Source organism: Corythoichthys intestinalis, chromosome 1, assembly GCF_030265065.1.
Source record: "Corythoichthys intestinalis isolate RoL2023-P3 chromosome 1, ASM3026506v1, whole genome shotgun sequence".
NCBI lineage: Eukaryota > Metazoa > Chordata > Actinopteri > Syngnathiformes > Syngnathidae > Corythoichthys > Corythoichthys intestinalis.
The window spans coordinates 62,844-134,932 of record NC_080395.1 but is presented as its reverse complement, the minus strand read 5'-3'; the positions used below and the strand labels follow the sequence as shown (position 1 = coordinate 134,932).

At 43.5% G+C, this 72,089-nt stretch overlaps 1 protein-coding gene across 2 annotated transcripts; it reads left to right on the top strand.

Moving 5' to 3' along the window:
• Positions 1 to 35,110: 35,110 nt before the first annotated feature.
• Positions 35,111 to 54,609, top strand: hsd11b2 (hydroxysteroid (11-beta) dehydrogenase 2). 2 transcript variants are annotated; one of them, XM_057841521.1, is made up of 6 exons: positions 35,111 to 35,412; positions 43,357 to 43,422; positions 44,715 to 44,927; positions 50,697 to 50,882; positions 52,650 to 52,787; positions 52,852 to 54,609. In XM_057841521.1, the coding sequence occupies exons 1-6, from the start codon at positions 35,271 to 35,273 to the stop codon at positions 53,250 to 53,252; spliced, it is 1,146 nt and encodes a 381-aa protein (XP_057697504.1). In that variant the 5' UTR covers positions 35,111 to 35,270; the 3' UTR covers positions 53,253 to 54,609. The 2 variants fall into 2 exon arrangements, with proteins under 2 accessions (XP_057697504.1, XP_057697515.1); XM_057841532.1 differs by lacking the exon at positions 43,357 to 43,422 and having other exon boundaries at positions 35,116 to 35,412.
• The last annotated feature ends 17,480 nt before the right edge of the window (positions 54,610 to 72,089 follow it).

The window sequence follows — 72,089 nt, the reverse complement described above, 5'->3', positions numbered from 1 at the left end:
AAAAATCGACACCACTTATTGTAATGCTTGTTCATTGTGTTTCTTCATTTGTAATGTTTGTTTTGTTTTTCAGTTTTGCTAAACGCACAAGTGCACTTAGTGCACTTTTTATCGTCGCTTTTGGTTACGTAACAACTGTTCGAACGGACTTATGACGTACGCGAGTGTAAAGAGGTGTCCCAATTCTTAGGGTGATGTTTCAAGCCCTACACCTTACCCCTACCCCTTATTGCTTCATTTGAAGGGCCAAGGGGTGGGCCGAGGGGTAGAAATGAGATGGGCTCGGCTTGGGGGCGGATCCCAGGGTGTCCCAAAATGGGACACCCTTGGTAGTTTTAGGAAGCACCAAAACCCCTGGTGGTTCTAGTGTAAAGCAACATAGGATAACAATGACAAAACAACCCAAATTTAATTTCTGAAAGATTTATTTGTTCCCATGACACACAGTCCACCAGCAAAAAGGAGGCGCTGCCAAATAAAAAAGTGTACGGGGGGAAAAAAATGTCTCATGTGTGTCAGAAATGCGGCCGATTGACTTGTGGCTCATGCTGTACGCCTTACCCAGTGATGTGTCAGGATTGTATACCGTACACTGTACAGTTTTTTGTTTTGCTCTAAATAAATCTTTCAGAGATTGAAATTCGGTTATTTTGTCTTTGTTATCCTACATTGGTTTAGGCTTCGAGTCTACATTATAAGCTTGCTGGAAATGGATTCAAGATGAAAAAAAAAAAAAAAAAAAGGATTGCTAAAATATAGTTCAATATACTATGAAAGTCAACCTGTTCAGCTACACATCCACATTAGGTCTGTGGCATATTTACTGTAGCTAAATGCTTCATTCCCACATACATACACATTTGCTTTTTTTTTCTTCTTTCTTTCTCTATGTAGAGATAGAAAAAGACTCCGGTTTCCTCCCACATTCCTAAGACGTGCATGCTAGGCTGATTGATCATTCCAAATTGTCCGTAGGCGTGAGTAACAAACGACCACCATCAACGACCACAATAGATGTGCAAACTAGGATCAGATGATCCCTCTCTGGGCACAAAAGGTATATTCATCAACTGATCCCTCCTTGGGTTTTCTAGTGTTAACTGGTTTGGCTGCCATTGACGGAGCCAGACGTCCAATCCGTTAGGACGGGGAGGGGGTGATTTGTCACCTCCCAGTCCAGATTCGATGTCTAGTGCTGCCCCAATGGCGTTGAAATAAGTGCAGTCACAGTTTTTAAACAGATATGTGATCGTCTATGTACATAGAAGATTTGGTCAGAAAATATTTTGTAAACACAATCACACACGCAAAAACAACAAAAATAAAAATCAATGAATCACACATGGTTGAGAGACAAGTCTGATTATACACACAGGTAGTACCGTGCACGCATGAAGCTTTGAGAAATGAACCCTTTCTTGAACAAATGCGCTCAAGTGGTTCAATGCCTCATGAGGCTTCATCTCACCATTACTAACATCAGACTATAGCTGCAGCCCTATTCGGCCATAACCCTAACCTTGGCCGCAAGGGCGTAGGCTTGGTCTCAATATAACAGCATGACCTGCATGTTCACTTTTTGCTGGGGACGGGACATTAGTAAGCCCAAACAGATAGGGTGAACGGGGGTCAGGGCCACAATTCTCATGAATGTGAACCTAATTAATTGATAGGCTAAATGATCAATTCAAAAGAAATCGTTATCGACCGAGTCTAACTTTTACGTGCATTGGTTCAGGTGATACACTGCACGAGTCAATCCTCTGTTTTCAAAAACTACTAAAAAAACATTTTGAAACGTTTTTATTAGCAAACATAAACATAATAAAAATCATTCACTCGATAATGATAGGGTCAATTCTATCCTTTCAACATATGGGAAGACAATCTAAATCCCCTATCTAACTGAACTCTTTTATATAATGCAAATAAGGTTGCTTAAAAGATGGTGGGTACAATTTGAGCATCCTGAAGAGTTGCTAATGTTATGTCCCGACCATCCCTATGCAAACCTACACCCTTGCTTGGCCGTGACCCTAACCATAAACCTAGCAGTGACATTTACCCCATAGGATGGTAAAGTTTTTGGTTTGATTAAGAAAAAAAAAGTGTTGATTTCAGTTTCAATGGGAGCCAATGGGTAAAGCGGGTTCTATTTATTATCAATTTGACCCAACATACCCTTGTTTGCTGGTTAGCGTTCAACGTGAATGGGAGGTAATCTTGGGGTCCAGTGACAATCAGTCTGGAGTCAAATGAATCAATAGGGTCGAATACAAAACTTTTTTTGCTTGGAAAAAAATCTTCGACCGAGGACGGAAGACGGCTACACGTCCCACACGAGATGACACAAAACAAAGTAGACGCTGAGCAATTATGGGCAGGAAACCGGTGGAGACAATTGGTGGTCAGGGAGAACATGAGGAAGGACAAGTGCTCTGAAATGAGGTGGGTAACAGCTTCAATAAAAAGCAGGAAATGATGCCACGACACTACAAACCTCACCACGGTGTGACAGATGGATAATAAAACAAAGGATAATATTAAGAATTTTATAAAATGGGAGCTTTGCATTTCATACAAACAAATCTACCATCAATTAAAGAACCATTTTTGGGGGAAACAATATAAATAAAAAACAAGGAGGGAATTATGGATAAACTCCTCCTTTTAATCTGTTATAAAATAATATTAAATATTCAGGAAAGGCAAATTTATTTGCGAAGCACAGTTCAATACATATTATTTCATATTCATTTTCTTAATATATTTTTTTTCAATAGCAACATTCCCACATTGGACTTCTCGTGCCGTCTATGGCTAGGTTCATACTGCAGGTCTTAATGCACAATTCCGATTTTTTTGGCCATATCCGTTTTTTTGGCGTGCCCGTTCAGACGGCCTTTGTCCATTGAGCCCGTTCGAGTATTGCGCATGCGCACAAATTCGCAAACTGACCCGCATGCGCAGCAAGGGGATCGTATTTTGATTTTTCCAAAAAGAGGACAAAAATAAGAAATGAATAATCACCGCTTAGTCTTATATTCAAAGTTTATATGGACTGGTTGAATGCATAGATGCACTGTGCGTGAGTGACGCACGCACATAAGCCTTACGTGTGTGCGTCAGTTTGCCGCGAGTCGGCCATGTAAGCAATACTGAAATGTTGCTCATTTGGGGCACGGAAAGAAAATGGAGCATTATCAGGCTTCTCCTTTTCTCCATTTCATTATTTTACAACTGCGGTTAAGCCCGCTTCTTGCGTATAAGCCGAGACTAGGTTCATACTACAGGTCTTAATGCACGAATCTGATTTTTTCGTGTTTTTCCGACTCGAGTCAGGCATTAACTTGACAGTCTGAACGGGACAAGTCGCATAGAAGTGGACCATTTCAAATCCGATCTGGGTCACTTTCGTATGTGGTTCAAATCCGATCTGGGCCACATTTTTCCAGAATGTCTCGCTGTGAGAGCATTTTATTCATGCTTAAAACACAACCATTATACATCATATTTTGTATACTTTTGTTATGCTTGCATGAGAACATTGTAGCATATAGCATCATTGTTATATCAACCTGTTTTAGTGTGCCTTCCCATGGACTGTATCACAATATGCCCAAATATGGAGTGTTATGTTCCTGTTTTCCAATATGTCCTGAACGAATACAATGAGCGACTGTGGTTTATCAGACTAAGCTTATCTTCGTTCTAGCCGGGACCGGTGTTCAAGGTCTCAGCTCAAAGATGTTTTTGTATGGAAAAGTATTTCCTTTTTCTCATGTAAACAGGCCCGATGTTGCGCAATACAATTGCTGTTAAACATGTTATTTATTTGCTCGGATTTCACCCAACCATTTAGCCAGAATTAGTATGACGATGTATGTTTTCTGTGTTGAGGTTCCTTGCTGTCACTTCAAGTTTTTCCTTTTCCTTAGGTGAACAGGCCCAATTCTGTGCAATAAATGTATTGTTAAATCTATTGGAATACATTTAATATATGTGCTCTCTTTAATTAAGAAAGACACCGCATGGAAGGAATGACGTTTTATTAGAGAAAACTTTTATCGCTGAACAAGAACTCTAACAGTCTGAAACCAGTTATTTATTTCATTTTCCAATAGTTTGTTGAGAAGTCTCTGCTTCAAAGCTGGCTTGAAAAAAAAAATGTGTTAGTGCTTCTCTCACAGACAATGCTTGAACATCACTTGTCCATGCTACTGTTGTTTTGTCATACTGCTTGGTTGCTTGGGGGGGGCTCATAAGTCTCGCCGTGTTTTTCACAAATATTGTGCAGATTGCAACATGCTCTTCTGATGGTGGTGACAGCGGCAATGTCCACATCCATGCGTTTGCCAAGGCACCGCCATCTCCCCTATAGCCGGCCAAAAGTGCATTCAATTGTCATTCTAGCTCTGCTGTGTCTTTCATTGTAGTATTTCTGCTCAGCTGTCAGGTTCCCTAAATCACTGTAGCCTTTGAGGAGCCAGCTTCGCAAGGGATAAGCAGGGTCTCTAAGCAGGAGGCTTGGAACTTGGTCCCCGTTGATCTCTTCAGTGTCCTTAGATGACAGAAATATCTAAATTACAGCATTTGTTCGAAAAATGCATTTTATAGACTTACTGGTGGAAAAAGATCCCCTCGCTCTGCCAAGTACAAAAATGTTAGAATTTTTAAGCACCCTGGCGTCACGGACACTCCCTGGCCATCCAGCATAAATGTTGGTGAAACTGTTAAAGAGACATGTCAGTGCAATAAATTTATGAAATGATACCAACAAAATGGATTTTGACATTTTCTTCAAGTCACATGAATTCAAATGCATACTATCTTTCCTTAGATTTTTGCATTTTAAAAATATTTTTTGATAGCTTTTTACAAGTGTTTACCAGAACTGATGGTTTGCAACCGCCTGGAGAATAACGGAGTGCCGGCCTTTGAGACTGAAGTAATCCATGTGATTATCCTCGGGGGCAATGATGGGAATATGAGTTCCATCAATTGCACCAGCGCACTGTGGGAATCCCCATCGTGTTCGGAACCCTTGTACTACTGCCTGGAGGTCACTTCCTTGAGGTAGCTTTATAAATTGTGGCATTAGAACATCCCGGACAGCCTCACAGAATTCGTGGATGAACCCGCACACTGTTGATTTTCCAATTCCAAACAAATTGGATACCGTGCGGTAACAGGTCCCCGTTACCAGCCAATATAAAGCAACTGCCACTTGTTTTTTCACAGGTATTGGTCGCTGGACAACAGTATCCTCCCATGACAATGTGGCCGCAAGACGTTGGCATATTTAATCAAAAGTTGCCCTTGACATTCTGAATTTTTTAATGAATTCATTTTCAGTAAATATACAGACGTCGCGAACCCACCACTCTTGACTCCGTGTCTTCACCCGCAAACACCTTCTCCTCGACATGGATGCCAATGCTCCACAACACGACATTAAAAAAAGTTTGTCTTTTTCTCCTCATCCTCCTACTCCTTGACGTGCGTTGAAGCATTCGGTTGCTTCCATAGCTCTAAAGTTTTAAAAGAAATCCATGGACAGCGACGTCACAGACCTCCATGTTATGCTACCCTATTTTGGCGCTTCGTCTGTGTTGACGTGTTTTTCTACAACTGCGCATGCGGGTCAAATTACTCAAATTACTAATTATATTTGTGACATTGTAATTGTAGTCTGAATGGCCATGCAAAAAGACCAGATATGAAAAAAAAAATCGGATTTGTGCATTAAGACCTGTAGTATGAACCTAGCCCGAGTTCAAGCTGGGCGCTAACAATTATGCACGGCTACATCTCTGTCGTCCTGCCTGCCGCTCTCGCTCTTTGCTGATGTAATTGCGGCACGAATTCCGACTTGGGAGACTTGACACTTCAGATCGCCGCCACATTCTGGAAAAATGTGGCTAAGATCGGATTTGAAATGGTCCACTTCAATGCCACTTGTCCCGTTCAGACATTGAAGTTAATGTCTCTCTCGAGTCAGAAAAACAGGAAAAAAAATCAGATTTGTGCATCAAGACCTGGGGTCTGAGCTTAGCCTATGGCAACCAATAAGTTCAATGAGTGCCCGATAAAGGGTTCAAGTGTTGATCCACGCTCTAAAAATGGGCCAGCACGGCGTCGGGCCACCGCTGACCTTTTTCAGCCTGTGAAAGGAAGAAAAAGTGCTTTTCTTGTGTCCGATCCGGCTCGTGCGTGGCTGCGACTTGACATTTTGAAAAGAAATATATCTAAAAAAGCTTCCTGAATAGCTCTCCAGCACCATTGTGCCGCCAGTCGTACGTCATTTATTCATGGCTGGCCGCCGGCGATATTATTCTCTCCAGCTGGACGCCGCTCTACGACGGAGGATTAGGGCCGTGCAAAGGAAGAAAAGAAAAATAGGGCTACAACATCATAGTATCATGGGATCAACGTGCCGCGGTAACGCGATGGGAAAATGCCGTAATACCACTTTATTCTCGTCATATTATGAGATGAACCCTTTCCTGGGACAGCACTCATCAACTGCCAGTGCAGGTCACAGAGCATGCTTTGTGGAAGTTAGGAAAGACAAAAATTAATAACAAATATTGACGACCATAGACATCCAATCCATTTTAACGGGGGGGCTGCAGCCAATGAGTTCAAATATGTGAAGTCAAGTGAGATTGGTTAAAAAGAAAAAAAAAAAAAAAAAAAAGGACTGGCTGTCTAGTACCCGTTAATGGGTCATCATTCGTGCACGTATTGTAGAATTTTGTGTACGGATAATTGTTTTTTGCCTGGTACACCAGACTCACCGCTGTTCCAGCTATTGAGTCTGGCCACCATTCACGCGGATACAATTTCCAGGGCGGAGCAAGCCACAGCAAACAGACAGCAGAGTGGCCCAATCAGTGACGGGCAGATGTGATGTTACTAAAATGACGAGGGACTTGCGCGCGGAAGTAAACATACGAAGAGAGCGGAGTTTATTCAACATGGCTAGCGCGAGACTGACTCGTGTCGATGTGTTTTAGGTAATTTAAAACTGATTTTGCCGTGGATTGGAACATATTCTCGGCTCTCCCGTTCACCATCTGTGTTGTTGCGGAGATGACTGTCGACGCGCAAGAGTGACGTTGCTCATTAAGAACACGTCACGCAAATAAACGAATCTGATTTGTCGATTGATTTTGTACCTGCTCGAGAGGCCGCTAATGGGCTGGTTCCCAGACAATACTCTCAGTGTTTGAAAAATACAGGGAGAACAGTCTGGCAGAGCCAGGCAAAATTGTTTCCTGCGACACCGCGGCGAGTCCCGTCTTTCCGCTTGACTTATGTGAATGTAAAAAGCCGCCGTTGGGGCGCATAGCATATTAGGCGAAAAACAAAAGTGTTTTTAAATTTTTTTTTTTTTATATTGGATAGGACATCCGTCCCCGTCTGTTCCTGGAAAAATAACAGCCACGGAAAGACTTCCATCTAAAAGCCCACACGGTAGCGGTTTGGAGGCTAAGGGGCAAAAGTGGCACGCTTTTATCCAGACGTTGCAGCGTCGCTCAAGCGTGAGGGTGTCGCGGCCCGCCCTGGGCGCGTGCTCGACGTGCTATTATTTGCTTTTCTGTCCCGCCAAGGAGCTTTTTTTGTTTGGTCTTTGTTAAATAGGACACGGCAACAAATATTATTAGCGTTTCTCCCCGAGAGCGACGTGCTCGGGATGATTCTGGGTCATGGCACGTTGCCTTCTCACTCGCCTTCTGGTTTGTTCTACAAACGGAGGACATTTGGGGTTGGAAATTCTTCAAAAGCCTTGATTGGACAAATTTGCCAATGCTTTCCCAGTCCAAATTGATTGGACATCTGTCGCCATCAGTGGCACAGAAAAATGAGCATTTACCCTTTATATGTGCCACTTTAAACGGTAAAACAAAACAACAACCCTGTATAGACATACCTGGCGTTGTCATACGGGGACGTCAGACTTTGGGTTAATGAAGGAATGAATTGTAAGCGACTAACGGAATTGAATGAATAGAACAGGTGGAAGACCTTAGAAAGTGAACGGTAGTCTGACTTCAGGTCACTGCTTATTTCTGCTGCCGATCCCAGCAAAAAATATAAAAGTTAATAATACAAATGTGTTTACAGTAAGAAGGCCATGGAAAGAGGAACTGGGTGGAAAGGGCGTGTTGGTTTGTGGGGATTTTTGCGGGCACTTCCGCCTCTGTGCGTTTATTTTGAAGGGCGCACCGCGTACAACCTCATGCTTCCGGTTTTCTCCTCATGAGGAAACTTCTCACACCTGTGTGTAAACTTTTCCACATGCTGTACTTGAGAAGCAGTGCAGACACGTCATAGGTGAGTTCATAAACAAATAATGAGGTTTATTACCGCCCTGGGAATTTACGTTTGTATTTATTTTGATTGTACAAAGAGAGATGTATAATTGATGGAGCTGGGAGGAAATGAAAACCTATTTAACTGTTGCTGTTGTTGCATTGTGTTTGAACCCTTTAACACCTATGCCTATTTTGGCCAAATTTGCATGCCTTTGACGTTGCCTTTATATTTCAGAGAAAAAATTGTTCACAATGGCCAGGTTGGGTTCCTTTTTTGGGGACACCGTAACCTAAATGTCCAAACTGTTACTTTTTTCACTGACCACTTATAATCGAAAAAAATCCCAAAATCTTTTTAAAAATTTTGTAATGTCGATGTCCCATTGACAACCAAATATCCTCGACCAACCGTTTTGAAGTCTGATAATATTTATTCAACTTTTTAGGATAAACATTCAATAGAAAATAATAAGACTGAATAGTTTTATGTTTGACAATTCAATAAAAAACAGCAGGTCTAGTCATAGGCGTTTTTGGCCTTTACACGTATTATGGTCAAAACAGGTTATATACAGTGCAAAATGGTGAAAAAATAACATAGATATATATATCTATATATATGATACATATATGTCATCTAACACTGGAGGATATCTCTTTGTGAGGTCAGGTATTATACCCGTCACCTTATCAAAAGTATATGCGCACATGCAATCATGCTTCTGGAACACACACACTGTCTATCTACAAATTGAAAAGATAGTGAAGAAGAAAAAAACAAACATTAAAAAAAAAAAAAAAGTCTTCAAAAATATTGACAATAAACTTTTTTTTAGGAATGCGAGCCAAAGTTTGCTCTTGAACAGGACACGGAGCTACGTCACACAGCTGTCAGCCTCTCGCTCTTCTAACTCATCTGAGGAAAATAACGACAAATTGGGCTCCTCCTCCTCCTCCAGTTGATGAAATAGTGCATTAGCTTGCGCTAAATTTAGTTTTCGATTCATTCCGCACGCTTCAAAGTCGCTCGCTCAATCCAACTAGCCGTCGCTCGCTCGCTCCCATGCCTCCGTTTCCATAGGTGGCGCCTCGCTCAGCAATTTATTAAAAATGCTCACATTAGGTTCGTCCTTCTTGTCCTCACAACGTGTCAGGGAAACGCGGGCACACAAAGTACAACAAAAAGCGCTGGGGATCAAAAAGGCAATGTTAAAACAAAACTTACTTTATCTGAGAGACTAGTACACGAGGGCTTGGGCAGGACATCGACAATGACAATGACGCAACTGGGAGCTTATAAACACACACAGATGAGGGGCAACGAGACAACGAGGAACAGATGGGTGACACAGAAGGATGCAGCTTGGCGGGTACCCTAGGAGCAGGAACAACAGGTGAAATCAATGGGCAATCACAGAAACACACTAGGAGGGAACCAACACAAAACCTAACACAACAGCTCCTGGGATATGTAGTCTTTCGTGCTGCTTTCAGTTTTGAAAATGGATGGACAAGAAATGATGGAACTATGGACATTAACACATGGTCCATGCAGCGTTTCAATGCTTATTTATGAGTGCAATAAAACTGAAATGACAGTATCTCCCATTTTACTTGGTCGATTGACTTCAAGTAAAAACTGGCATGGACCTCAACTTCCGCACTTTCAAATGACACCAACTGGCGGAACATGGGTGACGTAATTACAGCTTGACGAGGCTTTAAAGATGATACGCGTAAAAATGTCACCGCCGACACGTTCGGCGTTAAAGGGTTAATAGGACACCGTTGTGTTACATTTTGTGAACTTTTCCCTAGTTTTCACGGTGTCAACCAAAATTGAAAAGAGCGATGGAAAATAAAGAACACTCTGTGTGTCGTATCCTTCCAGGCGGTCCGTCACACCGGGAGATCCATCTCTGTCAACAGTAGCCCACCGACTGACCAAGGAGGCCATCTTGTCATTTAATCATGTAGATTGCAAAATAATCAGCGTTGCGCCGATATTTTATTTATTTATTTGGCTCCAACAGCTGGCTGTGTAGCAATATTGTGTTTTTGCAGCATACAGGATAAAAATGTATTTATTTTACTGTGAATTGGAAGTTACTGCATTCTCACTTGAATGTAAGTAATTACTATATCAAAGCTTGCTTGGTCAGACATTGCTTAACTCATTGGTACCGCTAAATATGGAGGACCAGGAGTGCAAAAATTCAATAAATAAATACACAATTAAATAAATAATTAAAAGTGTCATTAAAATGCTTTTATTTCCATTTGTATTTATTTATTTCCATTTGTATTTATTTATTTCGATTCATATTTATTTATTTCAATTTATATTTATTTCAAAATGTATTTCGATTTTTATTTATGTATTTCAATTTTTATCCATCCATCCATCCATTATCTTCCGCTTAGTCCGGGGTCGGGTCGCGGGGGCAGCAGCTTTAGCAGGGAAGCCCAGACTTCCCTCTCCCCAGCCACTTCAGCCAGCTCCTCCGGCAGGATTCCAAGGCGTTCCCAGGCCAGCCGAGCGACATAGTCTCTCCAGCGTGTCCTGGGTCGACCCCGGGGCCTCCTGCCGGTGGGACATGCCCGGAACACCTCTCCAGGGAGGCGTCCAGGAGGCATCCGAACCAGATGCCCGAGCCACCTCAACTGGCTCCTCTCAACGCGGAGGAGTAGCGGCTCGACACCAAGCCCCTCCCGGATGACCGAGCTTCTCACCCTATCTCTAAGGGAGAGCCCGGACACCCTGCGGAGGAAACTCATTTCGGCCGCTTGTATCCGGGATCTTGTTCTTTCGGTCACGACCCACAGCTCGTGACCATAGGTGAGGGTAGGAACGTAGATCGACCGGTAAATCGAGAGCTTCGCCTTTTGGCTCAGCTCCTTCTTCACCACAACGGACCGGTGCAGAGTCCGCATCACTGCAGACGCTGCACCGATCCGCCTGTCAATCTCCCGCTCCTTCCTACCCTCACTCGTGAACAAGACCCCAAGATACTTGAACTCCTCCACTTGGGGCAGGATCTCATCCCCGACCCGGAGAGGGCACTCCACCCTTTTCCGGCTGAGGACCATGGTCTCGGATTTGGAGGTGCTGATCTTCATCCCAACCGCTTCACACTCGGCCGCGAACCGCCCCAGTGAGAGTTGGAGGTCACGGCTTGATGAAGCCAAAAGCACCACATCATCTGCAAAAAGCAGAGATGCAATGCTGAGGCCACCAAACCGGACACCCTCAACGCTTCGGCTGCGCCTAGAAATTCTGTCCATAAAAGTTATGAACAGAATCGGTGACAAAGGGCAGCCTTGGCGGAGTCCAATCCTCACTGGGAACGAATTCGACTTACTGCCGGCAATGCGGACCAGACTCTGACACCGGTCGTACAGGGACCGAACAGCCCTTACCAGGGGGTTCGGTACCCCGTACTCGCGGAGCACCCTCCACAGGACTCCCCTAGGCACACGGTCGAACGCCTTCTCCAAATCCACAAAACACATGTGGACTGGTTGGGCGAACTCCCATGCACCCTCGAGGACCCTGCCGAGGGTGTAGAGCTGGTCCACTGTTCCACGGCCGGGACGAAAGCCACACTGCTCCTCCTGAATCCGAGATTCGACTTCCCGACGGACCCTCCTCTCCAGCACCCCTGAATAGACTTTACCGGGGAGGCTGAGGAGTGTGATCCCTCTATAATTGGAACACACCCTCTGGTCCCCCTTTTTAAAAAGGGGGACCACCACCCCGGTCTGCCAATCCAGAGGCACTGTCCCCCGATGTCCACGCAATGTTGTAGAGGCGTGTCAGCCATGACAGCCCCACAACATCCAGAGCCTTTAGGAACTCCGGGCGGATCTCATCTACCCCTGGGGCCTTGCCACCGAGGAGCTTACCAACCGCCTCAGTGACTTCAACCCCAGAGATCGAAGAGCCCACCTCAGAGTCCCCAGACTCTGCTCCCTCAAAGGAAGGCGTGTCGGTGGAATTGAGGAGGGCTTCGAAGTATTCTCCCCACCTACTCACGACGTCCCGAGTCGAGGTCAGCAGTACACCATATTCACTATACACAGTGTTAATGGTGCACTGCTTTCCTCTCCTCAGACGCCGGATGGTGGACCAGAATTTCCTCAAAGCTGTCCGGAAGTCGTTTTCCATGGCCTCGCCGAACTCCTCCCATGTCCGAGTTTTTGCCTCGGCGACCGCCGAAGCCACAGTCCGCTTGGCCAGCCGGTACCTGTCAGCTGCCTCCGGAGTCCCACAGGCCAAAAAGGCCTGATAGGCCTCCTTCTTCAGCTTTACGGCATCCCTTACCGCTGGTGTCCACCAGCGGGTTCGGGGATTGCCGCCACGACAGGCACCAACCACCTTACGGCCACAGCTCTGATCGGCCGCCTCAACAATGGAGGTGCGGAACATGGCCCACTCGGACTCAATGTCCGCCACCTCCCCCGGGACAAGGGAGAAGTTCTGCCGGAGGTGGGTGTTGAAACTCTTTCTGACAGGGGATTCTGCCAGACGTTCCCAGCAGACCCTCACAATACGTTTGGCCCTGCCAGGTCTGGCCAGCAACTTCCCCCACCATCGGAGCCAACACACCACTAGGTGGTGATCAGTTGACAGCTCCGCCCCTCTCTTCACCCGAGTGTCCAAAACATGTGGCCGCAAGTCCGATGACACGATTACAAAGTCGATCATTGAACTGCGGCCTAGGGTGTCCTGGTGCCAAGTGCACATGTGGATACCCCTATGTTTGAACATGGTGTTCGTTATGGACAAACCGAGACGAGCACAGAAGTCCAATAACAGAACACCACTCGGGTTCTGATCGGGGGGGCCGTTCCTCCCAATCACGCCCCTCCAGGTCTCACTGTCATTGCCCACGTGAGCGTTGAAGTCCCCCAGTAGAACGAGGGAGTCCCCAGAGGGGGCGCTCTCCAGCACACCCTCCAAGGACTCCAAAAAGGGTGGGTATTCTGAGCTGCTGTTCGGTGCATAAGCGCAAACAACAGTCAGAACCCGTCCCCCCACCCGAAGGCGGAGGGAGGCTACCCTCTCGTCTACGGGGGTAAACCCCAACGTACAGGCACCAAGCCGGGGGGCAATAAGTATGCCCACACCTGCTCGGCGCCTCTCACCGTGGGCAACTCCAGAATGGAAGAGAGTCCAACCCCTCTCGAGAGGATTGGTACCAGAACCCAAGCTGTGTGTGGAGGAGAGTCCGACTATATCTAGTCGGAACTTCTCTGCCTCACCCACCAGCTCAGGCTCCTTCCCTGCCAGAGAGGTGACATTCCATGTCCCAAGAATTAGCTTCTGCAGCTGGGGGTTGGACCGCCAAGGCCCCCGCCTTTGGCTGCTGCCCAACTCTCTACGCACCCGACCCCTTTGGCCCCTCCCACAGGTGGTGAGCCCATGGGAAGGGGAACCCACGTTGCCTTTTCGGGCTGTGCCCGGCCGGGCCCCATGGGGACAGGCCCGGCCACCAGACGCTTGCCTTCGAGCCCCACCTCCAGGCCTGGCTCCAGAGGGGGGCCCCGGTAACCCGCGTCCGGGCAAGGGAAACTGGAGTTCATTTCTTTTTCTCATCATAAGGGGTCAGTTTGAGCCATGCTTAGTCTGGCCCCTCACCTAGGACCTGTTTGCCATGGGTGACCCTGCCAGGGGCTTAAAGCCCCAGACAACATAGCTCCTAGGATCATTGGGACACGCAAACCCCTCCACCACGATAAGGTGATGACTCACGGAGGAGTGCTGCCCAACTCTCTACGCACCCGACCCCTTTGGCCCCTCCCACAGGTGGTGAGCCCATGGGAAGGGGAACCCACGTTGCATTTCAATTTTTATTCTTTTATTTCAACTTTTATTTCAATTTTTATTGATTTATTTCATTGTATATTTATTTATTTCAATTTTTATTCATTTATTTCATCATTTATTTATTTATTTCAACATTTATTTATTTCACTTTTTATTTATTTCATTCTTGCACTCTTGTTCCCCGTGTGGCCGCATTAAATAATTTTATCTGTCACTGGCTCATCAAACTCGTTGGGCGGGCGTGAACTAGGCGGGGTTTGAGTTGATCGAGTAATAAGCGATTGCTTTGCCCAATTTCTTCCCAACATGGCGGCATTATCTGAGATTTTGCATGAGCTCTCTTGGGACATGTTAGATTTCTCAGAACAAATTGAAGCAGGACATTTGGACCCTGAGTACGTGTCCTACAAAACAGAGCAATTAATTAACGTTATTGGCATCATCTCGGCTCTGTCAGATCAAGATGTTGATCGAGTGTTCGATAGTTTAGAACTGCGGTCAAGCCAGCCTCCACTCGTAAAAACGAAGTCAAACCAGCCGCCCCTCATTTGGATTATTGTTTGCATTACGGTAATGCAATGCGCTGGCTTCAGAATGCAATGAGGTGGCTTCAGAGCGCAAGTCCCTTTATTAAATATATGGGGGGAAAAACGGTGACCTATTCGATAACGGGTCCACTTTAGAGAGACACTGGAGCACCCCTAGACCCAAACTAAATCATTATCATGTAAAAATGATGTCGGAGTTCAGAGTAAAACTACTAGTTATTTCTGTCATTTAGCCTTATTTCAACAGAGTAAAACTACTAGTTATTTCTGTCATTTAGCCTTATTTCAAAACTTGGTTAAGAAAAAAAAAAAAAAAAAAAAATCTGGTAAATCTCCAAGGACCGTTCCACTTCTGAGTTATACTAGAGTTTCCCGTATGCAGACATCAGCCCGTTTAAAGGCGCTGGCCCGCGCGATGTAGAAGCCACAGACTGGACTCCAGCATGGGCTGCTGGTGGAGTTCTCCTCAGAGTGTCCTCGATTAAATTTGCTGCTTCTCTGAGCAGCTCTGGGCACATTTTGGACATATGTATGTTTTGCTTGGACAACACGCGAAATGCGCCAAAGCTTACTACCGCTACACTGACCACGCTAGTGAAGCTACTAATCTTCGTCGTCTTTGTGATTTTGAGGGAGCAATTATTTTTCAGATCTACATTCGGATCTACACTGCCACCTTATGTATCGGGTGTACATAAAAATTAGCCAATGCCTCAGGCGTCAATCTATTATCTGAGATCGACTAGACTAGACTTGCTTTGCTGAGCAACCAATCAGACGTTAGAAACTTTGACGAGCAAACGTGACAAATAAAATTATTTCATGGTTGCACCTCCAGAGGAACAAGAGTGCAAGAATGAAATAAATAAAAAGTGAAATAAGTAAAAGTTGAAATAAATAAATAAATAAAAGTCGAAATAAATTTTGAAATAAATAAATAAAAATGGAAATAAATAAATATTGAAATAAAGCATTTTAATGACACTTTTAATTATTTATTTAATTGTGTATTTATTTATTGAATTTTTGCACTCCTGGTCCTCCATACTAAACGTCCAATCCACTTAATGTGTGCGGGGAATTAACAAATGTTCATTCGCTGCAACCTTCCCACTGCAAATGAAATGGACGTTTACAAGTGATTAAAAAAACATGAAAAGACCACTCACTTCCCCTAACAACATGGCCATGTTGGTATGGGTCCATCTTACCCTCCAAGTCAATGCACGGACTTTCAAATGAGGTCGCAACACGGCTCGGTCAGACACAGTCTAACTAAGCGGCTGCCATCGACGATGGTGGACGTACAATCCGTTTGAAGCCGAAATGTTCATCCGCTGCCTACCCTCCCACTTCAAATGGATCGGTGATCATCCCATTCCAAGCGTGAAAAGACCTGTCATGAATCCTCTCCAAAATGTACATTTTCTGTGATTGATTTGTTGTTGTTGCTGCTTTATTTAAGGGAATCCACTCAGTCCGAGTCCTTGAAAACTGCCCAATTACAATTTGATAGCACCCAGAACAACTATCAAGTAGCTATATCGCACTAATCGCAAGACTTTTGGCTTTGAAGCGCTGGAGTGAGGTTTTCAAAAAATGTCAACTTTGACACAGCGCCGGATAGAGAAGTTGATCCTAGCTCACGACAGCCCTCTGGTGGCCAGATTGATCATCAACAATTGAATACGCAACCCCCGGTTCGGTCTATTTTTGGCCTAGTTCCCTTTTCACTTCATAGATGCTTGACTGTGGGTAGTGATATTTTGAGGGGTAGTCTTTGACGTCATCAACATGTCACTTTTGATTTCAGTCTAACAATGTGAGCTCATGGCATCCAATAATAAAATAAAATATCATTCAGTGCGAAAATGTGAAACACCATTCAACTCCCACAAAACATCCAATCACTCTCATTGATTTTTCAACTCACACCAGAAAAAAAAAAACAAAAAAAAATCTCAACTGGTGGTCACTAATTTTGTGCCCCCAAATGAACAAGAATTGACCCAAAATGTGATCCATGAAAACCCCCAAATCATCAGAAAGCGACCTCCGCCCATGTGTGCCGAAAGCAAAAGAAAGTGACCTGGAAATGCCGCAAAATGAACCGCAAGTGACAGCTGAACAGGTAGTGATCTGGAGATGAACAAAATGTTTAGGAAGTGACCCCCAAATGATCAGAACGTGACCTAAAATCAACAGAATGTGAGCTGCAGGTGTCCCAAAAGCAAAGAAAGTGACTTGAAAAGCCCCAAAATGAACAGAAACGTAAGGTTCACTGCAAAATGTATGTGTCCAAAAGTGTGTTCCACAATGAGCCTCATTCAATTCATTGAAACTGGGAAGACCGGCGTGCTGTGAATGCTCATCTTTTAGTGCCTTTGACAGTGCTATCAAACCATGTTGACGGTGGTCGCCTATCGCCGTCAAAGGTAGCCATTGACCCTCATAATGACATTGCACTTTTAATTTTTATGCCATTTGTGATTTTGGGTATAATTGTCCAACGCTGGCTGTACGTTCAAGTCAAAAAAAGAAATAAAACGGGAAGAATTTTGCTCAAAACAAGCGTTGTTGAAATATCACATCACATATCCCACATATCATCACTTATCCCTTTAATCACCATTGACGGCAGCACACGTGCGTTTCATCGGATGTGCGTCGTCGTTAGTGGCCTCCCGTGAGCTGCGGCCGCTTAGTTGGCGAACGTCTCGGGCCGACTCCGCTTGGGGTCGAGGGGCCGTAAATTCCAGTTTGACGGGGGCCGGCGTCTCACGGGGCTTTGAAATATGTTGCGTTCACCTCCCTTCTTCTGATTGAAACAAGCTGCGGACCACCCCCGCGCCGCGCAGCGCCGCGCTCGAATCCCCCCGTGTACATCGGGCCTTACTTATGCTTTCTAATCAGATCGGCGGCGCGACCTACGACGGAGGTCCCATCCGTCGATTCGTACCGGGAGCGGGGCTGCCGGGACGTCGTCGACGGCGGCCAAGGCGTTCGCCACGCTTCCACGCGAAAAAGACCCACCTGCGCTGCGCGTAAGAGAAATAGACAACGGCCACACAAACTCCTGAGAGGAAATGTCAGCGCTGCCAGAAGACACACATCTGTTGACACTTAACAGTGAGCGCGTGCGCGCGTGTAGGGGCGCCGTTGGGGAAACCGCTGGCCGAGGAGGATTTTTGGACTCTTTTTGAATGTAGTGCAAAAATGCCACAGCGCTTTTAACTCAATGGATGCCATTGACGGCGCTGGACGTCCAATACTTTTTGCGCGGTGGAAAATGAAGTTTTGAATGAAGACCGATGAAGTTTTTTTTTTTCATTCGCCCCCTACCGGTCAAAATGGATTGGACGTCCGGCCGGGGCCCTCAATGGCACCGTCCTCTCGCATGAAATGAATTAGATGTCTGACCTTGTCAATGGCGGGCAATGACTTCATTTTGGGTCATTTCCTTGCTAATTTTAGTATACTCATGGCTGTTGATTGTGGGCCACTTCCTGTAAATTTTGGGGCTTTCCAGGGTCACTTTCTGCTGATTGTAGCATTTCCTGTTGATTTGAAGTCATTTCCTGTACATTTTGGAGCATTATCCGTGTCGGTTTTGGGGCACTCAGAGCTCACTTTCTGTGCATTTCAGCTCATTTCCTGTTGATTTTGGGCCACTTTCTGTTCATTTTGGTTTACTTCCGGTACATTTTGGGGGATTCCGGGCTGACTTCTTTGAACATTTAGGATCATTTCCTGATGATTTTATGGCATTTCCGGTTCATTACTCAATTCCTGTTGATATTTAAAGCCATTTCTTGGTCACTTCCTGTTGTTTATATGCTGTTTATATGACCCTTATTCTCAAAATGTAATCAATGATTTTTTTTTGGTCATCATTTTGTAACCTTCTCCTTGACATATTATGAATAGACTATATATATATAAATGTATATATATATATATATATATATATATATATATATAATCGTCGTCTCGCCCACCCGGGCGGTATGGTCTCTTCTTTCAAGCTCAGGTCCTCTACCAGAGGCCTGGGAGCTTGAGGGTCCTGCACAGGATCTTAGCTGTCCCTAGGATTGCGCTCTTCTGAACGGAGATATCGAACGTTGTTCTGTTGGAGCCATGCACCCAGCTTGGGGGTTACTGCCACTAGAATCCTGATCACTACTGGCACCACTGTTGCCTTCACTCCCTACATTTTCTCCAACTCTTCCTTCAACCCCTTGATATTTCTCCAGCTTTTCGTGCTCTTTTTTACCTGATGTTGCTATTGCTCGGGATTGCTACATCCATCACTACTGCTGTCTTCTGATGTTTATCCACCACCACTATGTCAGGCATCACAACAGCAGACATCCAGACAAGACTGTCCAAAATGAAGAACTGGACAGCTCCAGGGCCCGACAAGATTTATGCCTACAGGCTTAAGAAGCCAACTTCACTCCATGAACGCCTAGCAGGACAAATAAACAAGCTGCTGAGGTCGGGACCCACCCAGAGTGGCTAACCCAAGGTCGGACAGTCCTCATCATGAAGGACCTTCCTTCTGGGGAACAGTACCATCTAACTACCGGCCTATCACCTGCCTCAGCACCACATGGAAGCTCCTCTCAGGCATCATCGTGGCTAAAATGAGCAGGCACATGGAGCAATACATGCACAGGGCACAGAAAGGGATTGGCAATAACACCAGGGGAGTCAAGCACCAGCTACTGGTGGACAGGGCGGTCGCCAGAGACTGCAAGGCCAGGAGCACCAACCTGTGCACTGCCTGGATCGACTACAAGAAAGCCTATGACTCAATGCCACACACGTGGATACTGGAATGCTTGAAGCTGTATAACATCAACAGGACACTAAGGACCTTCCTCCAGAACTCAATGGGGTTTTGGAAGACAACTCTAGAAGTCAACTCAAAGCCAGTTGCACATGTGAGCATCAAATGCGGTATCTACCAAGGAGATGCTCTGTCACCCCTGCTGTCATGCATAGGCCTAAACCCCCTCAGCCAGCTCATCACCAAGAGTGGTTTCGAGTACCGGTTCCGAAGTGGAACAACCATCAGTCACCTCCTCTACATGGAGGATATCAAGCTGTATGCCAAGAATGAGTGTGACATCGACTTCCTGATTCACCTCACGAGAATATACAGCAATGACATCGGGATGTCATTCGTACTAGATAAGTATGGGCGAATGGTATCCAGAAGAGGGAAGGTGATCTCAACTGAAGGGGCTGAACTACCTGAAGGCAACATAACTGAAGTGCAGGACAGCTACAAATACCTGGGGATCCCACAGGCAAATGGGAACAATGAGGAAGCAACTAGGAGGTCTGCCACAACCAAATACTGCCAGAGGGTGAGGCAGGTCCTCAAGAGTCAGCTGAATGGCAAGAATAAGATCCAGGCCATTAACAGCTATGCTCTACCAGTAATCAGATACTCTGCCGGCATCGTATCCTGGCCGCTGGAAGAGATGCAGGCTACCGACATCGAGACAAGGAAGCGCCTTACAATGCACGGAGGGTTTCACCCTAAGGCGGAGGGTTTCACCCTAAGTCCGGCATCCTGAGGCTCTACACAAAGCGGAGAGAGGGAGGCCGAGGACTAGTGAGCATCAGAGCCACTATCCAGGAGGAAACTACATCCCTCCAAGAGTACATCATGAAAATGGCCCCCAGTGATGACCTGCTCGGTGAATGCCTCAGGCAACAGAAGCTCAGTAAGGAGGTGGACCCTGAGGAGATATCATGGAAGGACAAGCCCCTGCATGGCATGCACCACCGACATACGTATTAAGGGGGTAGCTGACGTGGGGAAAACATACCAGTGGATGGAAAAGGCCGGACTGAAGGACAGTACGGAGGCAATGATCATGGCAGCACAAGAACAGGCCCTGAACATAAGATCAATAGAAGCCGGGGTCTATCACACCAGACAGGACCCCAGGTGCAGGCTATGCAAAGAGGCCCCTGACACAGTCCAGCACATCACAGCAGGGTGTAAGATGCTGGCAGGCAAGGCATACATGGAACGACATAACCAAGTAGCAGGCATAGTGTACAGGAACATCTGTGACAAATACGGACTGGAGACCCCGGAGTCAAGGTGGGCAACACATCCAAAGGTGGTCGAGAACAATCGAGCCAAGCTCCTGTGGGACTTCCAGATCCAGACAGACAAACTGGTGATGGCCAACCAGCCTGGCATAGTGGTGGTGGATAAACATCAGAAGATGGCAGTAGTGATAGAAGTAGCAATCCCGAGCGATAGCAACATCAGGAAAAAAGAACACGAAAAGCTGGAGAAATATCAAGGGTTGAAGGAAGAGTTGGAGAAAATGTGGGGAATGAAGGCAACAGTGGTGCCAGTAGTGATCGGGACACTAGGGGCAGTAACCCCCAAGCTGGGTGCCATGCTCCAACAGATACCAGGAACAACGACTGAAATCTCCGTTCAGAAGAGCGCAATCCTAGGTACAACTAAGATCCTGTGCAGAAACCTCAAGCCTCCCACGCCTCTGGTAGAGGACCCGAGCTGGAGAAGAGAGACCATACAGCCCGGGTGGGTGAGACAACGATTTTTTTTTTTTTTTTTTGACAGTATATATATATATAAAACAATAAAACAAAATCGTCATCTCGCCCACCCGGGCAGTCTGGTCTCTGGTCCTCCACGAGAGGCCTGGGAGCTTTAGGGTTCCGCGCAGGGTCTTAGCTGTCCCTAGAATTGCGCTCTTCCGAACGGAGACATCGGATATTGTTCCTGGTATCTGTTGGAGCCATGCACCTAGCTTGGGGGTTACTGCCCCCCCTCCCCAATCATGGCAACACGGAGAGAAGTTAGCCTCCTAACAGATATATACTGTATACTGTATATATACTGTAAACATAAACTCTTTCCTCCCCCCATTTTCCCTAGTAGGGTGGGTGGCTGTTCATATCAAGCTCAGGTCCTCCTATAGAGGCCTGGGAGCTTGAGGGTCCTGCGCAGTATCTTTGCTGTTCCTAGGACTGCGCTCTTCTGGACGGAGATGTCTGATGTTTTTCAAGGTATCTGCTGGAGCCACTTTTCCAGTGTGGGGGGCACGGCTCCCAGTCCTCCTATGAGGACGGGCACCACTGTTGCTCTCTCCAGCTCTTCTTTTTGCCCGTGGTATTTCTCCACTTTCTCGTGTTCCTTTTTCCTGATATTGCCATCGTATATATATGGCGGAAAACACTCGGGTGACTTGAAGTCCTGCTCTGAGACTCCCAATTTGGCCAAATGTCAAAATTGTCCAATATGCATGTGTGATACGTCACTGGAAAGCTCAAAATCTCAATTTTCTGGGGGAAGAAAACATCTGAACAGGAGGTCATTTTTTTGAAAAGAAAAAAAAAAAAAAAAAAAAAAAAACCCAAAACAAAACAAAAAAACCCCTGATCCCTAACTGGAGGTGAGAGCACGCAAGAGTATAACTAAAGACGCCATGATTTTATGATATTATCGCGTACTTACCTCTTTTCGATCCAAAAACTCCATGTAGCATGTATCACCGGGTGTCAAGACACAGCACTGAATGGCCACAGCTGGATTTTTTGGGGATTTTATGGGTAAAACATGGTCATATAACAAGGGTCGCGATGCAGAAATTACAGACATCATGGAGTAATCGAGATTTTTATTTTCGTATATTTACCCTTTTAAACCTTTTTTCCACCCAATATTTCTTTGTTTGGATCGATTATTATCATCTAAAATATCGGGGAAAATGCGACAGTAACAAAAAAAAAATACAATCAAGCGATAGTTATGAAGTAGATAGCTGTGATTTTTTTGCAGACGCCAATTTTTTCTTGGGTTAGGTGATGTAATTTGTTTAAAGGGTTAAAGTATGCGAATGAATACTTATTTTATTGTCGTTTTTTTTTTTTTTTTTTAAACTAAATATTAGACATTTCGAATAAAAAATACGATTCCTTACGGTTAACGGTTGCGCGACGTCTGTAAATGGGGGTTTCCAGGGTAAAATGGACGAATTAAAAATTGTTCGGGGGCTTACTGCGCCATGAATCTGCAATGGTAGCATATAGACCTATTGTTCTACCAAACACAACACTTCTTTTGGCTTAAAATACAGCAGTTTATTTTAAAGAGGGGTGCAAGAGCAGAAACTGCTTTTTCAGCCTTGTCTGTGTTTTCTGCCCTATACTTGTCATATCATGATTTTAATCTTGTAATATTATGATGTACAACTTGTTCGTAATATTCCAACTTTTTAAAAAAAATTATGCTGATACACCGTCATGGAAAAGAGCCACATGATTGGACGTCTACTATTGTCAATGGCACTGGAAGAGAAGGAGGGCCGCCAAAACTTTAACACCGCCCTTCAAGGTGTGGGCTTCTTTCATCATTGGTGTTTTTGTGTATGTCTGTGTGCGTGCATGTGTATGCCTATTCTTTTTTGCGTGAATCTGTTTTTACCAGGACGTTTTTAGGTGTGCATTTGTGAGTGTATGCTTTTTGGATGTTTGTGTTTACATGTGAGTGTGTGTGTGTGTTTCCGTGTGTGTGTGGGGGGGGGTGCGCGTGCGGCTGTTGGTGCGTGTCCCCTGTGAGCTTTATCGCCTGCGTACGTTGGGGTCATTTTGGGTGTTTCTCCAGCAGGAAGTAAACAGGAAACGGAGCATGTTTGGTTTCTGTTTTGTCTCCATCTGGGCAACCTTGTGAAGTTTTCAAGTGCATTTTGGCACGATTGTCGAGCGTTGTATTAACCTAACCTGACCTTGTTTCCTCTCGTTTGAAATTTCCACTCTAAATACGGACTCGCGCACACGCCGCCTGCCGGGAAAGAAGCACGCGCACATCTCTGTCACGTCCAGAAGAAAGCGAGGGCCCCCCCTTCCGGAGCCATAGACCGTAAAACAAAGGAAGCGGCGAGTCGATCCCGACGGCTTTTCACCTGCTCGGGGCGTCGTCACGACAACCGCCGTCTTTTCCTCGGCGTAGGCGAAGCCCCTATTTGGGTGGGAACGCCAACACAGGCAGAAAAAAAACAGACAGGAAGTGACCGAGCCACGCACGGCAAGTGAAAACTAAAAAATACTGAACGTGCATGTGACCCAACTGCAATGAACTGATTGCGTGCCATCTACAGGTACAGTATAGAAATCCGATCCATTGAAGGCGAGAGGACTGGCTGTGAACGGATGATGATCAAATTGGAAGGATATGTTGGCAGTTTGAAACTAGAGAGGTCATGGAAGATAAGGGTACTGAGGTCAAAAGTTACAGTGGTCAAAAAAGAATTTCACATGAACTCAAAAACAAAAATACTGAAAGTATCGTTATCTTGTTCGCATGACATGTTATTACAATGACGCGTAACGGGAGAAGTCATTACATTTTGGGGTAATGAAGTCAACGGTCAAAGAGGTCAGAAAATGAAATTTGCGATAACTGAAGAACAAATAAAGCCATTGTAATCGTATTCGCAGGATATATTTGTAATAAAAAGAAGAGGACATTACGTTTTGGGGTCGTGAGGTCAAAATGATCAGAAAATTGACAGTAACTCACGAACGAACAAAGGGATGATGATGTTCAAGTTTACAAGATAGGCTTGTCTTTTGAGATGGAAGACGTGATGAGCTCATTGCACGCCCAATTCATTTAAACTGGGAGGACCGGCTGTGTTTTAGATGTGAAGCTAGTTTGATGTACACTTTACTTGGATAAAAAGAACACTCAGGAAGTCGATGTAGCTTTTGTGGAGGTTGGAAGCTGCTCCCCCAAATGCTGTGATAGCAACTCTCTTCACTGGGGGGTGTGGGGGGTGTGGGGGGGGTGTCATAAGGGTGGGAGGAGCAGAAGGCTGTATGCACAACAATTCTAATATTTCAGTGCAATTGATGTCACAGTTCATTTTGGTTGGACGGGCGTGTCGAGGCAGCCAATTGTGTTCAATTTTGAAGCAATGAGGTCAAAGGTCAGATCAGAAAAGGAATTTTACCGTGTCATACTTAAAGCGTGTGCCCACTCCGCCGCATATGGCGACACTTTCAATTTGGCTGCTTAGGCGGTGGGTGGTCTGCTTTCTCTGAGTGCTCCTCTTCTTTCATAATTGAGCTCATTGCCAAGTCACCCCGTTCAAATGGATTGGACGTCCATCCCGTCAGTGACAAGGACGTGAAGTTCAAATTCCACCATATTTAGCATAGGAAGGAGGAAGGGGGCTTTTGGCTTTTTTCAAGACTCTTCCTTCCTAGTGTCTTTCATGAATATTTTTGTTGTGCTCTTTTTCACGGTGATGATGTCGTGTTGTGTTACCCTCCCTCGCGCCCGCGTGTTCCTACTTCTGCTCGCAGACAAAAGCTGGGTTTGTTTTGGGCGGCGCAGAGGACAAGAGGTGAGGCGAGGTGAGGCGAGAGCTGGCCGGGGATGGACACGCACGCACGCACGCACGCACGTATGTGTGCGCGTGCGCCACCGTTTCCCAGAACAGCGTGTTCCTGTAATGTGTCTTCCTCGAATTTTGTGGCCGGAGGTGGGATCGGGCCGACTCGCTCGGGCCACAATCTTGATCACTTGGCTCGCTCCGAGACTTCAGTCGGAAGCAATTCCTGGACAAATTGCATCGATATGCACTGGTGGTTTTAGGGTCACTTCCAGCTCATTTCGGGGCGAATCCCAGGTCACTTTATGTCTGTTTCGGATAGGGTCGGCAATCGTTGGCTTGAGTCTTCAATTTTAATTCAATTTTATTTGTATAGCCCTAAATCACAACAAGGTTGTCTCAAAGGGCTTTGCAGAGGCAATATGTTACACAATCAGAAACAGCAAATGAAGCAACAAAAATGAATAAATAAAGTTCAAGTCCTGGGCATCCCCGATCCTTAGACCCTCCATGTTGACAAGGAAAAACTCTTTGGGAGAAAATGAGAAACCTTGGGGAGTACCACAGTCAGGAGAGATCCACTCCCAGGACGGATAGACAGGTAGCACCAGGACTGCTAACGGGAATTAGCAGGCGAAGTTGCAGTCCGTAAAGATGCAGTGGAATAAAGGAACAAGAAGTGATCCATCTAGCCAGATGAGACGGGGGTAGCAACGAGGACGTCCATCCAGCCAGGGGTCCGGACAGTCAGGAGGCTGCAGCTGAAAAATAGCCCCGCCCCAGAGGGGAGGGGGGAAAGGGGACACCGGGTGACTAGGACTAGGACTCCCATCCCGTCCATTTCCAGGTCACTTTCTGTTCATTGGTCACTTCCCGCTGATTTCCGGGTCGCTCCCTTGTTAATCTCAAGTCACTTTTTGTTGCTTTTGGGCCACATACGGGTATCCCCCTGTACATTTTGAGGCTGTTAAATCTGGGGCGCTTCCTTTTTAAATCATTGGCAGCCATTGACAGCCCTAGATGCGCAATCCAATTGGACATCCAGCGCCATCAATGGCAATGAAAGGTGAGCCTTGGCAGCCAGTTAAATGTATTGGATGTCAATGGCAGGCAATGAGTTAGTTTTGGCTCACTTGTGAAGGTATTCATGGGCAACTTCCTGTACAATTTTGGATCATTTCCTATTGATGTCAGGGCATTTCCTGTTCCCTTTCTGTCCCTTTGGAGTCACTTCCTGCACCCTTTAGGACATTCTGTGGCCGCTTCCTGTACGTTTGACTTATTTCCTGTGGATGTAATGCCATTTCCAGGTGACTTCCTGTTCATTTTGGGGCATTTCCGGTTCACTTCTTTGTTGATGCAACAGAACTGGACTTGTTATGTTTTGGTACTGATTTTGCTGGTAAAGCAGCAAATAAATAGTGGATTTCTTAGCAGAGAGATTTTTTTTGCTGGGTCCATCAATGGAGAATCTTGTGTGTGTGGGTGCGACTTGTCTGCACAATTTAAAAAAAAAAAAAAAACTTGCAGTATGTACTCAGATGAAATTTTGGATGTTGGAAGATTGATTTTTGCAGCCAAAACAAGAGCAACAACCTATGTGGGACGCTTCGGCTGAGATTTGGCGCCATGGTGTCAGGTTGTCTTTTGGCAGGATGGCCTTCCATACGGGACCAATCCCATCATTGAAAATCTTCTTAGGGGATCACTCAACCAAAGGCACGACAACAACTGCTTGCGCGCACACACACGTATGCTTAGAATCCCTCCAGAAATCAGTCAGAGAAGATTTTTAAACATGAAATTGTCCTGAGCTCTTGGAATGTCTTCGTCTTAATCCTTTCACAGGGGACTCCTTGAACTCATTGGCCGCCAGCGAAGTCCGTTCCATTTTGACTGGGGAAGGGCGAAAGAAGTTTCAATGAATTTGACGTCCGTCCTTGTCAATGGAGGAATGAGTTCATTTTAGGCTACTTATGGTTCACTTCCAGTACATCCTGGATAATTTGTGCTGATTTTAGGGTAACTTCCTTTGAATTTTGGGGAATTAGATCACTTCCCGTTGATTTTGGCTCATTTCTTGGATATTTATAGATCCATATATATATATGTATATATATATATATATATGTATATATACAGTATATTATTCATTTCCTATGGATTGGCATATTTTCCTATTTATTGTATCACTCCCTATTGATTTGGGGCATTCCTGTGTCACTTTGTATTCATTTTAGGATCACTTCCTGCCCATTTCGGGGCAACTTCCTGTAGATTTTCTAGGTCACTTGGGGCAGCTGTGGCGCAGTTGGTAGCTGGGTCAGCCGTTCAATTCCCGGCTCCAACTGCCCACTGTCAAAGTGCCCTTGGGCAAGGCACTGCACCCTAATTTGCCTCCAATGGGTTGGCAGCGGCACCCTTGGCGTGTGAATGTGTGCGTGAACGGGTAAATGTGTGCTAATGTAAAGCGCTTTGGGCATGGTAACCATGTAGATAAATGTACTGTCCATTTACTTCCTCTTTTTTTTGGGAGACTTTCTCCTGATGTCGGGGCATTTCCAGGTCACTTTTATTTTTTGCAGTGAACACTAACCTACCGGTCCACCTGAAGTTCCCGTCCGGTCAGGAATCGACCCGTGTACTGCGCAGCTCGACTTGTATCTGGCTTCCCGTTTTTGGACAGATGACGTCACCTATCGGTTCAAGCGGTAGGTTGAAATTTGTGCGACAGGCGTGAGGACGACGAGCCCGCCAAATGTCTACAATTGCCACGAGCGCCGGCTGCCTCGCTCTGTTAGCCATTAGCGCCGAGCGGTAAACAAGGCATTGTGCGAGCAGGGCGGCCTCATTAGCGTCACGAGGCGCCCGCGCGCCACGGGAGCGGCGGGTCCTTTCGGCAAAGCGCCGAGAGCCGTCCCGGGGGACGAGCCGGCCGCCGTTCTTTGGACGGGAAGCGCCTCTTAACCCTTAGATGCACGATTGGACGTCTTGCGACGTCAATGGCGGCCAACCATTTAACAAGGATGTGACCTGAAAATGGCCCAAAATGAATAGGAAGCGATCTACAAGAAGTACACCGACACAGTAATGTAGAAATTGCATTTCCTAGTTATGTAGTCATATTTACTTTGAGTTATGTTGACCCGACATAAAATTTCAAGGTTTCGGTCAACTTAGAAATCATAGTGAAATAGGCTGACTTCAAATTTTAAGATTTTTTTTGTTCGTACCGTCAATCCCGACAATGTCGGCGTCACGCTGTTGACGTTGCGTGACGGGCCCCGGCGCCTCACGCGAGGTCATGTTACGGAGGACAAAGCGCCCCGCGGCCGTCCGCACGCAAGCTTGTGCTGGTCCACTTAGCAGCTGATTGAGGTCACTGGGCCAGGGATTTCCCTGGCGGCGGCGGCGGTTGCCGTGACAACCCTGGAGCCTAAGAGCCAGCGACACCTGTTGCGCTGTCAATCCAGTCCTCGCATCTTACCTTTGCCGCCACTGATCGACTAATGCGCTAGTGTCAAACCGGTGGACCTGGGGCCGGCTCTGGTCAGCCACCTCATTTGGAGTGGACCGTAAAAGAAAGTCATGTGCGTCTGCTTGATTTATAATCCAATTTTTGGAATTTCATAAATTGGAGAAAATATAGTTTATTGTTTTTTTTTTTTTTAGTGGAATGCCAAAATTAAAAAAAACAAAAAATGAATGAATGAAAAAATATAAAAAGAAACAAATGAATAAATGAATGAAAATATCAAAGTATATCTTGTCATTGACTTTTTGTCATTTAAAAACAAACAGAAAAAACAATGGCGATATTTTTCCTTTGCCTTTTCGATTTCACTCGTCATTGTCTTTAGCTTTGCTTTTACCGAAGGGAACGGTCTGTCAATCAAATGCCGTCGGGAGGGGCTATCCAAACAGGAAAGGGTTAGTTATCCACGGCATTCAATTTGATCCTTTTGGTGAAGGGGTAGTTGGCTGAGTCGAGCCTGTCAGCTGCTTGTCTATGCAGTTGCGAAAAGGATTTTTCCATATCTGTCCAAATAAATGATGAATAAAAAATGGCAGACTCCCCGTCGCTTCCCTTCAGGTAAACTGGGAGGAATTAGCTATTGACTCTCCTGTTTGAAAAGCCCCTCCCGACGCCATTTGATTGACAGATCATTTCCTTTCGGTAAAAGCAAGGGCAAAGATATGGACAGAGCGAAAAAGAAGAGGCAAAGGAAAAAAATGCCATTGTTTTTTTTCCATGACAAAAACTAAAAGTCAATGGCAAAAATTGCCATAGTTTTTTTCTTTTGTGTTTTGCGATGAAAAAAACAAACAAACAAACAAAAAAACAAAACAATCGATGACAAAAATAAATAGTCAGTTTTTTCCGTTTGTGGTTTTCAATGACAAGAGGTAAAAGTCAATGACAAAATATTTTTATATTCCCATTTATTTATATTTGAATTTTGACACGCCTATAATTCCAGATTTTTTCACTTCTTGAAAATATATATATTTTTTAAAAGTAAAGGAAATAATTGTTTTTCCCTTGTTGTTTTTCTTAAATGAAATCCCAAAATTAAAAAGAAAAAGGATGTTTGCCCTATTTTCTGTGTTTGATTAAAAGTATAACAATGTTTAATAAACGTTGTAAAAGATAAGACTTTAAAAAAAAAAAAAAAAAAAAAAAAAAAGAATAAATTTTTATTTCTTTATATACATATTTTTAAATTGTACTCGTGAAAGGTTTGCTGTTAAGACACTCCAAAATGAGAATATGGACAAATTTGAGGTCAGCAATTTCTCTAAAGCTCCTGTCGATTTTCTAGGCACTTCCTGTTAATTTTGGGGCATTTCCATATCACGCCCTGTTGATTTGGATCACTTCATTTTATCTAACATATCACTTCCTGTCAGGTTAGGGCTCACTTCCTGATCCTTTGGGACATTTCTGAAACATATTCAGTTGTACATGACGTAAGACCCCACAATAACGCTCTCGATTTATGATTATTATTATGGGTTATTAAGGGTTAAGAATATACCTACTGATGCACTGTACTTTTGTTTATTGTGTTATAAATGCTACTAATGAGCTAATGTGCACAGACTAACAACACTGCAGCAATTCAGTAAATCTACTGTGAGTAGGCACAAATGAATAAGGAATTGACCCAAAATGAAGTGCCTGTCATTGACATTTAAATCGATTCAAACTAAGAGGACTGGCTCCGAATGCTCATATTTCCGAGTCGTTGACGGTGCTGGACGTCCAAACCTTTTGAGTGAGCAAAAATGGAGACGACGCAGATGTAGATTAGCGTTGTACCGCACGTGCTTCGGCCAAGGTTTCGATTGGCCAACATCTGCCGCTCGCTCGCTGCCAAGGAAAAAAAAAAAGATCCCCTGCCGTCCACGTGGGAATGTTGGACCTTGGACGGAACACCTCCCGCTTTATTTATTCGGGGAGCTCCGGGAAGTCACGTGACCCAGAAAGATGGGTGAGAAGAAGAGGCGCAACAAGAGAGGTGAGCGCAGCTCTTGCTAATTCTGTGGTTATAATTAAAACTCTTGACATGAGTTTATCACTAGTAGATGGTCTATCCATTTAAAGTGGGAGAGCTGCCAGCAAATAGATATGCAATCATTTTAAATGGATTGGACTTCTAGAGCCATCAGTGGCAGTCATTGAATTAACAAGTAAGCAAATGCACCCCGATTAACAGAAAGCGACCCTTAAAAAATGAACAGCAAGTGACCTGTGAATGCTCCTAAGTCTAAATGAAATGATTGAAAAATAACAGGAAATGACCTAGGAATACCCCATAATAAACAGAGAGTGAACTAAAATGAATAGGAAGTGACCTGTAAATGTCTTAAAATGAATTAGAAATGCCCCAAAATCAACAATAAGTGACTCAAAAAAGAAAAGGAAGCGACCCGGTCATGCCTGAAAAAGTACAAAAAGTGTCCCAGATATGCTCCGAAATCCACAGGAAGTGGGCCTAAAAATCAATAGGACTCAAACTTTATAGGAAGTAAAGTGTAAATGCCCAGATTTTGCAGGACGTTACCCATAAAATCAACAGGAATAGACCCCAAAAAAATCAACAGGAATAGACCCAAAATGAGCAGACAAATAACTGAAGTGGCAGATCTGAACACACCCTACCAATGATTAGAGAGGGCTGGACTGAAAGACAGCAAAGAGGCGCTAATCATGGCAGCACAGGAGCAGGCCTTCAGCACCTGAGCAATAGAGGCCCAGATATACTACACCAGGCCGCATCCCATGTGCAGGTTGAGAAGGTGAAACCTATGTTCATAGGAGCACTGGGGGCCGTGTCCCCCACACAGGAGAAGTGGCTCCAGCAGATAGCCTAAGAAATATCAGACACCTCTGTCCAGAAAAGCGCAGTCCCAGGAACAGCAAAGATACTGCGCAGGACCCTCAAGCTCCCAGGCCTCCCGAGCTTGAGATGAGCACCCACCCTACCAGGGGAGAGGGAAGCTATATGCTGTATATATAGTATATATAAATATATATGCCATATATATTTGCATTTGTTTGGCAATAAAGCAGAGTAATCCCATGTGCCAGGCTGAGCGGGCGCCGTCCTTGTGAGCGACCTTATGCAGAGCTCCAAAGATTTTTTAATACGTCGATAAAAAGAAGAAGAATTGAGTGTTCCGTCAACAGTGGGAACATTCTGATCCCTCGCGTTCTGCCTTCACGCGTCATCGTAAAACATTGCTTTATCACCCCACAATCTGTCTGCGTGCGAGCGTGTGTAACATTATACTATACTGTCATACATAACACAACGCATACGCTGTCAAATAAAAGGAGCCTATGTGTGGCGGGGGGTGTGCGCGTGTGTGTGTGTGGGGGAGTGATAGCTCAACTACTGACCTGGGCTTGACCTGTGTTTTTGCGTCAGGAGTTGGCCTGCAACAGTGTGTCGAATTTTGCAGTAAAAAAATATGCCCATTTGCTGTTCTTGTGCCATTATTAAAACAACCTCAAAATGAACTACGACCGCCCGCCTCATCAGCTCAGAGATATGAAAAGTGCAATCAAAAAGCCAGTAGAAGTCACGCTCACCAACCGGAACCGACGGGCAACAATAAGTTTGAAATTAATTCATGTAATAAACTTTGTCTGTCAGTACCGCTGATGATGATAGATGTAATGTGGCGACCAGTCAACCTTCTGCTGCGGATTGAAATTTGCTTATCTATAGTAAGCGTCCAACGCATTTGAAGAGGCATGGGGTGGCGCGAATCAACGACAAACCTTCCCACTTCAAATGGATTGGCAGTCTATCGCTGTCAATGACAGACAATGAGTTAATCAGCCCTGAGTCAACAACAACAACAACAACAACAAATTAAGGGCTCTCAGGATTGATGCACATACATTTCCACTAAATTTTAACATTCGTTCACAGACAGTCATTCCACTTTTATTGAATTGGACATTTATCGCTGTCAATGACACGCAGTAAGTTCATTTAGTCAGAAACAATGACCACCCCTGGAGATTTTCTTGCTGGTCCTAATTCAAATCAAAAGGATTAAATGAAAATTTGGCTCATAGAAATTAAAATAAAACTCTCAAAATGAGATTATCACTAGCAGATGTCCAATCCTTTTGAATTGGTTGGATGGCAGCTAAAGATGCACGATAATATCAGTTACCGATAATTATCGGCCGATAATGGCAATTATGACGTCACACAGATAATCCAGATTTAAAAAAAAAAATTCAATCGATAATGCAACCCGATGATTATATACTTGATTTGGCCTCCAAATGTGCGCAACCGAAGAATTCAGCACCGCTACCTCCCCAACCCCTCCCCTCTCTGATGCCCTTGAGGGAGGAGGGGTTGAGGAGTATGGCGTCATAAAGGAGACGGCGTTACACAACAGGGTTGAGGCGATATCATGGCGGCTGTCACTGGCGTGGGTTGATTTTTTTCTGTGTGTGAAACAAACGACGCTCTCGCCATCTGCAAAATATGCTCTGCAGAAGTTCAGCGAGGCGGAAAGAAAGCGTCCTCATTCAACACCACTAACCCGAAACTGCATCACCAAGATTTTTGGAATGAATACGAGGCTGCTGCTAGCAAGAATGCTAACGCTAAACACACATAAACTAAGCCAAATTACGAAGGAGAGACGCTGCTACGGAGTTAGGTGTAAATACCAGTAAAGATCTTTTTGACTCAAATCTAATTCCATACTCTGCGGCCTTCCCGGAGTCGGGTTGTTTGCGAATGCGGCCCAAAGCGGGTGGTAAACTCCATCTAAGACTAAACACCGGCACGAGACCCATAGTCGACAAGTAGCCGTCTTCCGACGGAGCCCGCCTCTGTGGCCGGTCCGGCAGGCCGCCGGTACCCCGGCAGCAGGACCTACGGCGAACACCCCGGTTTCTCCAGCGTTCCCCCACGGCGTGCGGGACGCGCACCTCTGTCCGGAACAGAGCCAGGTCCCGAATATGCCGCGGCCAGGTGGATATCAGGTACGAACGTAGCTGCCGCCGCCACTCATCTGGTGCTACAGTAATTTGGAGGCCGGATGGACTGAAGGGCACAGGCGGGAGGGGATGCCGAACGAGAGACATTTTTTTTACCCAAGTGACCCGAGAGCCCAAGCCCTGTATGAAACAATAACACAGTTTATATGACCACCATTCTTCGTGAAAAACATGCCGATCTCATCCGTTTCACCACAGACATTTGGACAAGTGATGTCAAGTAAGGATGCTTATCATGATGGCACAGTGGTTAGATGATAATTTGAACCTGCACCAAACAAAGAAGTCAGCCAGTCAGTAATGCATTCAGTACGCTGTAAATTTATGACGTCTTAATCAGATCATTCTTCTTAAATCTAGTCAAATTATTTTCCCAATCTTGTTTTGAGTGTTAAAAACTAGTTCACAGATGAATGCGCCAGATTATTCCACTTACTTGAAGTAAATATTGCCATTTGTTCTTATTAAGCCCATACATCTAAAAAAAAAAAAAAAAAAAAAAAAAAAAAGGTCATTTTTCACCTAAATCGAGAAAAATTTGCTATCAAATTATGTTCTGAACCATGCCTATTCTTGAATAAAGAACATTTCTGGCAAGCTTTTTTTTTTTTTTAGGATTAACTAGTTTTGAGGAGGTGCGTTTTTGCAGTGTACTAATGTCATATGTTAGGAATGGCTTACTTTTAAAGGCATTTTTGTGCAACTTAGGTATTTACTCTGTAAGTAATTGTTGCCAAAAGTTAACCATTACACAACGTCAGACAATCTGTCTGTATTTAGATGTTGTAATTTACTACTCGTTCACATTTGATGTTGAAAAAAAAAAAGCAATAAATTATATTTTTGCACAGCAATATTTTCTCTTGTGTATACTTTAGAATTTTACATCAATCTTTTAATAGAATTATCAGCTTGACATTATCGGTTATCGGTTGGAACGAGGAGGAAATTATTGTTTATTGGTATCGGTTGAAAAACGTATATTGTGCATAACTACCGGCAGCAAAAGATATTGATAAAATAATCTTTTAAAACTGGGTTTAGAAATAAGCTAGGAATGACTTCATTTGAATGTCAATACATTGGCTTTGATGGGAACATCGCCGGTGCCAACATGGTTGCACTGAAGCCATTTTTCATGTTTCTGCTGTGAACTTCATCAAATTTATCACTTGTTGACAGAATTAATCTTTGTTCAATCTCCTGCCGTCCCCTTTCACTTCAATTGACTTGAACGTCTAGCGTCATCAATGGCAAACAATGAGTTAAAGTTAAAAAATACCAAAACAAACAAAACACAACAAAGAGTCATTTGCCCTCAGGGTTAAGTGTGTGTCTGTGTGTGTGCGTGCGTGCGTGTGTGTGTGCGTGGGGCTGGGTGCGTATGGAGATAGGACACCACCCTCGGAGCAGCTCCGTATAAACAGTGCAGGGTAAGAAGTGAGTTTATTGTATGTGTATGGGGGTTGGAGGTGAGCTATATAAAGAGAGTGAGCAGCTGCTGGCGTTCAGTCGGCGAGGAAGAAGAAGAAGAAGAAGAAGAGGAGGAGGAGGAGGAGGAGGAGGAGGACGCAGCAGCAGTCACTCAGTCTGTCAGTCAGTCAATCGGTCAGTCAGTTCGTCAGGTTGTCCGAAATGGACGAGTGGGGGCTGGTGTGCTGGGCGTCGGTGCTGGGGGCCGCCGCTTTGGCCTGGCGGCTGCTGCTGCTGATAATGACATCGTCGCCGCGGGCGCCGCGTTTGCTGCCCGTCGGCGACAAAGTCGTGGTCATCACAGGTCAGATAAAACCCCGCCGCCGCCGTCTTCCGCCTTCACTTCTCTCTCGTGCACCTTGGGCTCCTAATCAGATCACTAAGATTACTTCGCGTGGTTGGGGAGATACGGAAGGGACGCACTTGATTGTGCGGGGAGCAGGGCGCCTGTCTGTGTAATCTGTGCGTGCGTAACGAACCCTTGGAGAAAAAAAAAAAAAAAAAAAAAATCAATGTTGGCTTCCATTGATGGCAATAGACGTCCAACGATTTAAGGAGGGAGGGCCGCCCTCCCGCTTCAAATCGATTGGACGTCTACTAGTGATAAACTGATCGAAGAAGTTTTAATTTAGTTTTCAAGGGCCACATGCTTGGACATCTATCATAGTCAATGGCATGAAAGTTTTCCAAAAATCCATCGGATGAAAAGTAAAAGTCAAATGGCATAACTAAGCACTAAGACGGAGTATGACCGCCTCGCAAGGAAAGACAAAATTTGACCAAATAAAAATATGTATCGATGTATGAACTGTATGGTATAAATACTATTTTTATGTATTGAATGTAATCTATTAGTGTATTCCTCCAATGTGGTTGGAAATATTTGTTAAATCTAAAGTCAGGCATCAAGGGCTAAAAAGAAACGTTAAGTTAAATACAATTAATAATGAATGACCAAAATCAATAAAGCATAAAACTTCAAAATGACTACATAAGGGTCAAAAAGTTGCCCTTTGGTAAACATTGTGGTGAGTTAGAAATGGGTGGGGGTCTTGTATTAGCATTATTTTTCTTTATATTCATAGTGCTGTTGATTGTTTCATGTCCAAACTTGGGGGGGAAGCATGTGCTGCTCCACTACCAGCCAACTTTACCTGCATAGTCTTTATCCCTAATTGACCTTGAGCACTGCAAGGTAAACCGTGCGCATGCATGCGCGTGCGCCTTTATTGCCTTCTTTACGGCTGCAGGAATCACACTTCAACTTTACACCTGCATTGCACCTTTAATTATTCACCAGCAGGCACACTGTCGCTGATACAAACACATGCAGAAAAGTATGCTAACAAGCACGCTCCCTCATGAGTACGCTTTGAATTCATTCATTCAATGCCTTGACGGCAGTTGACGTCCAATCCATTTGAAGTGGGAGCGTTTGCGACGAATGAACGTCATTAGCTGCCAACCCCCCACACTTCAAATGGACTGGGCGTCTACTCGTGATAAATTCATTTCGATTCATGACAGAAGATTGAAAAGACCTTTGATCACCCCTACTAAAATGGCCTCAGGGCGGCCATGTTGGTAGGGGCAACATTCCCAATGAAGTCAATGCACTGACAGTCAAATGAAGTCATAACAAGCTTATTTTCTCAACCCGTGATTTGATCAATGTCTAAGCATTTGCTATTTGCTCATTGGCTGCCATTGACAGTGCTAGACGTCTGATCCATCTAAAGTGGGAGGATTGTCAGCGAATGAACAAACATTCATTCCCAGCTAACTATGGGCAGTAGGCATGCTGAACCCTGAAGTGATTGAGATTGTAAATTTTTCAAACGTAAGTAGTATGAATTTACCAATGATGGTGCTGTTCAAACACACACGCACACACAAAAAAAAAAAAAAAAAAAAAAAAAAAAAAAAAAAAAATTAATGAAAACAGTCCCTGAAAATTCCAGACCTGCACTTTTCCTTCTGGGCCAATAAAACATATCTTTGCTGATTTTCACTTTCAGGATCCAAAAATAGCAAAGAGGGCGTGCTGAACTTCATGGCTTGATTTTGATGCACGGCCCGTGGGGTTTCGCCCAATTATTTCCCAGAGGTGGCAAAGGCAACAAAATTGATCGTGGTTTAGAGACGCAAACGTGTCATGTCCTTCAGCAGGATGCTTCACTTTAAACTATTCGGCCTACTTCCAATAGGCCAGTGGTTCTCAACCGGGGTTCGATCGAACCCCATGGGTTCGGTGAGTAAGCCTCAGGGGTTCAGTGAACGTTAAGAAACGCAGAGCTCTATTTTGGATCGAGGCAAAGTGGCGTTTTAGTCCATGTTTTGGACTGGTTTGCCCTCAATTTACAGCCTTTATTCCATCTCTTTCAGCTGCTAACCCTCTAGCTAATGGAACGAGAAATCAGTTTCCTCAATGGAAGGGTGACTGGCACTTGGTATGAAGAAGTATAACAGACTTACAGACAGCATGAACTGCGTGGATAATTTGCATCATTTTACGTCATGAATATACAAGGTCCAAATGAGACTGTAGACATGAAAACAAAAACAGGAACACTGTGACATAAAATGAGTTCCATTTCATTACCAACGTGAAAATCTACAGCAAAAGGCAAAATTGAAATCTGGAATAAAATTGAACATTTTCTGTGAATTTTCTGTGATGTGAACTTGCTAGGTTTTGAATACGTCAAAAAAAAAAGGCCTTATTATGAAATTCCGAAGGGTTCGGTGAATGCACCTCTGAAACTTGTGGGGTTCTTAACCTTTAGCAAGGTTAAGAACCACTGCAATAGGCAAACTATCAATCCACTATGCAGTGTTCTCTGTTGCATTTCATAAATTGTTAGGCTCTTTGAGTAACTAAGTTCGCTGACCCCTAATCTATGTGTTATATACGCAATGCGACTCATGGGCCCCAAAAATTGGTAATGAATAGATACTCCGAATAATGTTTTGTGTCAGCCCGAGAGGCTTTTCCAAGCTTTGTGTGAATATGAAAAGTGTGGGATTGTGAGGACGGCTTCCAAGGAAACTCCCGGGGCGCACAACACAGCAGGCTGGGCTTCCTGGAACTTTCCTCAGGAAGATGCACGCACGCACGTTGATGCTGCGTTTAAACTAACGCGCTACAACGCTTTTCTCGTGCTATTACCGAAGGCAGTTTTGTGTTTAACCGGACCTTATGTCGGCAAAAATCTAATCCAAGTCAGCGGAGCTAAACAACTTCAGGTGCACTTAACGTAAAAATAAGCACTATGACAAATTTGACTTTAATCTTGTAGTATTATGTTTTGTATTGTAGTCTTTAATGCGTAATATATAATATACTTTTTTTAAACTCAGTATTACAATGTATGACTTCATTCTCGGCATATTCAGACTCTTTGGTCATAATATTATGAGATTAATCTCATAGTCGTATTTATTTTCTCCTTCCTTCATTCCTTTGCCGCTTTTTGACCGGATGTTAAGGCAGGTTTTCAGCTTCGGCAGCAGTCGCATGAATGAAAACACATATTTGATTGGCTGCCACCTCATCATCCCTGAAATCTCTCATACTATGATCCACTGAGCCATCTTCTTAGCAAAAATTCATGACATTGACTTTGTACCGAAAGCCGTCAGGCAGGGAGAACAAAACGCGGTCGGTGGGACGCAGCATAAAGGCCGAGTTATGCTTCTGCGGCAGACCTACAGTACGCCGTCAAGGCAGACCAGATTTATGACCCTCCGCCGTGGCCTGTCGTGCACCTCCACAGATTCTTGACTGGGCGTCACGTCAACGCGTGGTGACGTGACACAAATGGACTGTGATTGGTCTGCCCAGACTGTTGTTTCCGGTTCAGCGCGAAATCACCGCCATTTTCAAACATCGTTGTGCTACACGCAAAAACGGACCAAGCCGACGAGAGTATCATCGAACAGGTACGGGGTTACGACAACCTCTACAATGTCTTTTATGATAACGTGTTGGCTGTCAAGGCTTCAAACGCAGTTTGCAAAGTTCCATAGCGGGACAGACCACCTCCGCAACAGTCTTCTGCGTCGCCTGCGCCTCAACATGTGTATTAGAATAGCCCCGGATGGAGGGAAGGAGAGGAGTCGATGATGGCTGTCCCCACTTTATTGTGGCAACAATACAATAAACAAATAACAAAATAATAGCGGGCTGCCGCAACATGCGACCACAAACTTTCGCTTTCTCCCTTTCTTTCCCCTCGCTTCCCGCTACGTCACCGCTCCCCAGTCTGATCGCCTCTTAAAGGACCCGCGCATAGTTACGGACATTGCAGTATGATCAACATTTGTTGTTCAATGTCGATGAGCTGAAGATCCACGTTCAAGCGTTCCACTTTCGCTGGCATTGTTGTTTAACCGAACGAAAACTAGAGGATGTCGACAAGAGTCCCCCTAAACTGTACAAACAACGCCACAGCCCTCTAGCGGCGTGGCGGTGAATTACAGAGCAACTAGTTCCCTTGCCGCAGAACTATCGAATGCTCATTGACGCCATACTCACGACACCGTCACCACAACGCAGAAGCATAATTCAGGCTTAACTCAAACTAGCGCAAATAATTCAATTCAATTCAGTTTTATTTGTATAGCCCTCGATCACAACAACGCCATCTCAAAGGGCTTTGCAGAGGCAATATGATACACAATCAGAAACAGCAAATGAAGCAACAAAGATGAATAAATAAATTCAAGTCCTGGGTATCCCCCATCCTTAGACCCTCCATGTCGGCAAGGAAAAACTCCAAAAACTCCAGTCTTTGGGAGAAAAATGAGAAACCTTGGGGAGTACCGCAGTCAAGAGAGATCCACTCCCAGGACGGATAGACAGGAACCCCAGGACCGCTAATGGGAATTAGCAGGCGAACTTACAGTCCGTAAAGATGCAGTGGAGTAAAGGAACAAGAAGGGGTCCATCTAGCCAGATGAGACGGGGGTAGCCACGAGGACGTCCATCCAGCTTGGGGTCCGGACAGTCAGGAGGCTGCAGCTGAAAAATAGCCCCTCCCCAGAGGGGAGGGGGGAAAGGGGACACCAGGTGACTAGTGATGAAGAGACTAAACAACTAGATATTAACATTGTAAAATAGAAATAGAGTAAGATAAGTGGTAGGAAGAGTGAGAAAAAGGAGATAGAACTCAGTGGCTGTACTTCCCCCAGCTTTATAGCTTCTAGTGCTGCTTAGATTAAAGTTTGAGTCTACTCCGACTTCAACTAGCCTGACCATAAGCTTTGTTGAATAGGAACGTTTTTAATCTAATCTTAAATGTGCAGACTGTCTCGGCTTCTTTAATATTAGCTGGAAGCTGATTCCATAAAACAGGGGCTTGGTGGCTAAAGGCTCTAGCTCCGACAGTACTTTTAGAAACCCTGGGAACTACCAGTAGACCTGCATTCTGAGAGCGGAGTGTTCTGTTGGGGCAGTATGGAACCAGAGCATCGGTGAGGTAAGATGGCCCTAACCCATTAACGGTCTTAAATGTAAGAAGGAGGATTTTAAATTTAATTCTAAACTCGACTGGAAGCCAGTGAAGGGCCTGGAGCACAGGGGTGATGTGCTCTCTTCTATTGGTTCCTGTTAAAAGTCTTGCTGCTGCGTTTTGGACAAGCTGAAGACCTTTTAGAGAACTTTTAGGACAAGCAGCGAGTAGGGAGTTACAGTAATCCAATTTCGATGTAACAAACGCGTGAATTAATTTTTCTGCATCGCTTTTAGATAAAATGTTTCTAATTTTGGCTATGTTGCGCAGGTGAAAGAAGGCCCTTCTGCAAGTTTGTTTAATGTGAGCTTTAAACGATAAGTCAGGGTCAAATACTCCTAAAACTAATACTAAAAACTCCTAGGTTTTTAACTGTGGTGCTGGAGGCTACACTTACATTGCCTAGAGTGACTATCTGGGCAGCTAAAGAGTCTCTCACACTTTTCGGGCCTATTATAAGGACTTCTGTCTTTTCAGGATTAAGTAGAAGATGGTTAGTGCTCATCCAGGTATTTATATCTCGGACGCAGGTGCTTAGGTTGTCCACTTGCCTGATCTGCTCAGGTTTAATTGATAAATACAGTTGTGTGTCGTCAGCGTAACAATGAAAGTTAATGCCATGTTTTCTAATGATATTACCTAGAGGAAGCATATACAGCGTAAACAAAGTGGGCCCGAGGACCGATCCTTGCGGCACACCATAACTAACCCTAGAGTACGGTGATGATTGCTGGTTTACATTGACAAACTGGTACCTATTAGATAAATATGATTTAAGCCAGCAGAGGGGTGCTCCTCTAATGCCTATGTCACATTCTAATCTCTGCAATAAGATATTATGGTCGATTGTGTCAAAGGCTGCACTCAGGTCCAACAGAACCAGGATCGAGACTAATCCAACGTCAGCGGCTAGTAACAAGTCATTAGTTTGACTAATGCAGTTTCATTGCTATGATGAGCTCGAAAGCCAGACTGGAAATGTTTAAATAAACTATTGTCCTGTAGGTGCTGACAGAGCTGTTTGATTACCACTCTTTCAAGGACTTTGGAGAGAAATGGTAAATTAGAGATAGGTCTATAATTGGCCAAAATATCAGGATCAAGAGTGTTTTTTTTCAAAAGCGGTTTAATAACTGCATATTTAAAGGACTGCCGCACGTGGCCAGTAACTAATGAGGTATTTATTATATTTAAGATAATATCAATAGTTAGAGGCAGGGTCTCTTTAAAAAGTTTGGTTGGGATCGGGTCTAGGAAGCACGTTGATGGTTTGGAGGACATTATAATTGAAATTACATCAATTTGGTCTACAGTGGTAAAGTTATTTAATATTTTAGAGGGTTTTATAGGAGATTCTGAATTTTTTTGTCTGCACTTTATCAGACCTAATAGTTGGAAGTAATTCATTTATTTTATTTCTAATAGTTGCGATTTTATTGTTAAAAAATTTTAGGAAGTCATCACAGCTAAGGGTGGTCGGGATATAAGGTTCTATTGAGCTGTGACTGTCAGCCTTGCTAGAGTGCTGAAAAGAAACCTAGGATTATTTTTGTTTTCATCTATTAAGGATGAGTAATATATAGTCGTACGCAAGGCCTGTTTATAGGTCACTAAACGGTGTTTCCAGGCAGAGAGAGTGTGCTCTGTGTTGGAACGGCGCCAAAGTCTTTCTAATTTACGTGCCGATTGTTTAAGCGAGCGTGTTTCAGCATTATACCAGGGAGAGGCTTGTCTCGGCTTGACAAACTTTAATTTGGGGGGAGCGACAATATCGAGTGTAGTACGAAGAGTAAACGTAAAACTATCAACAAACTCGTCATTAACAGCAGGGCCGGACATTATTCCTTCATAGTCAGATGACATGGAGGCAAATATTGGCTGGATTATCTGTTTATACTCTGAAACAGAGCGATCACATAATGTCCTTTTCATCTGAGTTCTGGTCACTAGTGACGGATTATCTTGGAGCACAAACTGAAAGGTAATTAGAAAATGATCAGACAGTACAGGGTTGTGGGGATGGACACTAAGATCACTAATCTCCGTACCGTAGGTTAAAATCAGGTCCAGGGTGTGCTTGTGACTATGAGTTGGTTTATTTACATTTTGAATGAAGCCAGTCCCATCTAGTAAGTCATTAAAAGCCTTACCAAGAGAGTCGCCGTCATCATCAACATGTATATTAAAATCCCCTACAATTATAATTCTATCCCAGCTTAGCAAAATACTGGATAAAAAGTCAGAGAAATCTAATGAAAACTGTGAGTAGGGACCAGGGGGACGGTAAACCACTATGAAAAGAACTGGTTTTTGGTTCTTCGAGTTAGCATCTATAATTGATAGTACTAGACTTTCAAAGGAGTTATAAATGTAATTAGCTTTACTTTTTGGGCTCATACCTAAACAAGAGTGTGATATTACTGCCACCCCCCCCTCCGCGGCCCGTGCTTCTAGCTGTGTGAAAGTTCACGTGACTTGGGGGTGTGGATTCATTAAGTCTAACAAAGTCATCCTGCTGAAGCCAAGTTTCAGTCAGGGCCAAAATATGAATATTATAATCCCCAATTAAGTCATTAACTAACAGAGATTTGGGCGAGATTGACCTGATGTTTAATAATCCGCATTTTATATATTTATTAAGAGTTATTTTATTTTCACTGCTATCAGGGGCTATATGGATTAAATTCTTTGGTCTCGTTCCTATAGTACTCTGTTTTCTCCTGTTCACTATACAGTACGAGGCACGGACACAGTCTCTATCTTCTGTCCTGAATGTTGGATTTGTGACAGCTCGGAAAGAGGCGAGTGATCACTACTAACAGAGTTATGTTTTACACTACAACACTGCGCCCGGGCCCCCACTCTGAAGTGTCACTTTGGAAGACTAAGTTTGGCGGCCAAGTTTCGAGTTAAGAGAGCAGCACCGTCCCAAGTCGGATGAATGCCGTCTCGGCGCATGAGCCCGGACTTGCCCCAAGACGCGTGCCAGTTATCAGTAAAGACTATATCGTTTTCTGGGCACCATCTAAACAACCAGCGGTTAAATGATGAGAATCTAGAGTACATCTCATCATTGACCAAATTAGGCAGAGGTCCAGAGAAAGCTACGGTGTCCGCCATCGACTTAGCAAGTTTACACACCGAGGCTACGTTTAATTTAAGCACCTCAGACTGTCTCCGCTGGGCGTCGTTACCGCCTGCGTGAATCACGATATGGCGGAACCTCTTCCTACTCTGCTTTAAGAGCCTGAGGTTTCCTTCGATGTCACCGACTCTGGCCCCTGGGTAACACCTGACAGACACCGCCCAGTGCTTCACGTCTCTAACTATGGAGCTTCCAATTACGAGAGTGTCTGGTTCAGCCGGTGTGTCGCTGAGGGGGACAAATCTATTGCTGACGTGAAGCTGCTGGTGCACTAAAGTTGTGCGTTTACCACTACGCTTCCCCCATACAGTCACAAATCCGTCCTTAATTTCCCCCGGCTGCACGGGGCTTGCTGGGGGGGCTAACTGCGCTAGCATTCCTACTACCGCAAGCACGACCTGCGGGCCCTGCTACTACCTGGCTATAGCTCGGATTAGCTTTCGTCTCTAGAGTGCAGAGCCGTGCTTCTAGCTCAGAAACCCTGGTCTCCAGCCCTGTGACTAAGCTACACTTCCTACAGCTACTACTGTCCTCGACGAAGGAGCCAGGGTGCTCGCTATACATACAGCACACCGAGCAGAAAAGATGGGAGGGAGAAGGCAGAGGGCTAGCCATGGCTCGGATAAGCTAGGCTAGCAAGATAGAGCTAAAGAGGAGAGTAGTTTTAATCCACAAGCAGGCGTTTACGCTGTTAAATCGTGGGATAAAACAAATTGAGGAGCACTAGGAGAGTCGAACCTGCCTAGGATCGATTCTCCGATGTGTCCGTGGGATAAAACAAATTGAGGAGCACTAGGGGATTAGCGACTACTATCAGTGCCAACAAAACAATACACTCACCAGATGTGACGTCAGAGCAGGTCAAATAGCTAACCCAATTTATACAATGACAGATCTGCTAAAGCAAAGGTGGAGCGCCCCTCACTCTGCCTTCGCCCCCGCCGACAGGCTGCGACTCAGGCTTCGGGAAGGCGACGGCCCGCCACCTGGACTCGCTGGGCTTCCGCGTCTTCGCCACGGTTCTGGACGCCGACGGCGAGGGCGCCCTCGAGCTGCGGCGGACGTGCTCGGAACGACTGGCGCTGCTGCAGCTGGACATCACGCAGCCGGAGCAGGTGCGGCGGGCGCTGGCCCAGGTCGGGGCGCAGCTAGGACCCCGAGGTATACCTTTCACCTTAAGACACGTACGCGGTGGCAAACAAGTCCACTTCAGAATCTTTTAATCTTATTAAAAAAAAAATAAAATAAAATAGGAACACCATTTTGGGGAAAATTAATTTGGAATGATCACAGTGATTTTATTTGGGGGGGGCGGGGTGATTACACTGGCCAACATTTTTTGCCCCGTCCATTAAAATCAGCAATATTGAAAGCATCCTGTGTGGTAGAATTGGCTTTACAAATAAGTAAATGCCTAATAGTTTGCCCCATCTACATGAAATCATAATCATTAGAAGGTTTTATCCTAATGCTTCGTCGTAGCTCCCAGCTAAGATACCTGTACGTAGAGTGCGTAGCGGCTTACAGCTATCCCAGATAGCAAAGTGTAATTGGAGCGGACATGAAACCCTAACCCAGATGTCCTGAAAATTTTGTAGAACGGATCCGCCCCAGTGTCTTTTTGAACAATGGCCTAAACTCGGTAAGGAGTCACTTGCCGGATCAGCAACCAGTTACGGGCCAGAACTGGTGCAAAGTAGAAGACACGACATCAATGTATGGCCTGGATATGGCACACAATCTGGGCCAGATTTGTATCAAATAGTGATGGGTCCAGCAGGGGTTGCGTTAACCGAATATTTTCCGTCGTTGACCGTTTTTTTAAAACAGTGACGGAAAAATTTGACGTCCATCTGTCATTTTGACAGGTTGCAATTCACAGCCCAGACCACAGGGTGGCGAGTGAGCATATTAATTAGCTATTGTCTCTCTTGATGCATGACGTCGTTGGCCTTACTCGGAAAAATGTCAAGGCAACTGAGTGTTTGTCTGGCACGGCCAGACTGTTCTCCCTGTATTTTTTAAACACTCTGGGACCCAGCCCATTAACGGCCTCTCGAGTAGGTACAAAATCACTTGACAAATCAGATTTGTTTATTTGCGTGACGTGTTCTTCACGGGCAACGTCACTCTTGCGCGCCAAAAGTCGTCTCTACAACAACACGGATGGCGAACGGGAGAGCCGAGAATATGTTCCAATCCGCGGTAAATTCAGTTTTAAATGAGCTAAAACACATCGACACGAGTCATTGACAACAGTCTGTCTCGCGCTAGCCATGTTGAATAAACTCCGCTCTCTTTGTATGTTTACTTCCGCACGCAAGTCCCTCGTCCTGCCCTCGTCGCTTTGCTAACGGCACGTCTGTCCGTCGCTGATTGGTGCACTCCGCTGTCGGTTTGCCTCTTGTTAAGCTTGTTCGGACAGAATATTAATAAAAAATGAATGAAAACTAAATATTATTGAATATGTCATTATTATCATTTTAAAAATGTAAGTGACGGGTAATAGTAGATTATGACTGGATTTTTATGACACTGTCAGTCAAAATGACAGACAACGAAAAAGTCTAGCGCAACCTCTGGGGTCCAGTGATAGCAATGTGCCGCCGCGCGCGCGGAGCCCATGGAGCAAACCCTGCGTTGGTGCGCGTATCGCTACAAGAAAATCACGTGACCGATGCATGGACTCATTGAACTGTGTCGACAGTCATAACGCGGCAAACTGGTTCAAAAGGAAGCGCGTCTGTCAACGCGATGGAGCTGCTGAAACAATCCATATCTCATGGTTACGTCCTCGTTGTCTACATGCTGTGGAAATGGACATAACACAGGGAAAACGCACTTGTCTTCTTCCATTCAAAATACAATTATTTTTAAAGTGCATGTGACACGAAAAAGCATGTTTATTTCATAATACAAGCGGTATTTTATGCTCTTGAATGATATGGACTGCTTGGATGTGTGTGGAAGCGATCGCTATATTTATTTCGTTTTTTTTAATCCCGCGCCATGAAAATGAGTGACTTCCGGCTTCGGTCTTGCATTGAGGAGGAGGGCGCTGTGACGTGTATGGGTGAAAGCGTACTGTTGAGTATGAGGACTAAGGATTCAGCTGATTTTGTGGATTAATATGTTTATTTTTCGCGTCAAGCCAGCTGAACGGCTGCAGAAAAATCTTGCTTAATGAGGGAGAGGCGTGTGCGCCTATTTGGAGTTTCAAAAGATTCCCATTCACCGTGGATATTGGCCAAAACAAGCCCTACTACTGTGAGACCATTGGACTTACGAGGAAGTGAGTAAACATCTTGTTTAGTATTGTCAAATACGAATACAGGTATTACAAAGTAAACACTACAAACTTTCTTTAAATAAAGGACTACTTACGTTTGATCATTGATAGGCATATAAAAAGCTTTCCTCGTGCAAATTAGCTGCACGTTAGCTGCACAACAACTGCAGCCGCCCTCCTCCGGGGAACGAACTGTAAATTGCTCTCCGCCGGGCGGTTTGCCGATCCGCAAAGACAATCGACAACTCAGTCATCATGTCAAATAATCCAGGCGAGTTATGTGTGATTTTCCGCTTCGAAGACTTTGAAACATCACTCGGTTCGGGTTAGCATGTCGGCTAGCTGTCACGCCTCTTGGTTTGTTTACATTCTCGGAAGCCGGGGAAGGGAAATGATATGTCCGATTTAGGTGTCATAAAATATCGTTCGGGAGGTGCGACAGTAAAGGTGAAGTCGACAGTTTTAACCATTATGGAGTAATTTTGCCATCTCGTCCTTAATAAGTGCATTTTTATTATTTCATATTCCATTCAGCACAAGACTGTTATTTGTCATGACCATGCCATTTATTTAGCAATTGGGGAAAATACTTGGATAAAAACAATATCCTGTAAAAATATTGAAGCAAAGAGACAGAAACAATGACATTTTGCCGCTCTCTTCGTCGCGTTTTCCTCATTGTGAATAGTTCCCCCTCGACGGGCTGACTGGTCCTTCTCAAGCCATTTATATAGCTATTGGGGAAAATACTTGGATAAAAAGAATATCCTGTAAAAATATTGAAGTAAAGAGACAAACAATTGCCACGTTTACATGGAGCCAAATATTCCAATTACAATCGGTTTAGATGTTCAAACCGAATAAATGTGTTCCATATAAACACCTCATTCGGAATGAACAGGCCCAAACCGAATGGAATTTCATTCAGATTCACAGGGGTGGAATATTCCTTTTCCCAAACCGATTAGAAGTAAAATTATATCATGTAAATAGGGAAGCGGAATGGTGTCTGGTTGCGTTCTTTCTGCACATGCTCCGTACTGACGTGGTGACGTCACTTGCAACATGGCTTCCAAGCACAGCGCACCTAATTGGAGTCCGGCGGAAAGATTGTATTTAATTCAAAATTTAAAAGAATTGAATATAATTGCTCGCTTAGGCGGGCGTAAAATGAGGAACAGTGAACTATTTAAAAAAGTTCACGAGAGGTTACACGAAGCCGGAATAGACCGGAGCGTTGACCAGATTAGAAACCGGCTGACAACCGGCTACTACTAGGCAAAAGAGCAAAACAGCAGAAGCGGATACGACCCCACAAACACAACAAGTGGGTTAAAGTTAAAACAGCAGCACTCCGACGATCGATCTCCATGTTTTGCAACGTGACGCTTTGTTTTGATTAATCTGCGCATGTCAGACGGCAGTTGTCAAACGTCCTTTCGGAATAAAGACGGACACATGTAAACGCTGGATCGGAATAGATGAAATAACATGTAAACAGCTGATCTGAAATTTCCATTCGGAATGATTTGAATCGGTATGAATAAAAGTCAGCATGTAAACATGGCTAATGACATTTTGCCGCTCTCTTCGTCGCGTTTTCCTCGTTGTGAATAGTCCCCCCTCGACAGGCTGACTGGTCCTTCTCAAGCCATTTATATAGCTATTGGGGAAAAATACTTGGATAAAAAGAATATCCTGTAAAAATATTGGAATAGAGAGACTGAAACAACGACATTTTGCGGCTCTCTTCGTCGCGTTTTCCTCGTTCTGAATAATTCCCCCTCAATGGGCTGAATAGTAAAACCGATGAGCCAAGTCTACCGCTGACGTCATCCACCTGTTGGGGACGCTAAAGCCCTATAATGGTAGGCGTGGCTAACTGGCAGATTAAAAGACAAATTTCTCGTCATCTGTGCTTTGCTAAATTGTTGTATATAGTCGAATCGTCTCAAAATATGATTCTAATTCACATAATAATGCCATTTAAGACTTTTTTTCTCGTGTCATATGCTCTTTAAGGTCTGGCATTGTTATGAATGTACAGTTGTAACTCTACATACGAAGTTCATTGGTTTCAGGACCTTGTTTGTAAGTCGAAATGGTCGTATGTCGAGCAGGATTTTCCCATAAGAATACATTATAATTCCATTCATTCGCTCCACAGAAACCTAAATACCGCTGGTACTATTACAAATGGCAATTACACATAGCAAAACAAATTATGAATGAAAATCGGAATAATAATAATAATTTCTGTTAAAATGTAACAAATCGTGGCGGACTTTTTTTTCTGTACCTGAATGCACCGCGTGACTGACGTGACAGAGAGAGGGAGCGGTGCGGTAGAGAGTTTACTTTCGCTTTCAATGTTTTCTTGAGAACACTGTCAACTGTGGCAGACAGTAGGTGTTTTGTGTTAGATAAGTTTTGAAATAAATGATACAAACCTGACGAAGCCGGGGATTTCTTTGGGGATGTTACCACAATAATAACTGTCAACTTGACATATAAAGACTGGCGAACGAGATGTACTGTTGAGCCAGTTCAAGGATGCGCACTCCACGCTTATATTTTTCTATAATTTGCATCTTCATTTCAATGGTAAGTGTCACCTTTTTTCTTGTTTCACTACCTGTTCCAACCTTTTTGAAACCTGTGTGGATTTCTCTCACATGAAAAGTCATATTTCGGTTAGGATGAAAAAACAAAAGGCGAGTCAAATTTTACGTCTGACGTAAAAAAGATTGTGTGTCGAAGCGACCGTATGTCGAGGTAACACTGCACATAAAAAGGAATGAATGCGACTGGCTGTGGATGCTTTTTCTTTCTTTCTTTCTTTCTTTCTTTCTTTCTTTCTTTCTTTCTTTCTTTCTTTCTTTCTTTCTTTCTTTCTTTCTTTCTTTCTTTCTTTCTTTTCCCTTCAGGCATGACAAATCCAAACAAACATATAGCATTTACATGTGTTTACAATTAATTCAACCTGAAAAGAAAAGGGCAGACGGGAGAAGCCGAAGCTTATTTAATCCCGCCCCCAGTATACCATAGGACGCAGAAAATGTTGAATAACAGTTTTTCCATTCAGATCGCGTAGTGATTACAAGGTTTTTGGTTTTTTTTCCTCCTACAAACATGGTGGTGAGGGCAAAGTTATTTTTTCCGGATGTTTAAGGGCAGGATCCTTGATTTTAAAAAACCCTGGTAGGTGTAGACGTGGCCAAAGTTAACAAATGCATTAAATTAGACACATGTAAAAATAAATTATGAAAAAATGAGAAATAATACAAGCATTTTAATTGTCACCATGACTTACTGGTGAGAAGAGGTCGGAGGAGACGACTTGCGGGTGCATTCACACCACGCTTATATTTTCCTATCGTGTCCTTCATGATTTCACTGGTAAGCGTCACCTTTTTCACCACCTTCTTGGGACCCATTTTGATTTATCTCACAAGAAAATCAACCGTGCATCCGTCTAGCTGGAAAACAATGAAATTACAATTGAATATTTAAATTTCGATTTCTAGATTTTGCGTAAAAATCAAAAAGTCAACAAGAGTTGAGTAAAAAGATATACTGTATGGTATTTTATAGATCTAGCAGCCCTAACCATTTCCGTTGATGCCTTTTCTGTGAATCAGGTCTGTGGGCTGTGGTGAACAACGCGGGCGTGTGCGTGAACTTCGGCGACATCGAGCTGTCTCAGATGTCCAACTTCCGCGGCTGCATGGAGGTCAACTTCTTCGGAACGCTGGACGTCACCAAAACCTTCCTGCCGCTGCTGCGACGCCACAAAGGGCGACTGGTCACCGTCTCCAGTCCGGCCGGTACGCGCCCATTTCGAGGTCCGACCGCAACTGCTCAAAAATGCCAACTGTTCGGGAGCCAAACAGTTGGAATCTTCTTGTACTGTAGCGGAGGTCTCTGAGAGAGCAGACTTTCGCCTATAAAGCCAAATTCACCGCATCGCCAGATTCGGTGGCGTGGGCACACCCTTCCCTTGTGGTCGAAAATGTCATCTCTCTTTCTCTTGCAATCATAGAGAAAGATAATTACTAGGGCTGTCAAACAATTAAAATTTTTAATCAAGTTAATTGCAGCTTAAAAATTAATTAATCGCATTTAATCGCAATTCAAACCATCTATAAGATATGCCATAATGTTCTGTAAATGATTGTTGGAATGGAAAGATAAAACACAAGATGGATATATACATTCAGCATACCGTACATAGGGACTGTATTTGTTTATTATAACAATGAATCAACAAGATGGCATTAACGTTATTAATATTCTGTTAAAGCCATCCACGGATAGAAAGACTTGTAGTTCTTAAAAGATAAATGGTAGTACAAGTTATAGAAATTTTATATTAAAACCCCTCTTAATGTTTTCGTTGTAATAAAATTTGTAAAAATTTCAATCAAAAAATAAACTAGTAGCCCGCCATTGTTGATATCAATAATTACTTACACAATGCTCATGGGTGCTGAAGCCTATAAAATCAGTCGCACCCAAGCGCCAGTAGAGGGTGGAAAACCTCCATAAAACACAATTAACATGTGGGCATTTCACTTTACTGTCATTTAAATCTGTCTGAGCGGGGCATGTGCGTTAATTGCGTCAAATATTTTAACGTGATTAATTAAAAAAATTAATTACCGCCCGTTAACACGAACATTTTGACAGCCCTAATAATTACATTGCAAATTTTAGTGAACGAGGATAATCCATTTTTCAGTCATGGCGAAATTCCTTTTCAGATTCAGAATATTTATTGTTATTTTTACAAATAGCACAACGAAACTTTGTTTGGAGCATCCATACAGCTCATACAGCTAAGTTGGTAAAGTGCAAAACCCACATAATAAATACCCTTCAGTACCAAGTGTAAACATTGACACAGTTTTGGACATATGTACAACAAAGATTCAACAGCAGCATGAGGTCATGTCAGTGCAAAAGTGCAGAGCAAAATATACAGTTAAAAACTGTCATAAATCTGTGCAAAACCCAGACAAGTTAATAATGTATAATCAAGTATAGCCTACTGGTCGTAAACCAATGGGTAAGGGTCAGGGAGGAGGGAATAGTGGATAGTGACATACTGCAACAATGCAAACCAGCTCAGAGTTATTGTTGTCGGTGGATGTGGATTGTTGTATTGTATTGATTATTTGATGACCTCTGTGAGCGTTGACCCCAAATGTTTTCCCCTCTTCTCTTCCATATTACAAGCATATCCTGCAAGTTTGACAAAAATCCCTTTCGTATTTCTTGGATGATCTTGAAGGCAAATGTATAGCTGACCTCTGTGACCTTTGACCTCCCAAAACTTAATCCTCTTCCATTCCATGTTGCCAACATAAGTTTGGGTTTCACTTACCTTAAAACCACACGCATTTCTGAGCTCTGTGACCTTTGACCGAATGACCCCAAATTTCATCATAAATTCTTTTTCTGTTCCGTTGATCAGATAATAATCCATTTCGTTGTTCTTGAGATATCATGAACACAAACATAGAGAAATGAATGCGCAAGCTCCGCCTTATCCGCTGGTATCGGTTGTCATCATCCTTCCGTTGGTTGTCTAGGCGACCAACCCTTCCCCTGCTTGGCGGCGTACGGCGCGTCCAAAGCTGCGCTCAACCTTTTCATGGACACGCTGAGACAGGAGCTGGCGCCGTGGGGGGTGCACGTCTCCACCATATTACCTTCCTCCTACAAGACTGGTAAGTCTCGCCACGCCCCGCCCAGTCACCGCCAGACACCACGCTAATGCGTCTCGATCGATAGGTCGCTGCTCCGACGCGGCCTACTGGGAGGCGCGACACCGGGAGCTGCTGGCTTCTCTTCCTCCGGAGCTCCTGGACGACTTTGGCATCGACTACGTGGGCGAGACCAAGGAGCTTTTCCAGTGCTTCGCCCGCCACGCCAACCCGGACCTCAGCCCAGTGGTGGACGCCATGGAGCGGGCGCTGCTGGAGCCTAGGCCGCAGGCGCGCTATTTCGCCGGGCCCGGCGTGGGCCTTATGTACCTGGTCAGCGCTTACTTCCCGGCGCCCCTCCGCAACAGATTCCTAGAAAGTCTCTTTGTCAAGAAGAGGTTGGCACCTCGGGCACTCAGGGAAGAATCCGTCGGTGTCCGCCGCTGCCACGACGACAACAACAATCGCGAAGCGAGCAAGGTCAAGTAGAGTCGAGGACATTGATGTCACGGCGCTAATGACATTGGCCGCCAGGGCTTATCAACCAAAGAGCAGTGCGGGAACGAACCATCGTGAGCAACACAAGTCCAATGTGAAATAAGATGCAATTTCTGGGGATGCTTTGCTCTGTCTCCGCTTTTCCCCCAGTGTATGTCATCACTACTTCCTTTTCATATCAAAATTCAGTCCTACAAGTTTGATAATGTTTCCTTTTCTATGATTTTATTTACTTTCAACGCAAACATATTTTGCCCTTTGACCCACCGAGCGACCCTAAATTCAATCACCTCCTCCATTTCATATGACAATCATATCCTGCAAGTTGGATCCCTGTAGTTGTTCTTGAACTCATTTTGCTGACCTCTGACTCCCAAATTGAATCATCTTCCATCTCATATTATAAACATCCTGTCAACTGGATAGCTGACAAGAATGAAAATGTTTTTACTGCGTGTCGAATGCGCCATTGCAAATGAACGGGGCCGTTGAAACTAAAAGGCAAAGTTTGCATTTGTCAAATTTTGGGCGGAATTGTCCATTATTGCCAAAACCTAACATTTGTCCAACTAAGGTTTACGAATGTTTTTTGTGTGAATAATGTGAATTGTACTAAAAATGTAGGATCGGACCTTTTTGAAATATGAAATGATTCATAAGGATGAATATTTTTGCCATTGGAAATGAATGAGGCTTTTTTTTCTTTCCTGGTCAAAAACTCATGTTTTTGTGTATCCGTGAACGTTTGGGCCAAAATTGAAGAAGAGACTATGCCACGTGAATTTTTGGGATGTTTCGAAGTCGCAATGCTGCGAAATGATCAAAGCGTGTGAGCGGCGTGGAACGCCGAAAAAACAGATAGTAACTTTTCATATCTTGTGTGCTTTGCAAAGCATCCCCACAACTACGTGAAAGCATTTACTCCACAACCTTGATGCCTATGTACTTAGTTCACTCTTTGACGTCACTAAAATGAAAATTCCACACGCAAGTAAAAGCACAGTCTTATATAAATACCACTCTCGCTGCACTGTCTTATTATTCAGGACAATGAGCATACCGAACTATTGCTTAAGTAGCTTCCACAAATTATTTTCTGCCTCAAAAAAAAAAAAAACGAAAAAAAAAAACTCGTTTATACAGCTTCAAGAAGTGCTTGTTCCAGAACTTGTTTCTACAGGTTTTTGTTTTGCTGGTACTTTAAGCAAGGGTGAAAGTGGTCCGGAACGCTGTTCTGCTATAAGATCTGGGGAGGTATACGGTACTTTGATCCCGAAAATATAACGGCAACTGTCAAAACCCTATGTAAAAAAAAAAAAAAAAAACTGCCAGGCTGCCACACACGCGTCTCATCTAGAAGAAACTAATCTACCAACGTCAGATTTACATACAGAAGTCTTAACAACAGGCAAAATAAAGTGGTTGGGTAGCATCATCCATTTCCACCGATATTTATTATTTATTCCACGGATGACACGTAGCTTTCCCAGCTCATGGAGTTAACCGAATCTGACGAGCAGTATTGTTAATCTTACTTTGAAAAAATAAATAATTACAGTTACAAATTATTTTTTCCAAAAAGTAACTTGTTACTTGGCAAACTAACTAACTGGTTTTACTTTTCATGTTTTGTTTATTCCACTCAAAGAAAAAAAGCAAAACAAAAAAAACGTGTGAAGTTCAAAGGCTTTTTGGGACAGTCGCCTCAGCCCAATTCTTTACCCTAAACTTAGACACAGGAGTATTGCGAATATTGCGATAACTAGATAGTAACCTTTGCTATGTTTGGAAGTCATTCAATGTTGTGAATCAACCTTTAAAGTTGTTAAAATTGCTCCCGTTATTGCATTAGTTCCCTTCTGTCTACTTTCTACACGTGAAACTTATAAAACTGTTTCATCATTTAAAGATAGATTCAAGTCAAGAATTTGCCGATTTAGGAGTATTTTAGATGAAAGGTTAGGAGGAGCTAGGAAGGTTCTCTGGAACAGAACCTTTCAGAGAAGTCTACTGCTTTAAGATGGCGGCTGTTTACTAGCACCGGCAAGTGTATAATTTCGCATCTACTTCCATATACATGTGGCGTGGCTCAGTGGTAGAGTAGTTGTCCCCCAACCCAGAGGTTGTGGGTTCGATTCTTCGCCCTGATGAACTTGCCTAAGTATCCTTGAGCAAGATACTGAACCCCATGTTGCTCCTGGTGCTGCGTCACCAGTAGGTGAATAGTGAGATAGTGTAAAGCGCTTTGAGCGCCTTGAAAGGTGGAAAAGCGCTATATAAGTATAACACCATTTACCATATACATTGTCTCACGCCGCCGAGTCTGGCATTTCTCATCCATTCAATTCAATTGAATTCAGTTTAATTTAATTCAATTTTATTTGTATAGCCCTATATCACAGGGTTGTCTCAGAGGGCTTTGCAGAGTCAATATGATACAAAATCAGATACAATAGATGATTTAGATGAGTTCAAGTCCTGGGCATCCCCATCCTTAGACCCTCCATGACGGCAAGGAAAAACTCAAAAGAGAAACCTTGGGGAGAACCACAGTCAGGAGAGATCCACTCTCAGGACGGCCAGGCTATAGAAGCACCAGGACTGATGATGGGTATTAGCAGAAGGGGTTGCAGTTTGTAAACGCAATGGGGTGAGAAAACTTGAGGGGGGTCCATCTAGCCAGATGAGACGAGAGGGCGACAAGGACGTTCATCCAGCCAGGGGTCAGGATAGTCAGGCGGATGCGGCATCTAGTTCATATACATGTGATTTCTAGCGTAGCATCATGTGGGCGTAGTTTAAGCTGTTGGCTACAGTCGGGTATTATTGGAGCCACCTAGCCTAGCATTGTGTTTGCAACAGCGTCACAACTGCCCCTTTCCCACTCCCGCTCTTCTCTCTCGGTGCCTTGCAGACTTTTCTCGCGTCATTCAACCAACGTAGTAACACATAGTAACGCACGCCTTTACATCCTCAGTAACGGTAACGGCGTTGCAAAGATGAGAAAATTAATTAGATTACTCACTACTGAAAAAAATAACACCGTTAGTAACGCCTTTATACTCTAAAGCCGTTATTAACAACACCGCTTACAACATACCAAAAAGATAACCTCAAGTGACATTTTTCTGATTCATCGTCCAAATAATCAATTATAAATATAATGGTTAATTAATAATTGTAATATCGTTAAAAAGCAGCAAAGATGCCACCAAAAAAAAGTATTGCTCTGCTCGGTTAGGCTGCACCATTTTTCATTTCGCGTACGCTAACAAGAATGGGTAGTTGCGCCCCTGCTTACGATGGAAGGACAAGAAATTGGACGGGATCAAGAGGAAGAGGAGCGAGACGTATTGGGAGTGAAGGGAAATAACTTTTTGGAATCATTTAAAATGAATGCAGAAGGGGAAAAGGCCATTCCTGATGAGATCAGAGAAACACTATAAATGGCTGAGGCTGGTACAAGTATGGTGGGAGGGAGAACAATTAGAATCACATTTCTGCTTTAGTCGTCTTTTTCAATTAATTTCTGTAGGCGAATGCTTCAAAAATTACAAATGTCATTTACGTCTTGTGCAGTCTCTTGCAACCCACCTACCCAAAAATGCACGCTAGGGTACAATTTGTAATTGGCAATCATTGTCATCCAAATTTGAGCCATATTTTGCATTTCTACAGACTACACTGTTATACGGACTAAACAAACTAGACAACAAAGGACACTATGACACATGGACTGTCATTCTGATAGATAGCACCGACCGTTGATTGACACAGGACTTTTGAGAGATGGACTAGATACTTCGTAACCCTAACCCTGCCTGGATTTTGCAGGTAACCCACGGCATTTAGCGACTTTTACTCATTGTTTTAAAAAATGCGCCAACTGTTTCGCCAATGGCGGGGATGGTTCGAGAAATGTACTAAGAAAAACAGTAACATTAATCCAATCCATTTAACTGAATCTGTATTTTTGGTTAAAAGCCACAGTTTCTTTAGGATAACAAAAGCGACTCACTCACCCAGCTGCCGGTTCCACAGCGAAACTGGTCAAGACACAGACGCCGAATGTGCTTGTCCAAAACCAAAACCACGCCACTGAGCTCATTCCGGCTTTATTCCATCACCATTGCACATCTTACTGAATGTGTCATTTGGGTGCCTCTCGTATAACATTGGCAATCTCCTTCCTTAGTGTTTTGGATTTGTGGATGACGATTGCCTGGCAACAGTGCGTTCACTCTTTGTGACCGGGCTGGCAGTAACCATGTCACTCAAAGAGGTTTGACTCATTGTATTGGTCAGCGCGTCATCACCGTCCGTTATCAAAAGAATCAGATTGAAGTTGGCCCCCCACCAGATGCAAATTTATATTAAAATTATGTCAATTGTTTGTGCTACAAAAAGTATTGTTTGTGCCGCAATTGTTTTGCAGTTATTAAAATGATTTTTTTTAGGTCATCCAGAGTTCACCCATTCTGCGGCAGAATGGAACCCCAGCGGTGTCATTTGTTTGTGCCTCGTTAGTGCTGGTTTGTGCTGTAAAATTTTTTGTTTTAACTGCTATGGTTTTATAAATATTGATATTTATAGTGATGACGTCACACGTAGCCCCCCATCTGTGGCAGAATGGAACCCCGATGATCCCATTTGTTTGTGCTTCGTTAGTGCGTTAAATTTTTTTGTTTGTGCCGCCATCGTTTTACGGCGGTCAAGCCAGCCTCTACTTGTTAAAACAAAGTCAAGCTAGCCGCTCCTCATTTGAATCATTGTTTGCATTATGTGCATTACGGTAAAGCAACGCGCTGGCTTACGAATGCAACGCGGTGGCTACAGAGCGCAAGTTCATTTATTTAAAAAAATTATATATGAAAAAAACTGGGAGCGATTCAAGAACAGGTCCTTTTTAGAGACACTCAAGCACCCCTAGACCCAAACTAAAGCATTATGATATAAAAATGATTTAGAAATTAACTACTATGAAAATTTCTGGTTATTTCTGTCATTTAGCCTTATTTCAGAAATTCATTAAAAAAAAAAAAACAAAACAAAAAAACTGGACGATATCCAAGGACCGTTTCACTTCTCAGTTATACTAGACTACTCCAAGAGTAGAACTACGGTACTCCTATGAAATTCTGATGTACCATTTCAAAATAAAAGTATTTTGAAAATTAATTAAAAAGAATCTGGGAAATATCCAAGAACCGTTCCACATCTGAGGTATACTAAAGTATCCCAAGACTTGAACTAAAGTACTCTTATGAAATTCTGATGTACAATTTCGAAATAAAAGTACTCTGAAAATTTCACAATATTGCTGTCATTTCACGTGAATTAAAAAATTAATTAAAAAAAAAAAAATCTGGGAGATATCCAAGGACCGTTTCACTACTGAGGTATACTAGACTAACCCAAGACTCGCACTAAAGTACTCCGATGAAATTCTGATGTACCGTTTCTGTGATATAATGGATATTATTAAGTTACTTGTAATATGGGAGTTTGCCAGTAGATGGTATGCATGTCATTTAGATGCGAGGCCGGTTGTAGGCAGAAACCCTAACCCTAACAAAAATCATTCTACCAGGGGCTTATGTGTTGGCTGCAGTTCCGTTTTCCTAACCGCTGGAGGGAGCGCCAGTAGGCGAAAGCTATACCCCTTGACTCGGGGGTAGTTTGAGAGGAAGGTGGCAAGAGCGGCACTTTGCAAAACGGTGGGGCCCTCGGGTCCCCTTCCGCGTCGTGCGCTCCACAGTGCCCCGCCCTCGCTTTGCCGCTTCCCAACGAGGGGCCGAGGAACGTACTCGCTGTGCCCACCCCGAGCGTGCCGCGCGCCTAGGGCTCGGCCCAAAGCGTTTCCGCGGCCCGTTCTCCAGGGAGGGGGCCCCCTCGCCCCCGCCGATCGGGGCGGACTGTCCTCAGTGCGCCCCCGCGCCCGTCGCGCCTCCCTGGGCGGGGACCTGCCCACGCAAATCCCACGGGCGTCGGGTCGGCAGCGATGTCGGCAGCCCACCCGACCCGTCTTGAAACACGGGCCAAGGAGTGTAACGCATGCACGAGTCGGAGGGTTCATCCCAGCGACTAAACGCCGAGCCGCAGTGAAGGTGAGGGCCGACTCTCGGCAGCCGGCCGAGTTGGGATCCCGGTCCCTCCCGGGGGGTAGTCTCAAATCTCGGATACCGGACACCTCGCCCGCCGCGTGGTGGAGCTGGAGCGCGTGCGATGGGACCCCAAAGACGGTAAATTATGCCTGGGCAGGGCGAAGCCAGAGGAAACTCTGGTGGAGGCCCGCAGCGGTCCTGACGTGCAAATCGGTCGCCCGACCTGAGTATAGGGGCGAAAGACTAATCGAACCATCTAGTAGCTGGTTCCTTCCGAAGTCTCCCTCAGGACAGCCGGCGCTCCCCCGACGCAGTTTTATCCGGTAAAGCGAATGATTAGAGGCCTTGGGGAAAAAAAAGGAAAGGTCAAAAATAAGCAGGCAACTTAGCTCAATGTCACTTACAGCTACAAATCAAGGCAGAAACCTTGGCGTAATTATTGACTCAGACCTAAAATTTGATAGCCATCTAAAGTCCGTCACTAAATCCGCTTATTACCACCTAAAAAATATAACCGGAATTAAGGGGCTTCTGACTCAACAAGACATGGAAAACCTTATGCATGCATTCATTTTCAGCAGATTGGACTATTGTAACGGTATATTTACAGGTCTTGATAAAAAAAAAAAATCAGTCAGGAAGCTGCAGCTAGTACAGAATGCTGCAGCCAGAGTCCTCACAAATACAAGGAAGCTGGACCACATTGCACCGGTTTTGAAATCGCTACACTGGCTTCCAGTGAGTCAAAGGATAGACTATAAAATACTAATGCTCGTCTGCAAAAAATTTAATGGCCTTGGACCAAAATACATGCTTGATTTGTTAGATTCCTACGAGACATCTAGACCCCTAAGGTTGTCTGGAACCGGTCTTCTGCATGTTCCAAGAACAAGAACCAAGCAGGGTGAGGCAGCATTTAGTTATTATGCTCCTCACCTCTGGAACAAGTTACCTGAACGTCTGAAGTATGCTCAAACTGTTAGCTCTTTTAAATCAGGGCTAAAAACGCTTTTGTTTAGCACTGCATATCCATAACTGTCTATATATTTCAATCTACTTGCTTTCTATTCCTCTTGTGCTTATCTCCAGTACAGATTTCAATTATTATTAGTAGTAGTTTTATTTTTATTTATGTATTTTTATTCTATGTGTTATTAAATGTGATTTTTTATGTATAATTTTATTTCCGATTTTGATTGTCTTGGTTTTTACGTTGTATTGATTTAAATGTTATTTTTACAATCTTCCTGTGATGTAAAGCACTTTGAATTGCCTTGTGTTGAATTGTGCTATATAAATAAATTTGCCTTGCCTTGCCTTGGGGTCGAAGCGACCTCAACCTATTCTCAAACTTTAAATGGGTAAGAAGGCCGGCTCGCTGGCTTGGAGCCGGACATGGAATGCGAGCCGCCCAGTGGGCCACTTTTGGTAAGCAGAACTGGCACTGCGGGATGAACCGAACGCCGGGTTAAGGCGCCCGATGCCGGCGCTCATCAGACCCCAGAAAAGGTGTTGGTCTATTAGACAGCAGGACGGTGGACATGGAAGTCAGAACCCGCCAAGGAGTGTGTAACAACTCACCTGCCGAATCAACAAGCCCTGAAAATGGATGGCGCTGGAGCGTCGGACCCACACCCGGCTGGCGGGGCAGTGGCGGGCGAGAGAGAATGAATGGAATTCTAATGGGAAAATCCTGCTCAACACACAACCATTTCGACTTACAAACAAGGTCCTGGAACGAATTCACTTCGTATGTAGCGGTACCACTGTATAAGACTAATCATATAACTCACATTAACATCTTCATAATCTATTAGCTGCCATTGACAACGAAAGACATCCAACTCCTTGACTGGGAGGCCTGCCAGCCGCCTCCTGGTCAAAACAGCTTGGATGTCCATCGCTGTCAATTGCACTAAAACAAAAACATTCCATGCGTGCCATGACATTTCCCATCCTCGTCAATGACTTACATTCATTATTTGATGACATGCTTGATGTGCATTTAATAATGCAGTTAAACACAAACATGAGGCTAGCAGCAAATGATGCTAAACAGATTGGACATCAAGCACCGTCAACTGAAAGATAAGCATTCAAAAGCCGTCCAAGCTCAAATGAATCGGATTTATCGTCAATTCATAAGGAGGACCCGGAGTACCACATTTTCAAAAATACTCAACTACAGAAAAAATGAGATATTTAGATGTTCATAGCTCCAAACTTCATTTTGTATACATTTTATATTCCTACTTTCATTTGTATTTTAATATTTCTATATTTCCATTGCTAAGTATTCATTTAGTTGTGCATTTCAACATTTTCGATTTCACTTGTATTTCATTGCGGCGCCATTGATCAAGTCAAGTCCAGAAATAACAGAGTTGAAAAATGACCACCTTCTTAAAATCGCCTGTCCTTTTATCCTCCTGGCAAAAAAATTGCATTTGTATAAAAATATATTTACCAGAACATTTTTTGGGGAAGGAAAAAAATTGCCCTTGTCTTTTTAAGATGCGACAATATTGAAATAAAGGAATAATGAAATTTTAAAAAAAAGAACATTCTAATCACCTAATTATTTCACATTTACTTTAACATAGACAGTACTGGTCCTCCATAGTTATTCAAAGACTTTTTAAAAGCAATGTTTAGCAGTTCTATTTTTATACTAAAAATGAAAAGACTTACTATTCGACAAAATTCACTTTCTTAAGGCTATCGGAATACTAAATCTTCGACAAACGGCAACATTTACAATTATGATGTGCTCTCGGTGACTCTTCTGGTGTCCCAACATTTAATGTTCTGTTATGCAAGAAAGGTTGTTGGGATATGTGATTGAATACCTCAGTTTTATTGCTTTTACGTCTTATTAGCATCATCTAGTGGACGCCTTAATTTACTGCATCTCATGCGCACTTTCCACTTTGCCTTGAATTTGAGGTTGCATCGCCGGTATGTATTTTTAAAATGTGTTTAAAAACGTTAAGATGTGAAGTATATGTACTTTGGTGCATAAAAGTGAGCCAGATTCACTTAGTATGAAACTTTGTGAAATGCTTATTACCCATGAGTTAGAGGGTCAGCAAAATGGCATCTCGGGCGCTCTGCTAATAGTTTATTTGTATAGTTGCTACAGACAGAGCAGTATATATGCAATTTCTTGCATTATGCATACTTTGATTGTGTGTTTTGTCTGTTTTCTTTAGTTTCACCCTTTTGAGTGTTAATAAACCTGCTTAGACAAAGCCACCTCTGCAGAGTTGATACGAGAAAGGTGTTCATAGCCACTACTATTGTGACGGCACATTTAATGTCAGGTCAGCTGCAGAGAGCATCCACTTTTCAGGCTTTGCAAGGTCAAAGAACTGCTTATCTTTGTCTCAAAATACCCCCGTCCGATTCAAAGAAGAACAGATGTTATTAGTTGATATACGTTGATCAAACTACAAGCTCACCATTTCCTGGATTGCTGCAGTTTCGTGACGCTTGGTGTCATTGGTGACGGACACTCGCTTCTCCTGCTTCGGGCTGGCAGCTTGGACGTGCTCAATCTGCTCTTGCGCCAACACTCCTGGAAACACATATGCGTTATTATCATATCTCATTAACACTGAATTGGTAAATACACACTTTGTCACTGTCAACAGTACAAAATCCCTACTTATTCTAACAGCTTTTGTAAAATCTGCCATTGATGGTAAGAGACGTCCAATCCATTTGACCGGCCGGACTGGCCAGAAACCCTCCCAGTTAAATTGCATCGGATTGCTGTCTGTCAATGGCATTGAAACGGGATCTTCACTGTATAGGTTTTTATTTTTTTTTTTTGGAATTTGCCTTTTATGTTATTTTTCTACCAATTGTACGAAAACCGTTAATGCATAGATAAATTGGTTGAAGTAGTACTAGTACATTTCATTAGCCTAGTGACTTTTTTCTCATAAATGACAACTGAAAACTTAACATTCCCTGAATTGCTGTAGTGTCATCGCGCTCGGCATCGTTGGAGACGGACGCCCACTTTTCATGGTACACAAGAAAGCCTGCAAAGAATTTGCTGAAGACATGCCAACAAAGCACATGGATTACCGGAACCATGTCCTATGGTCTGATGAGACGGATGGGTTTTATTGTGTAACGTCTTTCGAAGAGGCTTCCTCCTGGGGTGACAGCTATGCACACCAATTAGATGTTGAGTGCGGCGTATGGTATGCGCACTAACAGGCTGACCCCCCACTTCTTCAATCTCTGCAGCAATGCTGACAGCCATCCTGTAATGAGTCACATGAAATTTTTGAGGGAAAATGACAAGGAGTACTCAATTTTGACATTTAGGGATGTAGTTTCTAAAGGGTGCACTCACTTTTGTTACCAGGGGTTTTGATATTAATGGCTATATTTTGAGTGATTTTGAGGGGAAAATAAATTAACTGTATTATATAAGCTGCACACAGACTACTTTTCATTGTGACAAAGTGTCATTTTGTCTGTGTTGTCCCATGAAAAGAGATACTTAAATATCTCCAGAAATGCGAGGGGTGTACTCACTTTGGTGATACACTGTACGCTCCATCAGACGCAGAACGGAAGTAATGCGTTCCCTATTATTCTCAATAAAGGCTGTGGTGAGTGACACACGTCTACTAACCTCTGTCTTCTATTCTGTACGTGCAACAAACAGTTGTTGTTGTTCTTAAAAAGATGAGTTATCAGCACGTTGATATTTTTAGCAACAAGCAGCAAAAGAAGCACAAGACAGCCATGTTTGTATTTTTTGAAAGTACCATGACAAATTCTATTTTTTTATTAATTTTGAAACTACCAAAACAAAGTCAATTTTTGTAGTAATTTTGAAGGTTTCATAAGAAGCACATGTTTGTGTTGTTCATTCTAAAATGAACAAAAAAAAAAAAAAAAAAAAAATCGATGAATGAGCAGAAGAGCTTGTACTCCTTGATTTATTACCAACAGCAAGGTTTTACTTGCTTGCTGATCATTAGCCACACCGGCAGTATGTTATTTTTGTCTCCCTCCTGTAGTTAACATTCAACATAAATGCAATCACACGATGCCCTCTGCTGGTAACATTAACACATATCAGGACAGGGTTGAGGTGAGGTAATATAACGTCCATATTTGTAGTCATGTAGTTTTTGAAAGAAAAAGTTGATATTTTGTATTTCCTTTTGTTGTTGTTGTCAAATTGTAGTTTTAAAGACAATCACGTGGTCTGGTGTCCACATTTAATGTCAATTATTATACAATTATTATTTATTTAAAGTTGAAGATAATGCAATACGCATGCTTGTAGTCTTGTGTAACACAAGTTGTGGCCATGTTTGTAGTTCTTTTCATTTCAGCATGATGGCAATGTTTGTGTTACAGGTCCAGCGAGGTGTACCGCAGTAACAAAAATGTCCTGGTGACAGGTGGAAGTTGGACTGAATGAGACACGATGCGCTCTGGTTGCTGCTCAAACGATGTCTGAGCGCTAGAGCGAGTCTGCCCCTCCTCCCTGTCTTCTGACCCGGAAGTGCTTAGACTACATCTGTATTGTATTTTCATTAAAGAAAAATAATATTTAACATACATATTGCATTGACATTTGTACTTTTGCCATCAATAGAAAAAGAAATATAAGAAAATTACATTACGTTTTTTTTTCTTCTTTCAACTATACACAATCACACGTTTCCCACACGCAAATGGATCACCCTACATTAGGAATGTCACATTTGGCGTTCTTAAAATGTCATTTTCATCATGGCCATGTTTTTAGTTAAAAAAAAAAAATAATAATAATTAGCATGGTGACCATGTTTGTAGTTCTTTTAATTGCATTTTCATCATGGCCGTGTTTGTAGTTCTTTCATTTCAGCAAGGTGGCCATGTGAACATGTTTGTAGTTGTTTCTAATGCTGCATACCAGAAAAGTGGGAAGTCGGAGTTCTCCGACCTCCGACAAGGAAAATATAATTGGAACGCCACTCCAACTGGGAGGTCCAAGTCGCGAAGTCGGAGAAAAAATATCCACCCCGACTTCCAAGTTTTTTCAATCTGACGTCACTGGACAAAATGGGCGATGCCCATGGAAACACAACAGACCGTGAATGGTAAAACATAATTTTCACAATTATAAAAATACAATATCATTGTGCTCGTGCAAAATAAAAAGAAGTCTTCTCTGTGACTTCAAGTGCAGTGTGTATTATTGTGTGTCTGTCAATGAACACGTATTTTATGCCGGGGCGAGACACTCTGCGGTAGGATGGCTACTGGTAGTCAGGCAACTTTTATCAGTTAAATAAAGAGAGACTCAGACAATATATTCATGACATAATAATGAAGTTAAATAATAAAATGTTCTCACAGTGAATTAGCTTAATGAATTTTCAAATGATTTTTAAATTGACTTTCAGCGAGGATGTAACTAATTTCAGCATGGTGGCCATGTTTGTAGTTTTTTTATTGTCATTTTCATCATGTCATGTTTGTAGTTCTTTTAAAAGCAGCATGGTGGCCATGTTTGTAGTTCTTTACATTTCAGCAAAGTGGGGCATGTGGACATGTTTAATTGTTTGTGCGCAGCACGAATTGTGGCCATGTTTGTAGTTCTTTTAAATTCGTTTTCATCATTGCCATGATTGCATTTAAAAAAAAAAAAGCATGGTTGCCATGTTTGTAGTTCTTTTAATTTAATTTTCATCATGGAAATGTTTGTAGTAATTTTTTTTAAAAAATCAGCATAGTGGCCATGTTTGTAGTTTTATTAGTCTAAGATAAAAGAAAAATCCAACTAATATATAAGTGTAGACAAAAGGAACTGAAAATAAACATGTTTGAAGTTCTTTTCATTTCAGCAAGGTGGCCATGTGAACATGTTTTTAAGTTTTTGTGTGAAGCACATGTTGTGCCCACGATAGGAGTCAATTTGTAGTTTTTAAAAGTAGTAAGTATTGTGATAACCATGTTTGTAGTCATTGTGAAGACCATGTTTGTAGTTGTTAAACTGAAGCACTGTTTGATATCTTTAGATTTTTCAATGTAGAAGGTGACGTGGTAGCCATGTTCGTAGTCTATAATGTATCAGGTTAATCAGTCATTTTATAGATGTATATTTGAAAATAAACACTCCACTAATTTAATTAGCTTTATTGACTTTAGGGTTATAAAGCAGGTTTAAAAAGACACGTAAAGACAAGTAAAGAGGTAGAGAGAAATAAAGGAACGGGATTATTATTATGTTTCAAAATACGACTTGTCTTTTCTTGTCAGAGGCCAGTGGAATGCTCTCCTACGGGATTCACCTGAAGCCTGCAATGCAATGGATAAAAAGAATGATTAGGTTAGGTCTGTTAAATTCTCTGTAACCTGTGTAAAGATGACCAATTTTTAGCCCAGTGCTGGTTTACCCCACACTGCCTAGATGACCAATTTTTAGCCCAGTGCTGGTTTTCCCCACACTGCCTGAATGCACCAAGTCACATGATAAGTCTCACATGATGCCAATTAGCCAATTACCCAATCAACAGTCACCTGGGCACCATATAAGCTGCCTTGACTCATCTCCCTTCAGTCATGTAGGAGAGAAGGCAAGGGCCAACAGCTGCAGGTGAGTCTCAACTGTTTTTGACCTATGTGACCAATTGTATGTTTAAACTTGTGTTTAAAGCCTGGGATGTGCTGCCAGACTTCCTGCTCTTCAAGCCTATCCGGTCAGGTCGGGGTAACCTAGCGGTGTTAACAAACGACCTGTTCTGTGTAGGCGGTAAGTATGCGGCCCCCTTGCGTCCCGCTTATAGGGACAAAGCACGCGGGTGTGGTGGTCCAGGGCATCAGGACCTTAATCGTTGCCCAGTCTTCTATGGGGATCAGCCCCGCTCATGCAACAGCCCATCTTGCACCACATAGGGCAAATTTGAACGGGCAACATTTGGGGTAGGGTTAGGTTTGAGAATATGGATGGATGCGGGTGGGACCAAACGCAATTTATTAAGTGGCATTTTCCAAGAAATATACCAATTGACTATATTACTGTTTTGAACTGGGATGGTTCCCATTTTTTGGGGGCGGAGTTGTGATGGTTGAATTTTTTTTTTTTTTTTTTTAAATTGAGGTTCCTAATGAGTCTGTTGGATTTGCTATAGCTTACAAAATATAATTAGTAGAAGCGGCTCGTGTAGATGGTAAAAATTTCATCATTTGCAAAAAGGTGGGTGATCGTTGGCTGTGATCTTTCTAGCATAGTCAAAAGTAGTTGGTCGGGTCGCGGGGGCAACAGTTTTAGCAGGGAAGCCCAGACTTCCCTCTCCCCAGCCAGCTCCTCCGGCGGGATTCCAAGGCGTTCCCAGGCCAGCCGAGCGACATAGTTGATCCAGTGTGTGGAAATTGGCAGGGGATGGAATTTGGATTAGAAATGACTATGTAGGAGACTAAAAAATGCCTTCATTATTTGTAGGTGTGCAATTGTTGGCTGAAGTAGTGAGCAATGCTGGCTAGCTTCCTAGCGTGGTAGAAAGTGGCTGTTTTTGTCATTTGTGAGCCTCAAGGGAATTAAAGTATCAAGCTGGCATTGTAGAAAGTGGCTGTTTTTGCCCATTTGTGAGCATAGAGGGAATTTTGTGCTATGCTGGCTAACTTCCTAGCGTGGTAGAAAGGGGCTGCTTTTGCCCTTGGTGAGCCTAAAGGGAATTTGGTGTCATGCTGGCTAGCTTCCTAGCGTGGTAGAAAGTAGCCGTTTTTGCCATTTGTGAGCCTAAAGTGAATTCAAAGTATCCTGGCTAGCATGGTAGAAAGTGGCCATTTGTGAGCCTAAAGCACACATGTCAAAAAGTCCGGCCCGGGGGCCAAATGCGGCCCGTGGTCAAATTTCATCCGGCCCCCAGCCTCTCATCAAATAAATAACGTCTGGCTCCCACACACACTTAATAAATTGGTCAGCAGTACCTGCTACCAGCATATAAAGTAGCTTGCACACTAAATGCTGCTCCTCACAAAAACAAGCTGGATAGGGGCCCTCAAGGACCGACGTTGGCTACCCGTTCTACGTAAAGGACATCAGCCAAGTTCGGCCCCCCACATTTTTACCACACCAAATCTGGCCCCCTTCGCAAAAAGTTTGGACACCCCTGGCCTAAAGGGAATTCAGTGTCATGCTGGCTGGCTTCCTAGCGTGGTAGAAAGTGTCAGTTTTTGCCATTTTGGAGCCTAAAGTGAATTCTAAGTATCCTGGCTAGTGCGGTAGAAAGTGGCTGTTTTTGGCCATTTGTGAGCCGAGAGGGAATTGGGTGTCATGCTGGCTGGCTTCCTAGCATGGTAGAAAGGGGCTGCTTTTTCAAATTTATCAGCCTAGAGGGAATTCTGTCATGCTGGGTAGCGTGGTGGAAACTGCCTGCTTTTGCCTTTTTTTGTGCCTTTGAGGCTTAAGTATGCAGGCTAGCTTCCTAACACGGTAGAAAGTGGGTGTTGTCCATTTGTGGGCAAACCGGTCCTCAAGGGCCACAGTGGGTCCTGGTCTTCGTTCCCACTGAACTAGCACAGATAGTATAACCCATGAGGTTTCAGTAGAAATGAGAAGCGCCAGATTGCACTTGTAAAACAGCAGATTGGTGAGAATGTGTCCTCTTAATGGGTTGCAACAAAAACCCGCACTCACTGTGGCCCCTTTGTAAAAGTTTGCCCACCACTGCCCTAAAATTAAGTCTCAGGCTGGCTAGCTTCCTAGCATGGTAGAAATTGGTGGTTTTGCCTATTTGTGAGCCTGGGGGAATTGACAGTATCATACAGGCTAGCTTTCTAACATGGTAGAAAGTGGCTGTTTGCCTTGTATGGAGGACAAAGAGTGAAAATGGAAATACCATTAAATGTCATTAAAATGCTTCTATTTCAATATTTGTTTTCACTTATTTTATTTCACTGTTTTATTTTCACTTCAGTTTTATTTATTTCACTTCATTTATTTCTTCACTTATTTATTTATTTGGGGTCAGGGTTGATTTAAATAAAAAAATGAATGAAGGAACAAATTGAAATTAGAAGCATTTTGATGACACTTATATGTACATTTCATTTTTGCACTCCTTATCTGCCATATTGGTCAGCCCAAAGTACCATGCAGGTGAGCTTCCCAACATGGTAGAAAGTGTTTTGTTTTGCCTTTTGGTGAGCCTGGAGGGAATTGTAACACTAGAAGTAAGTCGGATCATCCTCAAAGGTGTCCCATTTTGGGACACCCTGGGATCCGTCCCCAAGCCTTTTTTTGTTGTAAATGGGGCCATTACTTACGCACCACCGGCCGCATCCCATTTCTATTTTTCTTCCCCCACCCCTTGGCCCTTCAAACAAAGCAATAAGGAGTAAAGCTTGAAACGTCAGCCCTACGAATTGGGACACCTCTTTACACTCTCACGTACGTCATAAGTCCTTTCGGCCAGTTGTTACGTAACCAAAAAGCGACGATAAAAAGTACACTTGTGCGTTGAGCAAAACTGAAAAACAAAACAAACGAAGAAACACAATGAACTGACATTACATTAGTGGTGTCAATTTTATTTTTTATTACACCCCTAATTACTGCACTTTTTATCGTGATAAATCTTTTAACTATTACTTTTCTGACTGAATGCTGGTCATCAACTGTTAGAATATTATTTGGATATATCAAACTTCTCAATTAATTTAAGCAAAGCAAACAAAACACTTGTAACTAACGCAAGGGTCCACAACACATGCACATAGATGTGGAGCACTAGTTCAGTTTAATTTGGTTTCAAATTAAATGTAATATTTACGCCATTGTATGAAACCAGAATGATTGTTTCTGAACCAAGAGTGGTATTTACTAAACTATCTTGCATATTTTTTCCAGCAATTTAATGAGAGGGGTTTTTCTTTTTACCACTGTTGCTTGGTGTCCTTAGCTGTAGTAGTTCTAAACATCAATTTCTATCCACAGCAAATGGTGAATTGATCTTTTCAAAAAGGTTAACCTGTAGAGGGTATTCAAACAAATACATTCGAATTATTAAAATGCTATTAAAATATCCTCAGAAGTTTAGCAGTTTAGTGTCAAGTAATGTGTCTCAAAGTAGCCTTACTAAGGAAGTTTTTGCCCAACCCCCCCATGAGCTAATGGCTGAATTTCCAAGTAAAGAGAAAGTAGCTTGACTTAGGAAGAGTCAAACCAGTCAGGCAGGTTGGTATTTGTTTGAACACCCTCTAAATGTTAAATTTTTTTGGAAAAGATATATTAACAATTTGCTGTGGATAGACATAGATATTTAGAAATACTATAACTAAGCACACTAAGACACAGTGGTGAAATGAAGAGCACTACATGAAATTCTGGGGAAAAAAATATGCCAGATTAGTAAATACCACTCTTGGTTCAGAAACCATCATTCAGGTTTCATACAATGGTGTAAATATTACATTGAATTTGAAACCAAATTAAATTAAACTGAACTAGTGCGCCAGATCTATGTGCATGTGGTGTGAACCCTTCCATTAGTTACATGTGTTTGTTTTTGCTAAAATGGAAACAAGTTTAATACATCCAAATAATATTCTAACAGCTGACCAGTATTATCTACTCTCAATGTGTTTTTTCAGTCAGAAAAGTAATAGTTGAAAAAAGATTAGTAACGATAAAAAGTGCACTAATTAGGGTTGTAATAAATAAAAAACGACACCACTAATTGTAATGTTAGTTTATTGTCCGTTGTTTCTTCATTTGAAATGTTTGGTTTTTCTCAACGCACAAGTGCACTTATCGTCGCTTTTGGTTATGTAACAACTGGCCGAACGGACTTATGACGTTCGTGAGTGTAAAGAGGTGTCCCAATTCGTAGGGCTGACGTTTCAAGCCCTACTCCTTGCTTTGTTTGAAGGGCCAAGGGGTGTAGGAAGAAAAAGGATGCAGCTGGTGGTGCATAAGTAATGGCCCCATTTACAAAACAAAGGCTCGGCTAGGGGGTGGATCCCAGGGTGTCTCAAAATGGGACTTTCAATGTTCAGTGTTTCAATGATCTGGGACAGGGTGGCAAAACCTATCTTGTGGTTAGGGTATCTTGTGGTTAGGGTATCTTGTGGTTAGGGTATCTTGTGGTTAGGGTATCTTGTGGTTAGGGTATCTTGTGGTTAGGGTATCTTGTGGTTAGGGTATCTTGTGGTTAGGGTATCTTGTGGTTAGGGTATCTTGTGGTTAGGGTATCTTGTGGTTAGGGTATCTTGTGGTTAGGGTATCTTGTGGTTAGGGTATCTTGTGGTTAGGGTATCTTGTGGTTAGGGTATCTTGTGGTTAGGGTATCTTGTGGTTAGGGTATCTTGTGGTTAGGGTATCTTGTGGTTAGGGTATCTTGTGGTTAGGGTATCTTGTGGTTAGGGTATCTTGTGGTTAGGGTATCTTGTGGTTAGGGTATCTTGTGGTTAGGGTATCTTGTGGTTAGGGTATCTTGTGGTTAGGGTATCTTGTGGTTAGGGTATCTTGTGGTTAGGGTATCTTGTGGTTAGGGTATCTTGTGGTTAGGGTATCTTGTGGTTAGGGTATCTTGTGGTTAGGGTATCTTGTGGTTAGGGTATCTTGTGGTTAGGGTATCTTGTGGTTAGGGTATCTTGTGGTTAGGGTATCTTGTGGTTAGGGTATCTTGTGGTTAGGGTATCTTGTGGTTAGGGTATCTTGTGGTTAGGGTATCTTGTGGTTAGGGTATCTTGTGGTTAG

Coding starts and splice junctions, on each gene's coding strand:
- hsd11b2 (XM_057841521.1), top strand. CDS start 35,271: ATGGACGAGTGGGGGCTGGTGTGCTGGGCGTCGGTGCTGGGGGCCGCC. Junction 43,423..44,714: donor TTGTGACAGCTCGGAAAGAG/GCGAGTGATCAC, acceptor CCCCGCCGACAG/GCTGCGACTCAGGCTTCGGG. Junction 52,788..52,851: donor ACCTTCCTCCTACAAGACTG/GTAAGTCTCGCC, acceptor CTCGATCGATAG/GTCGCTGCTCCGACGCGGCC.